We start from the raw sequence: 72,089 nt of genomic DNA, 5'->3' as shown, positions 1-72,089 counted from the left end.
CAGAGACAAGACCGAGGCAGAGTGAGCCAGAGACAAGACCAAGACCAAGACCAAGACTGAGGCAGAATGAGCCAAAGACAAGACCAAGACCGAGGTAGAGTGAGCCACAGACAAGACCAACACCCTGAATGAAACTGAAAAATCCTCATCTTGTGTGCAGCAGGCGTCCCTCACTTAGACCGCAGCACCGGGAAGTTTGAAGCTATTTGTTCTTTTCTAGTAGAAGGAGGCGTTTTCCTTCTCTAAAATATCCTGCCAGTCGAGGTCTTGACCGGTCTGTGTTTAAATTCTGCTGTCGAAGACACCAAGGTTGTAAATCCATTATCAGCCCATGACCCTGCTACCAGAGTCTCTCTCTCTCTCTCACTCACTCACCATAGCCTTTACCAAACACTTAATATACAGTTACACACCATCTTAGCTGAGGTGGTAACACACACACTCACACTCAAATACTTCAGTTATAGTTTTATCTTACGACTGCAGCAACACACTCGCACAAAGACACACACTGAACAGTTTTGCCTCAAATAAATGAAATATCGAATGTTGACCTCGTTATTTCTAAAATCCTGAATTCTGCCCTGCCTGAGTGATTCCAAGAAGAGACCTTCACAAAGTGTCTGTCGAGCCCGATCTCTGGACCCAGACAATGTTTCACTTTCCATCACTGGATTTATCCTCCAAACACATCAACCACCCCACAGAGTCAAAGCCCTTTCTGTCAGGACACATTTCCATCTCTTCTGATGTCATCAATCTTTTTCTTCGCTCACAGTCACTAAAGACAAAAACGCATCGATTGGTGCTGGATTGCTAATCACGGCCGTCTGCATGGTCAGCCCATCGCTCACCACCATCGGCTGCGTTTGAAGCATCTATCAGTCAGGACAGCACCCCCGGCGTCTTTCTGTCAGTCTCATTTCTTCTTCTGTGGTAATGTCTGAAACACTGTCTCTGCACCTCATGGCTGACATAACACAGCTCACATTTAAAATGAAGCTTAAAGAATAAAATGCATTGGAGTAGTGTCTTTGTGAAGACTTCAGAGAAATGATGCGACAGTTTTCATTTCCATCCTCCTCCTCCTCTCTTCCTGCAACACTTCCTGTCTCTCTTTATTGAAAACAACAAAATAGTGTTTTGTGACACACTGAGGAAATAACCATGTTGTAGCCGGCGGGAAAAAGACTGACAGGACGACTTTGACTTACTGTCAACATTTCATTTAATTAGGCTGGAGCTGGAACACCTCATTACAGGGTGATCTGGAGGGAATACACCAAAAATGAAAGTGTCACAGGTAGCTCATGTTTGCTGTTTATTCACTTTAATCCAAGTCGACCTCGTTTTGAAAGTATTTCTATGTCTATTTTGCGCCTGTCTGACCCAAATCACAAAACACTGTGGCTAAAAATGCATCGCTGTGGCGATGAGATTAAATCCTTGGATATCTCTTTAATGCTCCTGCGCTCTAAGCTTTTTTATAATCCTTATGTTTTTGATATTCTTTTTTTTATTCTATTTATATCCATCCGGGGCGTTTGAATGTTTTTGCAGCTGTAGCTTCAGTTGTGACTTCCACTTTCCTAATGCGTGATTGAATCTGCGTCCCTGAACACGAGGGATTCTCAGAAGACGATGTTTGCAAACTCTGAGGTGATGCAGAGTTCAAAAACGTGGCGTTCAGCAGAGAGTCAACTTTCTGTCATGTTAAGTTCTGAGCTCTTGTCAGATTTGGGGTTTGTTTAGTTCCAAAAAGGAAATTATGAAGGATATGACTGTTCTCTCATACTGAGCCAATCTTCTGCATCCCAGTTTATCTTATGTTGCAGGAAGATAAGCAGTGCCCGCCGGCTGCAGGGAAAGCATTCAGCTCATCTGTGTTGCATCAGTCTGGTGAGCCAGCGGTCAGTTATGAGTTTCCTGCCATGATACAGAATCTGCTGTTTCTACGAGCAGCAGAAAGTCGCTCACGTTTTCATCACGACTCCTGTCAGGCAGGAGGGGGGGAGAAAGTCCTCACAGGGTCAGGATGGGTTAATCTCTGTTTTCAGATTCATCTGTACTCGTCCTCATGGGTCTGGATTTGAGTATGGGAAGTGGTCTGGTTTCTCTCAACCAGAAGCTCAAGGGTTCGATCCCTCGCTCCTGCAGCCACATGTTCGAGGCGTCCTCAGGCAAGACACTTAACCCCCAACTCAAGTCCACTCACAATCCAAGTCCATTTCCCCTGACTCGAAATCTGAACACTCGGTCATTTCTCAAACTGCTCGTCGGACTGTAGACAACGCCGCCATGAATCAGGAAGTCTTGGATGGATGATGTTCGTCACTACCTGCAGGAAGGTCGCTGATGTACAGATTAGTTGGCGTTAATCATTTCCAAAAGTCTCCACAGTGTTTGTGTTGGTGTGAAGTTGTGCATTAACCAGAGGCGCTGCTTGTCATCAGGCAAGCTGGGCAACCACTTGGGGCCCCAAGACCACTTGGGGCCCCCTGAGGTCTGACAAACTTTTATCCAACGGTTGGCTCCATCTTAAAGTGCTCACGTTCATCGCTGAGTCATGTTTTACTCCTAAAAAACAAAGTTTGTCAATGAAAATCACTTCAAAAACTGAAGTGAGAAGAACGTTGTGACGCTGCGAGATCGCCAAAATCAATCAATCATGAAGTTTCTTTCATTAAAATGTTTTTAATGAAACCCGAGTGGGTCAGAAAATCTCTCTCAGTAAACACGGCATCCTTCAGACTTGTTATGCAGCTGTGATGTGAATTTAAAAAAAAGCTTCGTGGAAACACGATGTTCTCTCTGTCTGTGACTGAAATAGTTCTTCATCACATGATGATTAAAGCTTCATGTCAGGATAGATAACGTGTTCTCGAGTCTAACTACCACGTTCATGTTGGCCCAAGCAGTCAGACGGCAATTATGACGTTAATAAGGCCTGACAGGTCAGCAAAACAACTTATTAGATGCTTTAATGTCACGCACTACCTGTGGTGTGTGTGTGTGTGTGTGTGTGTGTGTGTGTGTTGTGGCCACTAAAACATGCAGCTTATCGGCCAGAATTGATGAAGTCTGACAGTTAATCAAGCGAGTGCACATAGAAGTGTTGGGTTTAAGTCGTTGCAGTACTTAAGAGCGGTCCCGGTCTTCAGACCACTTTTTGAAGATCTTCGGTCTCAGACTGTGCAGAATCTGCATTTTAAGTCAAGACGGGTCAAAAGCTCACAGGTTATCTTTGCACGTCACTGCCGAGATGGGGAAAAAAAAACGCTGCCTCTCTATATAACAAATAACTTCAGGCACGGACTCTAATTGCAGTTGAGTTTAATTATTTGCAGTCACGTGTGTTCAGCTAGCTGGTTGTCTTGGTTACACACTTCAATCTTTTGATTTAAGGATTTTGTGAAAGCTGCTGGAAGAATCAATTTTTTGTTTTTATCTTTTCTATGCTCTGTTTCTGTCTCCTCCTTTCTTTGTTCTTTCCTGTCCCTCACCATGTCTGTGTGTGTGTGTGTGTGTGTGTGTGTGTGTGTGTGTTGTGAGTAAGAGGCATAGCTCTCTGTCTCTGGAGCAGCAGCAGAGGCACACCTGTCTCAGTAATCACCTGCTCCATAAAAGACCAGCCGAGCCTGCAGCACTCTGTCGTATAATTCCATCTCGTTAGTTCTTTCCTTCTTGTGATTTCGGAGCTTTTTGTTATTATAGTGATTTTTTTTTTTTTATTGTGGTGTGCCAGGCTGCCTCTCCACACTCCCCCTGCCTCTGTTTTTCTCACATTCTTCAGATCACGGCTGACCACCACCACCTGGCTCTTTGTGCTTTTTCCCTCTTTTGGCCTTTTTGTCAGCATTGATACCTTAAAACTGCTTTTTGTCGCCGTCTCCTGCTGCAGTGGTCCAAACATTTAACACCCAGCCATAAGAGTGGATGCTTTGCAGCTGCTTGACAGAAAACTTACAGCCTCCCAGTCTGATCCTAGATTGATTTAAAATGAGCTCAGGTCAGCAATTTCAAACTTTCTTCTTCATCAGCTCCTTCAGGTGACGTCACTGCTGTAGTCTATGTTTTATATAATCTCTGGTTTTAAAAGTTATTTTCACTTCCATCCAACTCTTAAAAAGGAGAAGATAGAAGAATGAAACATGTTTTTATGTTGGTGCTGGTTTTTATAATTATTATAATTATAATTTAAATCTTTGGACAGCGTCTTTTAAACCACATTTAAAACCAGAGTGCATCGCCTGAAATTTCACTTCAAGGTACAATATGTAGAATTTGACAGCCGTGTTTACGTTCACATATCGAAATGAATAAAACATCCACTAAACCTGAATGTCATATCGTTGAGTTCTTACATCACCTCAAATATATCCAACAGTTATCAAAGCCAGAGAACTCTGGAGTGTTATAGCTGTGAAGGGACGTGTCATGAGCCGCCATTACAAACACCACATGTTGGCTGGTTGCCGTGGAAACACCGGATGATACGTCAGAGACCGCTGCATAATGAAGCGTGAGCTGCTCCTGGAAGCCGTCCGTTCTGTTGGCGTTTGTGCTGCTGTGATGAAAGACGTCACGTAAATTATACTCGGATACATGAGGAAACCTCGGCTCCTCCTCAGGTCGGTTTAGTCCACTCGTCTTCTCTACTCAGAGTTTGTTTTCACCGGAGGGGAAGCAGAGAGAACTCCCATGATTCCCCAACAGCCTCGTCGTCATCTTTTCTTATTGTTTGGATTGAGAGCCCCCTGGTGGTGGACTGTCAATAAAAAAACAAAACTAAATATTTATCACAATAAGATATAAAATAATCACACTTCATGACAATAATCTAATTATGATGAAATTATTGGTCTTCACATATGATGAGCAGGGAAGTCTTCTTACTGTCAGATCTGTAGTCTGGCAGCTGCCCCCCTGTTTGTGTTTAAATATTTGAGTGTGTGTGTTTGTGCACACATGTGCAGGCTTGTCTCTTCCTTGCCAGGTCACAGTGGATTGCGTAACAGCTGCTGGTAGCTGCGGTCTGCACTACACTGTGTTACATAAGACAATTTGATGTTCAGAGTTATAATCCGGCCTGTGCTGCCTGAGCGCTCCCAGCTGGGATTTCCAGCCTGTCCTCGCCCTGAGCCCTGCACTCAGCTCCCATCAGAGCTGCTGCTCACACACACACACACACACACACACACACACACACACACGCACAAGCACTGCTCTTCATACACAGACAGGTCAGTTCCTGAGCCATAGCAGGGTCTCTTTCTGAAGGTATTCATTAGGCCTTCTCTGCAAACGATCTCACACTCTGCACAGAACAAACTGCCAACTATTTAAATGAAACCACTTATGCACCATGCAGCAGTGAAGAGGTGAATTCTGATGTTAAAAACTGGATTTGTTATGTGCATATTTTAAACATTTCAAAGACTCCAGGTTGGAAAAAAGCTGTTTTAGCCGCAGCCGTGTCTGACAACGCTTTGATCAAATACTTCTATTTCAATCTTTAAAAATACATATTACTGTCTTTTAACCTCCAACAGCAAATCTTTTGGTTTTTGTTATTGTGTGACTTTGCTGCTTTGGACGGATGGTTCGAATACGACTCTGTTTATGTGTTTGTGATAGATGGACAGACTGCATCGATCCCACGCTGCGAGAAAGTGGTGTTACAGCAGCAGGTCATCTAAGGCACAAAAAAAATATACAGCAACCAATAAGAGGTTAGAATTATACACAATACAGTGGAGTGCAGACCACAATCAGACAGGGAGCCCTTCTGTAATGTTGTCAGGCACAGAGTGATAATCTGAGCCTGTCAGTGACACAAAGAAGGAGCTTTAGGAGAAGCACTTTATCAGGTGTGACAGCAGCAGCACCAGGCAGAAGATAACCTGATCCGTCGTCAGACGCCTCCTCCACTGTTGTTTCAGTCCATTAGGTCGGGAACTGTTCACTTCGTCTGCTGTGAGCGACTTCGCAAAGACACAATCCAAGAAGTTGAAATGAGCCACTAATAAAAATATAAACCCCGAAAAAGTCCCAGGAGTCTCCTGGGAGGAAGTCTGTGATCTGAGAGATGAAGAGGATGTCAGAGAGAGTATCCAGCACCGGCATCTAAAGATCACTTCTGGCACTCACTCACCCAGCCTGCTGCTTTACACCGGGAGGCACCGCGAGTGTGTGTGTGTGTGTGTGTGTGTGTGTGTGTGTTAGCTGTATCTGTGAGAAGTCATCGGGGTGTTTCGGTCTCTCACGGGAAAGATGAGGGGTTTGAAGCCTGGCTGACACACGTGTGCAGCTCTGCATGCTGAGCGGCAGCTTCATGAGGCTCCATCGTCTCATAAAAACAAACAAACCTCTGGATGTGTGTTTGTCTCAAAGAGCTTCAAGGTGAGGAATCAATTCTTCTTCTCACCAACAAATCATCTATTTATTTTCCACTTCACAGGCTCCGTGTGAAGCTTCTGCTCAGCTCTCGTCCGAGGGAGGATCAGGCTCGTGTTCACTGTCTCTTTGTGTTATTTGCATTTGTTTTCACCCATAAACTAATCTCAATTAAAATAGAATAAAGTGTTTTTTTCTTAATTTTTAAAAGTTATTTGAAACTCATATTTGTTTTGATTTAATATTTAGCAGTATTTGTTTCTGCATGAAACAGGAGACTTTTCTTTTTTGTGTGTAAAATCTCTTGCATCGAATAACTAGTCCAATATTTTGTCCAATGAACCCCTCGTTAGATACTCTGGCTACAACCCCCCTACGCTAAGACACTCACAGCAACACATCTATGAATTTGCGTCAGTGCACACAAACCCTGAGCTTTGGTCAGGCATTATAAATGTTTCAGTCGGGCTATTCTAGTCGTCTCAGTTAGTTTGTAAAAATCACTGACTGTAAATATTCATGAACAAAGTCAGAGTGATGTCCCCCGTCTGTTCCTGCAGGGGGCGCTGGAGTCCCATGGATGGCGGTCTCCGTGTTGGAAATGCTGTCTGACGACAGGCTGAGAGCTGAAGGCGGGTTTTAAGCCTCCTGATAAACCGTTACACGCCGCCCACCCGTCAATCACTATTTCGTCTAACACGTACCGTTAATAAAATCCAAACTGAGCTGTTTTAAAGAAATTCACCCCCCTTGTACATTCGTGCCAGTGATGGCAACAACTAATCACTGCTCATCATTTGGGTTTTTGTACCAGGTTGTAAACATGTTTATTTATGCTGTGAAGACTTTTTTTTGTTTCTGAAGTCAGCGTCAAGCAGTCTCTCGACGAGCTGCAGGATTTTGCACTTTTTTTTTTTCATTTTTCAAGACCTGAGGTTGCCGCTTGGTAAAAACCCAGATTATCACAGATACTGACCCTCAGTGAACGAGTCAGAGCAGATTAAATAAAACTGTTCACGTCTACAAATTCATAGATGAGCACAGCGACTTTAAAGTTAGACCTTTAGGTTATCTTTTTATATTTCTCAAGTCATCGTTTGCTTGATGTCATGTATTTCTTTATTCACACAGTTTGTGGAAGTCCTTTTATATTTAATGCAAAAACTGTTACATATATAAAGTTGGTGTCTGGAGTTGAAACAGCTTTCTTGTTTGATCAGAAAAATGTGTGTTTTTTTCAACTTTTCAACAGATAAAATGTTGACTCTCTTTGAACAGGAGTTTTGATTTTTGTGGATTAGGAATAAGCTTCTATTACATGCTGCTCTGTTAATGTTGTTTTAATGTTGGGATTTGTGCGCTGAATCGCAACATGATTACCTGCAGTCAAAGGTCGTGTTGCAACATTCAGTTTGTGCAGAACACAAAGGGACATGCAGCAATGCATTTGCTCTACTTTTTACAGCTGTGTCATCGTCTTTTCTTAACCTGAATACTTATAATACTGTGAGACGTCCTTAACTGTACAGTGACAATAAAAACAGAGAAGCACACTTCATTGAGATCTTCGGAGGTCACGGTCTCGTGGCTCGATGAACGGAGTTACCGTGTGTGTGTGGATGGATTGTGAAGCTGAGGCTTCTGCAGCAGTTCCATCTGTGTTGTAAAATTAAATGAAATGTCCTGTCCTTAGGGCAAATCAATAAATGCCTTTAATGGCGACATTATACAACCCCGTGTTGTGTAATGATGATTAAATGAAGTCTTTTTAACGTGTGTTTCTTTCCTTTGCACGCTGCCACCCATGCTGTTACTCTGCAGCCCTGACACCAAGTGTGACACCTGTCAGTGTCCAGCTGTTCACTTTCACTTCAAACTCGTCATCTGTTAGACGTATGCTGGAGCTGGAAAAAGGTTCATGAAGTTTACGAGTGTTATTTCCCCTGTTGGGGTCCACTGAGCTGAAAGCATAGACTGTAAATAATAATGGACAAAGACTGAGTGACATCAGCCATCTGTTCAGCTGAGAGCTGAAGCTGAGGTGGGTTTTAAGAAACTTCATGAACCTTACATTGCACCCACCTGTCAATCAAGTCTAATACGGACCTTACACGTATCGTTCTAAAAAAACAAACAAAAAAACTAAATGTCGTTAGTTCACCTTCGAACTGACTTTATTAACTCCTGTCAAAGACACGCTCATGACAGATGCATCTTCATCAAAGTGTAAAACTTTCATTTGTTTTACGTATTTGCAGGACAAGGTCAGCCATGACAGGCACGGACACTAAAAATAAACTGTTTTATTCTCTCACAGCGGCAGCCCTCCTTTTTGTTCAGATCAAACTCCATCATCCAAAAGTGTGTTTTTCCTGACTGAGGCAGACGTGACTCATTGTCACAATTGGAGCCCAATCTCAAAAAATGGTGGTCCACGAAGAGAGCAGGGGCTGGATGTTTAATAAAAACAGAACTGACCATAAAATGGTCAGAATGTCAACATTTACCAATTCAAAGTTTGACTCGCGACTAACGAAGCTGGAGGAAGCGGTCTCATTTATGAACACCTCCCATGTGTTTCAACTTTGTCCTTTTTTTGTTCGTGGATTCAAGCCTTGTTCCGTCCCTCTTTTATCAAGGTCGTCGTGGCAACCGTTTAATTTCATCCATCTGGCCGACGCCTCAAGAAAGTCCAGAAGGCACAGACGAATGTTTACTTCTCCCTCCACCCCTGAGCGCTGCACGCTTTAATATGAGGCCGTCTCTACCCTTCACAGACAATTAGAGGCTGTCTGTCTCGCGGCTTTCTTTGGGATTTATAAAGATTTGATTCACCGTCCGAAGCTGCCTCTTTTCTTGTCATTCACATCCAACGCCCTCCGCTACGTTTAATCGAACCTTAAAGTCGCCTTCATCAATAATTTTTTTTTTTTTTTGAAAGTCAAATGACAAGGGTGTGATGGGGAAAGGAGGCACAGATAATGCATGTACAGAGAAAGCCCTGCGGTTCGTCCAAATCTGAAGATACTTGCAGCTTCTTTCAGTGAATTGTAAACAAGTTTTTTTTTTTAAAGGTGACAACTCCCATGTTTTCCATCGAGGCTGTTTTTAGAGGAAAAACTCAGCGAGAGAAAAAAACAACGTCAATCCAGTGAACAAAGTGGAGCACCTGGCAACTGAGCCACTTATTTGAAGAGCTGTTAGTAATCACCCTGGCCAAGAAGGTACCAACGAAAACCTTTTTTCCCCCCTGCTTGTCACATTATGATAGAATGACTTTGACTTTGACTTTTTATTTTATTGTCCCCGAGGGGAAATTCTTTTTCACCAGTATACAGTTTTAAGGGCTGCGCGCCGACAGAGGGTGAACACAGGAACATACATGTGGGACAACAGGACATACAGTGACAGGACATACAGTGCATATGGTTACGGGGGGACCGGGGATCGGGACTGAGGTGGATTTTTATTGAGGGCTGAGATGACTGCAGGCACCAGGCTTCTGCCGTATCGCGCCCTCCTGCACAACAGGGACCTGTACCTGCGTCCGGAGGGCATGATGGTGAGGTGGCAGTTGAGAGGGTGGGTGGTGTCCAGTGCTATTGTGTGTGCGATGCGTGTGATGGCCTTTGAATTGAGTTCTGACAGGGTGGGAGTGGGGAGACCGATTAGTTTGGCTGCAATGTTTGTGACACGGGTGAGTTTGGTTCGGTTTTTGACAGTGAGTAGGTTGAAGAAGCAGGAGGAACAGTAGAGCAGGTTTCGTGGAAAACAAGAAGAAGGCAGACTCAGTGGGCATTGTATGACTGCTCCACGGCAACATATCAATGTATCACTCAACAGCTGCCAAAATAATCACTGGCAATGTAAGCACGTTTGTTGGCCCCAGACAGATTTAGACGACAAACATGAGGGGAAATTCAATGACATGCACAAACAGGATCCTGTGGACATGCACTGATGGAGAGGAGGCAGAGTGGGGGGGGGGGGGGGGGCTCAGCTGGTGAGGGGATTTGGTACTCAGGAAGTGAACTGGCACCTCTCCAGCTACCAGAACAATCTCCAGACTGGGTCTGCACTGGGACTTGAAACGGCGACCCTCCTCCGTTTCTGAACCCGAGTACTTAACACACTGAGCCGCCGCCGACAAACGGCTTTGCATCTCATACGGACAGATAAGTAAATGTCAACCTTCAATGCCTGTCTCAAAGAACTGTGGAGTTTTTGCATTGAGGCACCTTTCAGTGTTCATTTGAAGCCGTGTCAAGCTACTCAAGAGACCTGTTTTAACTTTCGTCTGTGTTTCAAGGTCTTCAGCATCTGCTCAGGTTCCCTTTGGTTACACTTTAACAAGTGTTTAAAAGTATGGTTTTCCACCTGTATTAAAGGCAGTGCTGGTAGCTTTCTCCACATCCACTTTTTAAGATTTTAGTTGAAATTGTCTTGAGGTCCTGACAGACGTTATTATCTTCTGTGCTCTGAAAAAAGGAACAAAGAAAATCTGTCATCACGAGGTACCAATCTGATGAAGCGATCACGTCTCGCCGCTCGTTCTCCTCTTCTCTTGAGATATGAGATGACGTAGCTTCGACTCAATGCATGCAATGAGCGGAGGTTCGGGTGTGCATGTGTGTGAGGGGGCGTGGCTTTAAAGGGGAGCAGGTGGAGCACTGAGGGAATGCTACATTCACACTCATGCTAGTTTTAGAAAATTACCAACCCAGCCCTTCCTCTGTTTTAGATTCTGTTGACGGTGTTAGTTATTGTCTGTTCACACAGCTGCCCTTATATGTCCATCTTAACGTGCGGCTGTGTTTGTTTTGAAGACTCCTCTGTGCATCTGTTCAAACATTTGTTTTAAGGTCCCATCGAGGATCTCTATTTCAAAAAAAGGTGTATGTGTTGCAAAGCACATCTCTAAGGCACCCTTCTGTGTCTCATCTGTTACAGTCAGTGCAGAAATCAAGCACAAGGTTTGACCTTCACTTTCTGGATGTTCCATATATTCACCTCAGCTTCTTGTGTTAAATGTTAAATGTTTCTCAAAACAAAAGCACCATGAAAAACATAAATAGAACGAAGAAAACACAAAGGGACAGCATTCAGATATCTGTTGTGTTCAGTAGTTTATGCCTTCATTCAGTGTGGTTTTCAGTGTCTTCACTTCAGCTCTCGTCTGAGCAGAGAATAACTCTGGATTCAAGGGTGCACGACGCTGACGAAGGTCTCACAGCAGCCTGGTGCTTTTCTGTGTCTGCTTTGTCCTGCAGTCTCTGTGCAGGGGTGAAGAGTTACCGCACGAGCCTGCTCCCCTTTACTGCAGCTCGGCAGGAAATGATAGAAAAAAGGGATGAGAAATCATAACGGAGGAGGTCGGCGTTTGACATTTCAAATAATTGAATCGCAAGTGTGTGAAGCTTTCGCTCCATCTGTGTGCTTATTTGCATTTAAGTATATAAAAAAAGTTGGTATAGAAAAGACCCTGCATGGGAATCAACAAACTCAAACACATAGAAGAAATCAACCTAGAAGAGATGAAGATGTAGAAATGTTTTACTGACAAAGTCAGTGAGGTTCTGGGTTTGAATCCCCTCTGTGTGGAGTTTGCATGTTCTCCCTGTACGTTAGCCTCTTCTCACAGTTCAATTCAATTCACACAACTTTATTAATTCGCACCGGGTACCCCGGCTTCCCTCCCAAAGACATGCTTGTTAGATTAATTGGTGACTCGTAGTTGTGAGTGCGGCTGGTTGTCTGTCTCTCGGCTTTATACGACTGCTGTAATGTCATGGTTTGGTTTTGTCTCTGTGTTTCTTCGTGTTTTAGTTTTCATCCTGTCCTTTGTGTTATTTGTTTCCTAGTGATGATTGTTTCCCTTGTGTGCTTTAACGTTTCATAGTCTTGTGTTTACTATAGTCTTGAGTGTGTTTCCCTCTGTCCTCCTGTGTTGCCTGTTAGTTTGTACGTGTCCTCAGTGTTCTGGTCTTGTGTTCTTTGTTCCTTGTGTTTCCCGCCTTTGTGATGACCCTGATGTTCCTCACCTGTCTCGTTAGTCTCACCTGCGTCTGATTACCCCTTGTCTATTTAGTCTCTGTGTTTGCCTCAGTTTCTTGTCGGTTCATTGTCTTTTGTATGTCGTCGTGACCTGTTGCTCTATCTCCCTGCTCCCTGTGTTTCGCCTCATGGTTTTTGGATATTTGGATTTCTGTTATTTAAGTATGTTTTGGTTATTCCCTTTTTGTTAAAATAAAGTTTATTCTGCACTCCTCCTCCCTGTTTCCTACCCTCGGAACGTGACACGTAATCCGATTTTTCCCCAAAGCAGATCAGAATCCGATCGACCCGACTGTCTGCATTACAAACTGCAAGTGACCAGATCTGATCTGCCCGTCTGTATTGACCAAAGCAAATGGCAAATTTGCAAATAGCAAATACAACAGCAGAATGGATGACAGAGAAAAGTGTCTGTCCACATTCTTGTTTTACTACATGTTTGTGAAATGTGAACAAGGCCTCATGTCAGCTCTTTGATTGACTTGCATCGTGTCCAGGTGTCACCCGCCTCTCACCCATCGACAGCTCGGATCATCTCCAGCTCCAGTGACCCTGAAAGCGTAAAGCAGTATGGAAATCGACTGGATTGATTTGCTTGTGCTAAATGCTAACGTTAGCTACCTGTGACATTGCCGTTATGCATATTTCAGATTCAAACCAACCATCTTAATTCTCTGGACCAACAGATCTACATTTTAAATTCTGGCTCCACTCAGCACCCGTGTTTGTGTCTTTTTACACGTTGCTGTTCGTCACGATTTACATATATGCTTCATTAATGGCGTGCTTGGATTTGTGTATTTTTTACATTTGATTGTGACATTTCGCTCGGACACATAGTTGAGAACTTAATTAATGCACCTGATCGGGATCTGACCCGCTACCTGCCTGGTCCTGATTAGCTCGTCAGCTCGAAACAGACAGGTGAGGCACTAAATGTGTGCATGAAGATAATGACTGCTGCGACTCACACACACCTAACCAAAGGTCACATTCATCCCGCTGTGTCCATCTCTACATAATTTAACGAGTGCAGTTTTTTTTTCCATCACCTGTCATAGAAACCCTCCAATGAAAACTGCTCCTCAAACTGTCACTGAAGATTAATGATAATGTCGAATTCGATTCTTGTGGCTTTTTGGAGGGGAATAAACAGCGTTAACAGTTTTTCACCACATATGAAAATGCATCCCTGAAAATCTTCTTGTTTTTCTTCTCACACATTGCTCCAAACCTGAACTCGCCTCTTCTTTAGATATATTAGATATTGATGTTCAGTTTACATTATCTTTATCTGCACTGTGCAACAAACAACAACAAAGGAATATCAAAGTGTGGACTTAAAAAACAAAAATTAGTGATTATAACCAGAGATCAAAACTACACAAAGGCTTTCTTTCATCCAGAATGCAGAAAAAGTGTCTCATTAAAACTGGAATCACAAAAAAAAAAAAAAGCAGGAGATAAGAAGACGATACCCCGAGGAAGAGTGGAGACAAACACAGGTAGAGAGGCACACCATCACAAAGACATTATTGACTACAAACAATATATAATAAACCTGGAGGAGACTCAGAATAAACAAATTAAACCTGTGCAATTAAAAATCGACTCCTGCTTATATAAAGAAAAAATCTGTAAATGAAAATAAAATATGAGCTTTTTAAAAGAGACCTCAGGAAGCTCAGAACAGCTGTAATCAGACCTTCTGAAAGTTGTTTCTGCATGTACAGTGTGTTTGAGTTGATGGTAGTGCAAAAAACACAAACCAGAGGCAGAATGGAATCAACAATACAGTACACACTATTATCTTGTCAGTTTAATAAGTGACCTTAACAACACTACTTGTTTCGGCTCCTTGCTTCAGAGTAACATCAAAGCTGAAGATACAAAAGCTGCCGATGCACGTACATAACTCCAAGGTTGTTGCTTTATTTCAGGTCCAAAAGCTGCACCAAATCGCTCACTTAGGAGGGGATCTGAGCCCGTCTGCCTCCATCAGTGTCACAGCTTAGAGGAGCAGATTGCTAAGGGAGCAGAGGAGGAGCAGAGGAGGGACGGAGGAGGAGGAGCAGGGATGTTTTTCACTCTCAGAAACATGTCAGCGTTCCTCTGCGGTGAAGATTAAACACACTTTTCGATATGTTGCCTTTAAATGACTGTGACTGCAGCGTGCCGGCGACACTTGCTCGAGGACATTTTAAAAGAAATGAATCAAGTTTTCTGGTTTAACAGAAACGCATTTGTATTCCTCTAAAATGAGACTAAATGGATCCCCTCCGGTTAAAATGTGTCATTAACACAGTAAAGGAGGGAGGCAAATGTGAAGGAACCAGGCACATAATGTGAGAGCAGTCAGGCTGAACTTGTACTAGAGGAGAACGTGATTTGAGAGATTAAGTTTCAATGCAGTCCAACTTTCTGTTGATTTAGGATATTTATCACATTAAGTATTAATGATTTAAAAATCAAAATAAAACCCCCAGGACAAAAAAAACATTAGGTTCTCCAAGGAGAGGAAACCTGCCATTATCTCTCCTGTTTGTAGAAACTGACATATTGAATGTACTAATAAATTCACGTGCTGAAGATACTAAAACTCTGATGAGGACAGAATTATCTCCTTCGGTCCCCGAAGAGACAAAGACAAAACTACATCTTTCTAACTTCAGCTAAAAAAAGATCCTTGATGTTACTCACCATTCCCCTCATGCTGTAATCCTTATGGTTAATCCATAGATCATGGATGTCGTCTCTGTGATGTCACTACATGGTTACTGGAGTTTTGAAGCCTGATGTTGGCGGCTGCCATGTTGGAAAAGTTGTCTGAACCGAACTTTTGGTCTCTAAACAGATAAAAAGCTGGAGCTGCGGCGCCCTGCGGCGTAAACGATGGCTGGTCTCATTTAGCGGTAAGTAAACTCTGTCATCAGTGACGCGCTTTGAGAGTGGGGGAGAGAACGAGTGGGGAGAGAGGGAGGCGTGTGATTGGTTCATTAGACTGGTACGTCGTGGCAGACATTGGTCGAAGGTTTTACAGACTTTCAAACTGATGCAGATGACAGATTCTCTTTGTTCCCTTTTTCAGAGGTGAGATAGATTTGTGACAGTTCGAAAGCAATCAGCTAAATCGGAATGAGTAAAAAACGTTTCCAACTTCAGTCGGAGGAAATAACCTGCAGGTATGACGAATGGGCTTTGTACTGCTCATTCAATCAACTCCAGAGGGAGTATGCTAATTCCCTTTATACTGACTCAGCATGAGTGAGTGTGTGCCAAACTCGAACAACTTAATCTCCCACATAAATTTTCCCTGAACCTTGTTGTCCTCACTGTTACTCCTCTGTAAATTTTCAGGCTATTTTCATGGAGGTGCACGTCGTGCTGCAGGTGCAACAATAAAGAAGGAAATACATCCTGGAAACGGAGGAAAGAAATTCTACAACAATAACTGCATCTTGGCTGATGTGCTGTTGGTATTGTGTGAAATGTAATGCATGCTTTAGTGACACCATAATGCGGGTGCTGCATCTCGCCATCCAACAAACTTTCCCCCTGCAGCTAAAAACACGCCTTCACAGGACTTCCTGTCTGCAGGAAATCTTAAACATGGAATGAGGTGATGAAATGAGAGAGGTGGAGGGACTGGATGGATGAAAAATGAAATTACAGCTCTTCATCTCAACTCAAACCTTCCAAACACTGAGAGTCCCAGAGGTGACCTCCAGCTGTGATTTAGGAGAGGCTTTAGCCAGAGCTTTCTCTCTCCTTTGTTATTGCAGAAAGTCACGAGGCTTCAGGGTTCATGTTCAGCACGGTGTTCGCTTGGCTCATGTTTCCTGCTGCAGGGCTCCAGACTGCAGAATGCATACAGACTACTGAGCAGGTTGTTGTCACAAAGAGAAGAAGAAGAGAGAACAGAATAGATGTATTACAAGCAGAGAGCCGAGATGAACTAAAAAAAAAACAACAAAAAAAACCGTTAAAAAAGTGTTGTTTTTAAAATTGTTTTTCCGTCAGTTTTAAAATAGTTTCAGATTAATTGACTAAATGTAATCTGACAGAGCTGTCGTCTTTCAACCGCAAGGTTGGCGGTTCGATCCCCTACCCCTGCAGAAATATGCCTCATGTGTCCCCTTAGCCCCGGCCTGCTATGCATGGGTTTTAATGTCACCCACCATACAGTTTGTACAAATAATGAACTGAGAGACCAAAACCACATTTTAAATCTGACTGCAAACATGTTTATTTTACTCTCCAAATATTGACCTCATTGGGATTACTTGGCGTTTGCAAATAGCTGCAGTCCAACTGCTGTGTTTTGCACTCCCACATTGGCTTTTTTTTTTTAAACACCAGGTTGCCGCTTGATTCACACAGGCTTTGTCCTCTTCCAACGTCCCAAATTTAATCTTCACCAGCAGTTAGCAGAGACGTAGTTAAATGACAATAATGTAGAACGAGGTAAATCACATCACAAATGTCAGTTAATCTACCTGGATTACCTGGACCCATCTACAGTTCTTCAAACCTGCCCCCCATGCACAGAGGCCGTAGTCCTCCAAGTCTAACCCGAGGCTTCTTTCCCGAATCTCATTCCCCACTCTCTCTCTCTCTCTCTCTCTCTCCCTGATTCTTTACTCTATCCACTAAAGAAACACCCACAGCCATGGGCATCGATGATATGACTCGAGGTGTATGACGTCGGATAAAGGTGAGAAGTTAGTGGACTATTCATTCAACTGGAGTCATGTACAGGTGTGTCCTGTTCCACTCTAAAACCCGGACAAGTCATAATCTGGAGCTGTGTTTTATGTCAGTTTTTGATTCACCATACAGAAAAAAAGATATGTTGTGCTAATTTGTGTAATTTGTAGTCTTTTAATTTAATGTAAGAAATGAAAACCATTCTCATCGAGAAACACTGTGTCTTCAAAGGTGATGTCTCGAGTGTTTTAGGAGATTTAGGATTTGATTATTTATGGGGGAAAATAATTTACTTAAAGTCATATAATAAAGTTACACACCCATCGCAGTCTCAGAAGAGATAATGTGCAAACTAAATCAGCGGTCGTGACTCTGTTGCTTCAATTCGGCATGATGAAAAAAAATCATTTCACTTCACGCAGCCTCAGGGAAGAATTCTTCTGTCTCCATCTGTTAGAAAACACGAAGCCCACAGTGATGTTCCTGCCACAAAGTCGATTTTCTGAAAACTAATTTCAATTGAAACTCAGGTTAGACATTCTGTCACAAGCAAGAAAAAGTACAAAATGATGGTAATAGGAAAAATAAGAGAGAACAAAATGTGCGTCTGTGTGAAGAATTAAAAAAGTGAATCACTTTCAGTCAAAGCGCAATAAACGTTATTTTGATCTGTGACAGACAGAACAACACAGACCTGCACATCCCACCCTGTTAGTACGGCCTGACTCTTTCGCCACTCATGAGCAGCTGGACACAAATTACAGGAGAGCTACGAGATCACGCGGGATTCAAGAGAAAGACGAGCAAACGACTTGTTGCTTCGTCTTTCTGACGGTTGATGATCAGGTTGTTCCTTGAAACTGACCGGATGCTCGGTGTTTGCAGCCACTCGGTCTGAAATAAACCAGAAGAATATTTGGAGTGAAGCGGAGCTTAGTGGCGCATGCTTGCACGCTATGCGGAGATTAAGCGCAGCTCGTGCTGTACCAGAGGAGCAGCGACAGCACCGTAAAAAAAAAAAAAGGTAAAGACAAGCCTTCACCAGCGTCCACTCTGTAAAAAGCAAAGTTATTGTTCACGATGAATGACTTGATTGGCTGGTCTCTGCACGTCTGCACAAAGGACACTCTACCTCCTAATTTGGCACGGTCTGTTGGTGCTCATCTCCTACACTGTCACATCTTGTAGCTGGCAGCTTTCTCACCCGTGTCCAGCCAGAGTCTGCCCCAGAGTCTCCTCTGAGTTCTGGTTTCTCATGAGCCGATAGATTCAAAATGCACAGAGAATAAAGAGATGGCGAGCTTCTGTTTCTCTATCATGCACACTCACACTCTTTGTAATACACAGAAGCATAACGCACAATCAGGATCACATTCATTAAGATCCTCAAACATAAACGTGCCTCTGGATATTAGTGCAGACTATGCATGCAGTAAGGCCAACTATTCCAGCAGAGAAAATGTGAATGACTTGGTCTCAGATAGTGTGGTCTGGACTACAACACCATCCCAAATGTCAAATTCTAAACTGGGCTCCACGCGACAGAAAGCCTGCCAGAGTCAAAGAGAGCGAGCATCATCAACAGGATATTTGTGTGTGTGTGTGTGTGTGTGTGTGTGTGTGTGTTTACAGCTCAGAAACATGACGGCTGACAGAAACAGGCAGAAAGGTACATGACAAAGCACATTCGAACTTTCTTGAAGTGATCTGTGTCCTGATGCTTTTAGTTGGAATAAGAACACCTTGAGGGACAATTCATCCTGTAAGGCCGCAGGTTTCCCTGAGATACACTCATCTGGCTTTTCTTTTGTATTCATCAGTTTGTAGCTCGTGCTCGGACCGAGCTCTTAGATTTAAAAAAAAAAAAAAAAGGCCATTTGCAGCTCATCTGTGACATGTGCTTCCATGCTGCTGATTTATTTTGCTTTTAAAGTTAAAGTGCTTAATCTGCCCCTCTGTTTTCTAATGCTCCTCTGGGATCTCACATACGTGGGCGCGTGTTGCCTTTCAGTTCTTTATTTGTGCAGTAACACAAAGTTGACTGCGGTGGTGTGTAACATGATGCAGGAACGTTCAGGGCTAAGATGATCATTGTGGTCCCTTTATGTGTCCTGTAAGACGTGCAGCCACAAAAGTCCATCCATGTGTTTAAAGCTCTGTGCAGTTATGTTAAATAACTGTGATGCAATGCTATTTATAACACCGTTTACTGAGCAGCTGTTGTGAAAAAGGCTATGTCGTACATTTGAGTTTTTGAAAAGAACTCCCAGTGCAGAGCTTCTTTTTTAAATATTGCCTCTGCAGATGTTTCCTGCCATCAAATCTAAAGTCTAAGGCAGGTTATGACCAAGTCTCAGAATCTGTTTTAGTTTGATACCGAGTTTGTCTCTTGGAGAAAACTGGAAAATATTTCACGTCTTCCAGTGCTGCCGGAGGATGTCATGATAACTGATGAGTCAAGACTTCCTCTAAATTTAAAGCATGATAAATTAAAATGCAAAGAAACTCAGTAGGTTTACTGATAGTCAGCTAATATTTGTGTAGATCAGATCTCCACTGGGAGGATGCTGGTTTGACGCTGCGGTCCACATGCTGAAGGGTCCTTGGAAAAAAAACACCAAAATCTCTGAACCAATCTGCAATGTGTCAAACAATTTGGTCTCTTGGGGCTACTGTAAATATTTTAGAGCTTCCACGAGAGCCAGAGGCGACAGGATAACCGATATGAAATATCAGGGACATGACTTCCTGAGAGATGTGTTTCTATGCCTTGGTTTTCAGTGCTCATATATCATCATAATCTTGAACTGAAAAGCCACAAAGGTCCCTTTTCAGCATGTTTATGCTCTCTTTTATCATTCTCAGGGCTGCTGCAATTCAGAGGCAGAGTCGCTCATCTAATACTTGGAAAGGTTGGTGGTTTGTTTTTCCGGTTGCTGCAGTCGACGTGCTGCTGAAATCTCTTAACCTCACGCTGGATCTCTTGCACAAATATTACTTTTTTTTTCTGAAGAAAATTGAAAGAAAAGTCTTCGGACAGATTCATGAGGCTGTTGTTAAACTGCAGAATTCTTCTTTGTGTTTTTTTGGATTGAAGAATGACAGTATCCTAAAATGGAAACTCATGGTGGTTGTTCCTAATTGGTTAAAAAAAAAAGTGTCATGAGACTGCCGGGCAGTTTGCAAACACAGACGTCAAACAGGATTCAAATGAGACAAAGAGAGATGAAAACAAATCAAAACATAAATGATAAATAGACTTGAGCTCATACAGCTCAACGTGTGCAGGTCACACCTACACATTTACACACTGATGGTCGAGGCTGCTGAGTAAAGTGACTGTCAGAGGTAAGTCATGCCATTCATACACATCCAACGAAGCAGCGGGACCAGCTTCAGAGTTAGTGTCTTGCCCAAGGACACATCGACTGTGGCTGGTTTAAGAGATAACCGAAGCACAAACGAGCTGAGTCACATTAAACACGTGAGTAATAAACCTAAAATCAGACCTTTGTACGCTGGATGACATCAGACATGCAGAGAACAGGTTGATCCTAAATCTGAGGAAGAAAATAAAAACAACAATAACAACCTGAGACTTAGGCATGGAAATGGATCAGCTTTGGCCACAGGTTATCTTTTTATAACGTGCACTTCCTGTTCAAACATCTCACACAGATAAACAGAATACTTCAAACAATACGCAACACAAAATCATCCTCAAATAAAAGAACAAATGTCCCGGAATTAGACATCAATTTGATATCATCCTCTTAATTACAGAGCTCCTTGCCATCTTTAAGTGATTCATCATTTCACACACTGTAATTATGGAAATGATGTTCAGCGGCTGCATGAGCTTCTCTCAAAGAGCCCTTTCAGGGCTGATGTGATCAGTGCCTCTTCTTCCACACAACACACTCATTAATCACTTTGTTTATGATTAGCATTGGAGGGTCATTCAGCAGCTCAAACTGTGGCGAGTTTGTCATCGTGGAGGCTGTCATGATTGGACGAGCGCAGACTGCTGATGGTATTGATCGCACTTGGGGGAAAAAATAATAATATTAAAAGAAATGTGCTGGCAGTGTTCTCGGAAAGACAATCCAGCGCCGCTGCTCAGCGAAGAGGACCTGCATCCCACCCGAACGCCGACGACAAGCTCTCATCGCCCTGTCGAGCCGCTGTCCTGTTCCAGTGTGATTTTAGGCTGTGCAAAGTGTAAACACACTGCCCCTCACAACGTCTCTGAAGGCATGTGTGTGTGTGTGTGTGTGTGTGTGTGTGTGTGTGTGTGTGTGTGTGTGTGTGCGCGTGTGTTCCTTTCACGGCTCTCTGGACAGATTCGTCTGAAACATCACAACAACAACAACAACACGCCTGCAGCAGAGGGCTGATGTCACTGTTCTCTGACAAGCATGTGTCATCGTTAGCTTAGCTTCTGAATACATCCATTTGACGCATGGAGAAGGAGAACAACGTGAAGTTATGAAATCAAAGGAGCTGAATAGTAAACATGTTATGAAGGACACAGAAATTGAAATTGCACAGGAGTGTAAGTATCTTGGCACAATAATTGACAGCAAACATGGAACGCCAACACATATGCAAGGCTCAACGACTTGGAAGTGTTTACGTTGACAACACAATGCAGAAACTATTTTACAGAAGTTTTATTGAAAGTGTGTCGACCTTTTGGATTAGGTGTTGGGGGTGGGGGGAGGGGGGGGGTGCAGCACTGTCCGTACGAAATGAGAAAAAAACTTGACACGGTTGTTAAAATAGGCGGAAAGATAACCAGGAAGTAAATGTGCTGCATTTCTGACCTGACACACCGGTACACACCAACGAGATCACAGCTGGCCCTGTCATGTTTGGGGGTTTTGGTGTGCTGTTCCACGTGTGTTTGTTTTGTTTTCCCTGTCTGTCTACTCCCTCTGTGTCTCCCCCCCCCCCCCCCCCCTTAATTAGTGATTGGTTTCAGGTTGACGCTCAGGTGTCTCCACTCCAATCAACACACTATTTAAGCCGGCTCCTTCCATACTGCCGGCGCCAGATTATTGTTCTTCCCTCATGGGTTTGTACTCTCCGTGTCAGCGCTTGTTCTATAGCGACTTTTGGATGCTCGTTTTTGATTGTGTTTCTGACCTCTCGTGTTTCTCTCTCCTTGTTTGTACCCAAGCCTGCTCTTCCTGCAACCTCGTCTTCCCCGTCATCTCGTTCATCTACTTCTGGCTCAACTTCACGCGTGTTTTTGGACTCTGGGTTTTCGGGATCACTTTCTAGTCACATTATATTTCATGTAGCACATTTATTCACCTGTTGTCACTCGTTGTTAAATAAATGATTGTTGGTTATAATCTTCGGTCTCTGAGTTGTGCGCTTGGTTCCAAAAAACATTCTGAGCACGTAACAGGCCCTCTGCACCCCCCTTCGGTCAGAGTATGATTTGACTTCAGGTCCAGAATGACCCGGATGAGGACTAAAAGAGGCATTACATTGTTTGTACCCTGCAGCATCCGGCTGCTTAACAAGCTCTGATTACACTGAATGCACTTTATTGAACTTGCTACTGAAATTTCTCTATTAGTCATGTAACGCTTAAGTGTGTTTTATGTGTTTTTACTCTTTTGTGCTGTCTTTTAAATGTTTGTATGGTGTTTTTATGCCCTATAGAGGCAATAAAGGTTTATAATAAATACATTTCTATGCCTTGGTTTTCAGTGCTCATATATCATCATAATCTTGAACTGAAAACCCACAAAGGTCCCTTTTCAGCATGTTTATGCTCTCTTTTATCATTCTCAGGGCTGCTGCAATTCAGAGGCAGAGTCGCTCATCTAATACTTGGAAAGGTTGGTGGTTTGTTTTCTGGTTGCTGCAGTCGACGTGCTGCTGAAATCTCTTAACCTCACGCTGGATCTCTGGCACCAATGTTACATTTCTTTTCTGAAGAAAATTGAAAGAAAAGTCTTCGGACAGATTCATGAGGCTGTTGTTAAACTGCAGAATTGTTCTTTGTGTTTTTTTGGATTGAAGAATGACAGTATCCTAAAATGGAAACTCATGGTGGTTGTTCCTAATTGGTTAAAAAAAGTGTCATGAGACTGCCGGGCAGTTTGCAAACACAGACGTCAAACAGGATTGAAATGAGACAAAGAGAGATGAAAACAAATGAAAACATAAATGATAAATAGACTTGAGCTCATACAGCTCAACGTGTGCAGGTCACACCTACACATTTACACACTGATGGTCGAGGCTGCTGAGTAAAGTGACTGTCAGAGGTAAGTCATGTCATTCATACACATCCAACAAAGCAGCATCAGAGTTAGTGTCTTGCCCAAGGACACATCGACTGTGGCTGGTTTAAGAGATAATCGAAGCACAAACGAGCTGAGTCACATTAAGCATGTCAGTAATAAACCTAAAATCAGACCTTTGTACGCTGGATGACATCAGACATGCAGAGAACAGGTTGATCCTAAATCTGAGGAAGAAAATAAAAATAATAACAGTCACTTTATATTTCATGTAGCACATTTATTCACCTGTTGTCACTCGTTGTTAAATAAATGATTGTTGGTTATAATCTTCGGTCTCTGAGTTGTGCGCTTGGTTCCAAAAAACATTCTGAGCACGTAACAGGCCCTCTGCACCCCCCTTCAGTCAGAGTATGATTTGACTTCAGGTCCAGAATGACCCGGATGAGGACTAAAATAGGCATTACATTGTTTGTACCCTGCAGCATCCGGCTGCTTAACAAGCTCTGATTACACTGAATGCACTTTATTGAACTTGCTACTGAAATCCCTCTATTAGTCATGTAATGCTTAAGTGTGTTTGATGTGTTTTTACTCTTTTGTGCTGTCTTTTAAATGTTTGTTTGTATGGTGTTTTTATGCCCTATAGAGGCAATAAAGGTTTATAATAAATAATAATAAAGGAGAACACTGAGGTCGACCGGGCGCTGACTCTGAGAGTTGTCATGTGGAAGGTAACGATAGCCAATCAAGAAGCAAGCTGATTGAAGCAGGAAGCACCACTAACATAACCACTGACGTATACGAGTATTCAGCACCAGCTTGTTGATTATAGCGTGTAAGCATGTGCCACAAAAAAAACAAGTTGGAAGGAACGGCTTTGAATGTACCAGCTAACAGCTAGCCACATTTAGCTTGACCCTCATGGTTGTTTCCTCCTCAGTTACGTTTGACCATGTGAGATGAGGAGATTTAAAAGTCCAGACTCTGTTTGTTGGTGAAGGAATCTGTCAGTGTGTGGTGTGCTGAGTCTCGTTGCAGCACACGGTGTAAGAAGTATTAAACGTTAAATCTGTCTTGATTTGGATCTCTGAACATTTTCAAAATTGTTGAAGATTTTAAAAATCTTTCGGCGTGTCAGGCCTTACTTCCTCTCTCTGTCTGGTTTCTCTCCCTTTTGATCGCCCTGATTGTCACCGCCTGTGTCGTTAGTCTCACCTGTGTGTGATTACATCAGAGTGTATTTAGCTTCAGCTAAACTTAGCTTTCGTTGTCAGGTCATTCGTCTTCCTATTCGCCTTCTGTATGATGTCTCGTCGAGGCTCATTCATGTTCGTGTATTTTTTTTAATTGTTTTGAATTCGGACATTTGAGACGGTGAGTTTGCCTTTCTTCCTTTCTGTTTAAATTAATATTTTTATGTTTGGATCCACTTTTTCCTCACTTTCACATAATGACCTTTATTTTGATTAAGACATTGAAAAGCTGAAAGCTGAGAGCCTGCAAAAAGTCGGAACAAAACCCCCTTAATCTCTATTTCCAGATTCTACAAGATAAAATGTGTAATCCGTCCGCTGGTCTGTATTTACAGCACGGAAAGCATTCCTGCTTCTGTTTAAAGTACACCTGGAGTCCAAGCTGTTGACCAATTACACGTCAGTGGGAGTCGGCACATGCAGGGAAACCAATCCATGTGGACAGGAAATATATTAATGGAACCCTTATCCATTTAAATGACATAGAGTAGTCGGCTCTATCAGCAGTGTGCAGATGATGATCCATATTAAAGTGCTGCTAACAATCTGTTAGAGATGAAACGTTTCAGCTTGAGTTACAGATCGGTTTAGATTCCCTGACCGATCCATTCATCAGACCTGACAGAGCTTGACTTCTTACAAAATCTGCATTGTGATTTCAGCGATCTTAATCCCTGTTAATTGCAAGTAAATCCCGAGAAAATGGGTTTCTTTTTCGGGCTGAAACAAGCTGAAGTAAAGCCGTTAAATAACACTCTAATATTACTCGACTCTCATAGACTGCATTAATTCTTGTTTTTGTTGCAGCTATAGGCAACATGTAAATCAAATCTTTCCTGGAAGTACTCTAACTGTTGACGTCTCCAGAATAAAAAAAAAGGTTTAAAAAAAAAAAAAAAAAAAGCATGACATCCAGAGTCAAAAGACGGCATTTTGTCACTTTTGCCTCGAGGGGAGCAGAGAGAAGCTCGGTTGTGTTTCGTGAAACATGACTGAAATGTAGAAAAGTTTAAGTGAAAGGTTGTAGGAAGAGAATTTAGGGGCTTCTTTGTCACGGCTCGCTGTGTGTCAAAGATGATTGTAAATCCTGTGTCGGATGAGTCACAGACGAGGTGAGAGTAACGGTGTGCAGGTGTTCCTTGAACGCAGCGTTTGTTCTTCTCCACAGTGACCCGCAAAACAAAACCTTTTAAAAGCAAGACAGCAGAAGACCCTGCGAGATCTGCAACTGAATCCATCCAAAAGGAAAGGATCACTCGCTCTTTAACACGCAGACGCCACACCGAACTTCTGGCATAATGCTTCCCCTGGCGGTGTTGGCGGCGGGCCGGATCATGTCACGTTTGGGTGAGGGGGGGGGGGGAGAGGAGCGGTGCACTTGGCAGAAACATCTAGAACGAGCTGCGTTTCTGTGTTTCTGCTCGCTGAGTGGGTGAGTCAGAGGATGTGAGGTGAGTCATCGCAGGAAACTTCTGCATCCAACTCTTTAAGTGCAGCTTTTAGAGGCGCCGCCGTCTGAATGCTGTGAGCCGCTGTTACCACGGCAATGTGGAACGTATGGCGAAATGCATCAAGGTTATACGTGTAAAATGCTCAGACACCTCGAACAGATAGGCATTTAAATTAAATTTCCGCTCCCTGTCATAACGTCCAACTGTTTTCTCAACTTTCGCCGACTGTTTTCTCGATTTCAGCCGTTAAATGAAGTTTCAGTGCACGTGCGAGCTCGTGGTGGCGTTGTATGGCGGTGCTCACAGTAACATCAAGCCACCTGGTATTCATACAGCAAATTTCAAACACTTTTGCGTCACCGTGTTCACGCAGATTTCCACCCAAAGACATCCGTCTAAACTCAGAATAAAAAGTGGTTAACACTTCCCTTCTGTGTCAGATCATGATCAAATGTTGGACGTGTCTACTTCCTGTGCTAATCAGTTTTTTCCTTGAGGCTCCTTTTTGTTCGAAAGTAAGTTTTTGTTTGTTCTTAAAATATACAGTTTTGTTTATTGAAACACTACGACGCAGACGGAACGAAGCTTCGTGAACCTCGTTAGTGTGGGCGAAGGCAGCACAGGTATTCGGTTGTCTGTCCCGTCAGCCGGCTCTTACATTCTCAAGACGGTCAGAAAATGATCCATGTAATCATGCCTTTCACGTTGCATGGCAGCGAGCTGCAAAAAAACCCCAAAACACTTCATGTTTCCCCCGTTTCCAGAGCGTCTCACTGCACCGTTCCACCTGCTCCTCAACATGGCATTTGTTCAAAAAAGGCCAAACATTTCACACCCACAGCTGCCAGAATAATTGGTCTCCCCACATCCATCCATCCATCCAGAACTCAACAACAGGGCCATTACACACTTTGATCCTGAATAGAACAGGAGGTCACACCCCCTCACCCCCACACCCCCTCACACCCTCACCCCCTCACCCCCCAGGCAGGAGATGCAGAGCCTGCTCCCTGCTGTTATCGCTGTTAGTCCTATGAACTGTTTTGGGTTTGAACGGCTGTTTGGTTTTTGTTGCAATGGACATTTGCAATGGAAAGACATTTCCCCATTGGGTATATGAAGTCTTTGTCCTGTCAGGATCCATCGAGCATTGTTACTGTGGTACAGTAGGTGTAAAAAAAGCAGTGTCAGTCATACAGCGGCATTTGTCAGTGGACGGACGTGCAGCTCTTTCTGCTTTATGCAAACGCTCCCGAGCGCACGACCAGAGCTTTTCTGCCCGTAGGACACTCTAGGTGGACACGGGTTAGCTGGAGACGTGCCAGTCCACTGCCAGGGTGCCCTTGAGCAAGGGCACCAAACCCCCCACCAGCTCAGGAACGCTCGCTCTGTGCAGCCCCCCCCTCCCATTCTGAAATCTCTCCATTAATTCATTTCCATAGGATCCTGTCTGTGCATGTGTGTATTTCGGCCCGTGCGTGTTTGTGTGTGTGTGTGTGTGTGTGTGTGTGTGTGTGTTCATGAAAGTGTAAAAACGAATTTCCTGGCAGGATCAATAAACTATAAATTATTAGTAAAATGTCATATTTCTTTTCTTATTCCTGTCAATGACGGTTTGTTTTTCTGACATTAAAATATGCTAATGTTAACATTTACAACACGCAAATTTCTAAATACAAAAACATACCGAATAAATCATTGAGCTACAGTTTGTTTGTTTTTTTTCACCACTGAGGCTGGACGTCCATGTTCGTGAGACATTTCAGTCCTGCACATTTCAGCCTCACAGCGGAGACATTTGGAGAGCGAGGAGGAGGACGTGAAGGAGACAAAGAGCAGGTTCTGCCTCAAAGAAATCTAAAGAAACCTCATTTTGTCACAAATCAGAGCCGCGAGGCTTTGAATGGGTTGTGTAAGAGCTTCAAGGTTTAGTCATGGACTCCGTCCTGCACACACCGACCTGCTGCCCCAGATTCTAACTGCTACGGATGTAAACTTGTCAGGTTTTATTTTTATTTATTTTCTTTTATCTCAAATCCGAGCCCTTTCATTTTGGTAAGCAGCCAATGCTGGTTCAGTCTGATTTGATCCAATCTCCTGTTCACTTCAATTTGATTAAATCTATCTGATGCATTTAGAATAACAGATGTAGCCTACTTTATCTGATCTCTTTTTTTTAAAGCTACGTTGTGAGGTCACTGTTATAGAATACAAGCTCAAAAAAATGTAAAAGAATCAACGCATTAAAGGATCTGTAAGATATTTAGTGAATGAAAATAAACTACACTAAGGAAACCTGCTGTGTTGAAGCTTCTCTGACAACAATGCAGCAGCCAGTATGTCCTCCTTCTAACTTTAGATTCTGCTCCTGAATGCTCTGGATCTGATTGGACCAGAGAAGGTACTCATTTTAAACACTCGGCGTCAGTGTTACATATCGCTCCTTTAAAACTCTATAAAATAGCGATTAAAAAAAAGAGCACATTATATGATGAAATAGAAAAGTTGTGTTTTTGGAGAAAAAAAAAAAAATTGCGAGGTCATTTAAATGCACTGAGGTGAAGTGGACAAATGAACGCTGGTATGACGAGTCAGCGATTCCAATTCCTGATTGGAAATATTGGACGCCGCATCATCAGGGTTAAAGCAGAGAGGGACGGGGGTGCATTACACAACGACCCGACTGCTTTGAGGTCAGCCAAGCACACTGCTCTGTCCTCACTCAGGTTCAGGCATCGTGTCCGTAAAGTGTTAAACAAGCACTCAAACTATTCTCCACTCTTTTGAATCTGTGTCCAGCCTCCTCCTGTCGGACAGGAAAGAGTCTCCTGCTGTGAGGGCCGTGTTTGAAAACCGCTCATTTCCAGTCAGACATCGAATAACTGAATTTTGATTCATGACATGTTGGTGTTTTCGCTTTACCTGAAAAAGTGGCGACTTCAGGCTTTGACTCGGACAGAGCGGCTTACAAATATCCTGACAAAAATATAGATATCATCAGCTTGATCCTTTAAAACCTCGCTCCCGGGTATCCTGTCAGTGTTATTAGACTCAACGTCTCCAGACATGGAGGCATCTCTTTTTAAAAGAAAGCCGGCGTCCCTTCTTTTAAATGTGGTTTTGATTTGGAGTTCTGTCACTGCCTCACTCTCTTCTTTTATTTTCTACACTGATTTAATCGCAGCAGGAGTTCAATTTGAGTTCATTTATTTATTTGGGATTTTTTTTTTCTGTCTTGAACTTTTATGCATAATGAATGTTTTTTGTTTTTTTTTATCATTCATCAAAAAGTAAAAAAGAGAAGAAAACCTTCTATATAAATCAGTGCCAATCAAGCAAATAACTATAAGAACATAGCCATGTACTATGTTGTTATGTTGCCTGACCACGGCTGAATACATTAGAGAGGATCCACAGTCTCTTTCACGATTTCATCATTGACCCCGACAGAAATAAACTCCACACAACACAAACTTACATTTGACTTGTGTTCAGAGTAAGCGCATGCTCATTACTTATAATCATGGCTGTTAAAAATCACCCCTCCTCCTCCTCCTCTTCTGACTCTCCTTGACTTCTTCTTCCTGAATGGGCGGAGCTTCAGAGCCAGTTGAAAGCAGCCGGCTCACCTGTTACAAACTTTTTTGAGAACATTGGAGCTGGTCGACACACGCGTGGACAGTTTGATGGTTTTGGTTTGAAATGTACGTTTCCTTTTTGGTTGAAAACATTCGCAGCACTTTCATCTTTCTTCACTGGATGAATGGAGTTGCTGCAGTGATTTGGTGGTCATGTTAAATCTGTATCGTGAGACTTTCCTGGAGCTCGATTCAACAGTGGAATATTCTCAGGTGTGTGTCAGATGCCCTCACAACAGATCCGTTTAGTTTTTGAGCATTGGGAGGAGGAGGAGGAGGAGGGATCCGTAAAGGCTCATGGTTTTATTTTAAAGGGATGCTTCACCCATTTACAGGCTGTGTATCATTAAAAACCTGGTAGTAGTGTTGAATGGTCTTTGCTTGAAAGTTTTCTTCATGTGATGCAAAAAGCGTGATATTGCATCACATGAAGAAAACTTCCAGGCAAAGAAAAACATATTTTTCTTGTCTCAGGGCAAAATGAGGGCTGGACTCACGACCATTCAACACTACAATCATGTTTCTAATGATACACAGCTTCATGTAAATGGCGAAGTATCCCTTTAAGACGATTCAAGACTCTACGACACGATTCAGATAGACTCACGATAAATCGACTCTTTGTGACATCGTCTTCACACACTGAGTGATGACATCTGCACGCTTGACGACAGGCCATTGGGACAGATCAGAACGGGTTTTATTCTGAAACATGTCAACAAATCAGAGAAGTAGCAAACGGAGTTTAACTCAGGACTGTGTCTCTGTCTCAGTGTCTTCTCTCCTCGGATCGTTTTCCTGAAATGATCCCACTTAATGGACAGAGTTTAAGTACTCTGACATTTACAGCTTTCTGATGGAACCAGCGAGCTGCATCATTGAGCCACACTGAGGTTAAAAGCAGGCAGGCCGTGCATATTTCAGCTTCAATTTCGACGTCTTGTCCGAGTGTTAGGGATCTGGTTGTCACATTTTTCCTACTGACGCCTTAGTGACAGATTTGTCTTCTTATAGAGCTTCAGATTTTTGGATCAGTTATTCATAAAAGGGTACTTTAAAACACTTAATGCCCTCCAAAACAGCAGATTTACATTTTTTTTAAAGGAACAAGGAAACGACTCCATGCTCTTCAAAGTCAGTGGAGAGCAGTTAATTGTTTCCCTCAGGTGGGGGCGGGACTAAAGAGATTTAAAGAGCAGATCTTTGGCTCAGGGGTCCAGAGGGGGGCTGGGATGGGGTCTCTTAGGACCCACACTCGGCAGGAAATCCAAGTCTTTTACAGTTAAATCCTCCACCTCATTGCGACTGTGAACATTTAAACAGTTATTTGATTTACACGCAATCGTTATTGACAATACAGAAATGTGAATCTATCTAAATAATGGCATGACCACGGACCTAATGACATGAACAAGCAGATATGATGAATCTGACGCGTTTTATTAAAAAGAAGAGGCTGCAGATAGAACTCCTCTTTGTGAAATGTTGAATGAATGTGCATCAGAAACACTTTCTCAGCGCGTGCTGTGAGCAAAAAAAAAAACACGGATTGGTTGTCTTAAAAGTGCAGCAGTGAGTGAGTGGAGTGAAACGTGTATCCTGTGATGAGGTTTTTATTTACAACGGCGAGAAATAATCTGCCTCTCTTGTGTCACGCGCCAGGCTGCAAATAATCCGTGTGCGTGTGTGTGTGTGTGTGTGTGTGTAGTTCTCCCCCATCAGAGCATGCAGATGTTTCTCCCCCCCCCCCCCCCCCCTCTCTCTCTCTCTTTCTCTCTCTCTCTCTCGTGAGGATAAATGCAGACGGGAGTATGACCGCGCGCACACACATTCCGCTCCTGGAGCCTCGCGCGGCGGACTGATGACATGACCGCGGACGCCTCCCTCCACCTCCCCCTCCTTCTTCTCCTCCACTGCTGAGCATGATGCGCTGCCGCCTGAGCGCTGTTGGAATGAACCGATTGAAGGAAGCTTTTACGGGACTCACCTGTGGATTTACGCCGTCAGGATGCCTTATGTGACCAAACCTCTGATTTTACTTCTGTGTCTGCTCGTTACCGGGGAATGTAGGAAGCACGGGCACCGGGTGAAGAGATGGACCGGGACTGTGGAGACCCAAAAGCATGGCACGTAAGTGGAAACTACACGATTTTTTTAAAAATGAAGGAGAAAGATGCTAGAAAATTTCAATAAAACACCTCAAATTCAACTTTGATTATCTCAGTAATAATAATTAGACATCATTTTGGTCCATGATGTGTGACATGGGGTTACTGAAAGATGATTTTAATTTTGAAGATTGGAAATAAGGACATTATTTTTTGTGAATGAAAAATAGAGTAAGAGTAGATGACAGGCAGCCTAACAAAAGCCTAAGAAGTTGATAAAATCACATCTGCAAAAAGTCAAAGATGAGTTGTGGATGTTAAGTGAAACGTGTGATTGACCATCAGATAGTCTTTATTAAAACTTGTTGTTGTCATGCTTTAAGCCTGAACTTTGTGTGCTGCATGAATGAGGTGTGGCAATCTCTTTGGTTTCATGGCAGAATAACGTGGAGTGTCATGCAACAGGTGAACACTCAGAATATGATGAACAACAACTGTATTCGTTATTTCTCATGTGGAATAAATGGACCGTCCTTAAATGTTCCTTTCAAAGAGTTCAAATGAGGCAAATATCTGCATAAACTGAATGTAAGAAGCCTGAGTGCTGCAGCAGACATTCGCCCACACAGACACACACACACACACACACACACACACACACACATGCTCTGCAGGAGGGGAAGCTGCCTGCAGGACATCGAGCAGCTCATCAGACTCTGGAGGACTCTTTGACAAACTCTCCTCCAGAAAAGCTCAGCAGCTGTCTAAGCAGACAAAGACCTCTAGTGGCAGTGTGAGGTATGACAGGCGTCTGTCAGGAGAAGCGTGAGCTGGGTGGAGGTCGGGGTGGATGAATGACCAAACACGGTGTTACTTTAAATGTCTAAGAGCACCAAGCTTCATCATATGAACTGTAGCAGTTTATGCTAACTCTTTATCTCTTCACAACATCGACACACCATGCTCTTTATGTGAATTAGAAAGAACCAACATTAATCCACCTCGAGCTCAGCACTTAGTCACATGTAAAGTAAAAGTAGGAAAACAAAGCTGCCTTTCAAAATGCAGAAACCTCGATCGGAACCAGACCGATGTGCTACAGCTGTGTCGGCCTTGGAAAGGGCGACTTAGGCCAAATATGGTCTGTTTTTCTCTGGAGCCAAAGCATCATTTGGATAGATAGTTCATACGGTGCTCCGCCTCTGTTCTGCCATCTTTGTTGCTCGACGTTTATGTGCTTTGTATAACCATTTTTTAAACATATTTCTACTCTCGAACATTCCTAAACAGACAAACTTAAATCCCATTTTTAAGAAGCATTTCGAATTGGAATGCTGTAGCATTAAAGTCTGGAATACTGTATTGAAGGGAATTTGTTTATTTCTCATTTAGAAATATGAAAAAAAAACAAAAAAACAAACAGGAATATGTATTGACCAAAAGAACAAGATCATGAACACAAGTCGTCTAAATGAGTTTCTTCTGGTGGCCGGGCTCAGCCTCGGATACTCCTTCGCATCAAAAGGAGCCTGTGGAGAGGGTTTGGACATCTGATCAGGATTTTCCTGCGCCCCCATTTGGAGGTTTTTCTGGGAACGACCGACTGGGAAGAGACCCCGGGTGTAGACCGAGAGTTCGCTGGAGGGATTGTAACGCCTCAGAGAGCTGGGAAGAGGGAGGGTTTTGACTTACTTCACCTGCTGGATGGCTGGAAATGTAAATAAGAACAGAGCAATAAGTACAACAAGACAGAGTGTGGCATGCATAAATTATCCAAGTATAGTTAGTGATGTACAAAATGTAAAGTAGATTTACATTTCAGTACGGCACATTGTGTTATTGGACATCTCTTTAGATTCCATTTTTCTACATGAATTAAAATAGTCGAGCATGTAAGAACTGAGTTCTATGACAGTATAAATATCCAATAATTCAATGCAGTAAAGTAACAACAGAATCAGGGTTGGCTGTAGATGCTGCTGCAGCCGCAGGTTGAGTTGACTCCAAAAGACTCAACACATTGAACCACAAGGCCGGTGACATTGTTGGAGCTGGACTCGGACGTCTTCCTTCTCTCTGACACGATGGTTCAAGTTTCGAGCCGTCTTGGATAAATATCTCACACTCGCCTCCACCATGTGCTGTCGCATATTCAGTGCTTTCCCTGCGATTCTCCACAGAAGTCATTCCTGCCTGACCCGAAACTACAGTCCAAGCTTTTTATTTAAACTGATACAGAGATGGAATCATGTTAAGATGTCAGAAATAAAATTTTAAAAAATGACATACTTGCGTTTGGAGTTATAAATAGCATGTTGGTGAATTTTAGACACTGTGATTGCTGTGAGTTTTAGCTCATTTTATAGATGAGATAACGGCTGACGCACAAAATGTGCAGCGCTGCAGCATTTAAATAAAAACAGCAAATGGACACAAGTGTGTGAAACATTTATCTCTTGTGTTCTGCGGGCTGGCAGAGAATGTGCATGCTGTGATGAATCAGAGTTGATTGAACCCAGTGTGAGCTCTGATTAGATTCACACAAACTCCCTGCTGATGTGTTCAAACAAAGACACAAACACAGTTTGGGGGAGGGGCATGTGTGCAGCCTGGGAGACTCTTTGTAATATCTCATATTTCCATTTTGTTGAAAGGAGAGAGGCGGGGGCACACTCTGAACTGGTCACCAGTCTATGACAGAGCTGACGTATAGAGACAGACAACCCACACTCACGGGCAATTTACTGTCACCAATTAACCTAACGAGCATGTCTTTGGACTGTGAGGTCCCTGTCCGCCGGGGATTTGAACCAGGAACCTCCTCGCTGTGAGGCGACAGCGCTAACCAGCCTGTGTTCAAGTCACATCAGCTTTTTTTTGTTTATATTGTGTTTATAAAAACATAGATTTTCGTCAGGGCCCTGGAGAGGCCCCTGGTTTTAACCACTGGGTTAGCTTGCTTTGTAAAGGACAGGACATCTTTAGACATGTCAGACTGCATCCGAACCTTTTATCAGTGAAGTAAACTGAGGGAATCCTTCGCTAATGTGCTGAGCTCACAGCTACTCCTGACCTCCTGCATGTGTCAGCAGAACAGCATCACTGAAACACAGGACTTCATTGTAAAACCAGTCTCCATTTTTTTTTTAATGTCATCATCAAGAGAAGACCTTTGAGGTTATTGTGCTCGCTGTGAAACCTGTTTGAATAAAAAGTGAAACCAACTCAGCGGCAGCTCAGCTCTCAGCCCCCCAGTGCACTCTGTGTCACTTTCTGTCTGTCACAGCAAAATAATTGGATATACAGAGCGCATTTAAAAACAAATAGAGCTGAACAATGACATAACTTCAGATAAAGAAACAAACACATCCGACCTGATGGACCACTGGAAGCTAAGGAGTGGAATGGTCGGCGATCTTAAGGACACTAAAATGCACAAGGAGGAAACAGTATATCTGCTGTCTGGTCTATAAAATCCCAAAAGGAAGAGGATCACTTCATACTAAGATGGAGACCGTTACAGAGCTTTGTGGCAGCGACAGAAAATATGCAAACGCCCATTTCCCCGATGACTGTTATTTAACATGTGACGGCATATTTTCACTGGTTTCAAATAACAGGACAGTTTGTTTCCACAAAGAGGATAATTAACTGCAAACACACAAGGTGGGTATTATTAAAAATTGAGGTTTTCATTCTCCGTTTTCTGAAATACCTGCCTATGTTTGACTCTGGTGATAAATTGGTTTTGACAAACTAACTGGGTTTGTTTTCGAGAGGAGACCTCTGTGGGTTATTTTATTCTTGATTAAAGTTGTGAAAGATGGCTTCAACCAAAACGGAACTAATCCTGAGCTAAAACAAACCACCTGCAGCTCAGCCCTCAGACCTCCCTGGAAAGAGGAAATGCCAGGAGGTCAGTCACTGGTATTCACTGTAAGAAGCTCGGTTTCGTGTCTTCAGTTGTTTTTCACACCTCTACGAGTGACTCAATTACAACTGAAGCAAAGCTGACCTGTGTGAAACAGTCAAGCGACAGCTCAGCTCTCAGCCCCTCCTCACACTCACTGATTGTGTAAGAAGAAGGTCTGTGAATCATAAAGCAGATTTTAGTGATGTAAATGTCCAGATATTTTGGGTTTAAGAAGAAGAAGAAGATTTCCGTTATTAAGCCTACGAAGGTAAATGACTTTTACACTCCGTTATTGAGACATGCTTCACACAGGTCGGCTGAAATACAAGCGCTCAAACAGACATCCAAGGTCAGGGTGAGGGGGCTGCACATTAAAGCGCACCCGACAGTGGGTTCTGTGCTGTGCTCAAGGGCACTTTGGCAGGGCTTCGGAAGATAGATAGATAGATAGATAGATAGATAGATAGATAGATAGATAGATAGATAGATAGATAGATAGATAGATAGATAGATACTTTATTGATCCCGAGGGAAATTCAAGGCATCCAGTAGCAGTATACAGACAGGCAGGACACAAGACATTAGTTACAATACACACCCGCTGTCCCCCCCCCCCCCCCGTATACAATAATCCCCCAAACAAGATTTAGCAGCCCCTATGTGACTAAGAGTAAATATAATTACAGGTTAAACCTGTGCAGTTAGCATTAGCACGGAAGTGAACCGGCACCCTTTTCAGCAATACCAGCAATACTTGAATTCTTGGTTCGAAACCAAACAGATTTTAACACGAAGCTCTGCAGCGACAAAAGATCCTCTTCAATGAGGGGATATTTTTTACTTCTGCTGAAATCTTTTGTAGACAACGATGCCCGGACTGTCATCGTACTTCTCTTTTTGCAAAGTTTAGAGCTTGCATTGTTTTGTGTGCCATTCTGCAGCCAAAAGAAGAAGTGTGAAGAACAACACCAGTCGACTTTGGGTTTTTCTCTGTTGTCAACTTTTAACAAGAAGCCTTTTGTATTTTTGTCAGGTCATCGAGGAGTGCATGTTTCGAGGTGACTGAAAAGAAACGTGCTGAACTCTTGTTCTTGGGGAGCAATGAGAATCATGCTGTACATTCATACTAATTGTGCAGCTCCTTGTTCTTGGTGCATATAATCAGAATCCTCCAGTTCTGCTGCATCACTTGTTATCTTTCTGCAGACTCCCCGCTGACATGTCTCTGTGATCTCTTCTAGCTCGCTGGCAAAGAAGCCTCCAGATGTGACCAAGGCTCGCAAAATGAAGACGGAGAATCTGCTCAAAGTGGACGATCATGACTTCACCATGAGGCCAGCGTTTGGAGGTAGGTGTGGAGTGTTTCCTCGGATAGTTTTATGGATATTTTACTGACGCACACACATTTAATCATGATCACAGACACACGGGGATAACGAGACTCTGTCAGGGCCTGAAGAGATGAAAAGCTTCAGAAAAAGGGAAGAAGTGGAGCTTAATTCACTCTCATGCTGATAGATACAGAAAGCTTCTTATCGCTGAATGTTTCTAATTTTGAAATCCCCTCAGAGTCGTTTATTCATCAGATTTTAGAAGTTAATTTTTATGTCTCTGTACCCAGCTGTGGCCTGAGGCGTTGTGTTTTCAAATGTTTTTCATCCGTTGGCCCATATGTGAGTTCATCTGTCCATCCCATTCTTAAAAACCAGAAATCTCAGAAACCCCTGGAGGGAAGTTTTTCACATCTGTGTTTTTGTCTCCGCTTTCTAAAAGGATGGCGTCCCTTGTTTTCAATCAGTGGACACTCTCCCCATGTGCACCACATCTTTCTGCTGTGGATAAAAGTGTTTGTGATCTACTGTCATGGACGAGCTCTTGTTTTATGGGGAACTTTTTATCCAAATTGTGACTTGATTGGCTTTCATATGCATTTTAGGATACATGTTTCTGCCGTTATTTAAAACAAAGGGTTCAAAAAGTGTTTTTGTGTGGTGGGTTTGCAGAAAAAAAATTGATCAAATACCTTTGGCATTGGTCTCAATCCAAATAGGTTCACTTGTCCTTGAGTTTAAAACTCATCAAATCCACTTGATATTCCGTCAGTCAAGCAGAGGCCAATATAACCTTACCCGTACTTCCTGGATTCTTCCCATTATGCTTTTTTATGGCGTCAATCATCAGAATATCGCCTGTCCCAGTTATTGAGGGGCTACATTTGATGTTGTATCTTAACGGCGTTTCGAAGGCTGTTCCATTTTTCAAAGGCTCCTTGAAATGCGTCCTACTTTTTTCTCAGCCAACGAAGGATCCATCTGCTGCATCCTTCACGGCCCAACACTTCCCAAGATTCATTGCCCCCAAATTCAAACGAGCTGAAAATAAGAGTCTTGATGAAGATGTGACATTACTGACAGTATGTTAGCTTGTTCTGGTACCGTCGGTGGTTGTTAGGTGACAGATGAGGACGGATACAGCAGGTGATGCAAAGGGGAGTCCTTTGTAGACTGATTCATTCCAGATCAGCCTGATTGATCTGCACATATTACCAAGGCTGAGTCGACCAAAGGGCCCCAGCTCCCAAAATGAGACTCAGCTTGTGTAAGGACATAATGTGTAGTCATCACTAAATCACACGTGTCATGTTTTTCATGTGTTGACACCTCAAGCCTTTTAACTGTTTCTGAAGACCCAAGAGGCCGTATTTAGATAAATGGATGGAGACAAGTTGAACGTTGAACCGATGTTCAGTTTTCATCTTGTTTCATTTTGGAGATTGAACTTGACATGTTTGGGGCAGCGCCTGGAGCTCGGCAGTGATGTTGCGCACCCGTTGTGCAGCGGCCGTGGTCCTCGCCGCAGTGGGTTCAAATCTGACCTTGGCCCTGTGCTGCCATGTCATCCAGTGAAATTGCCCCCTGCTGGCTAGAAGACAAATAGCAGGTTTAAGACACTTGTGCGTTGACTTAGAAAAACAGTCTTTCAATGATTCTTTGCTGCTTTGTTTGAACTAGATCTGGCATAATGTTTCTGTCACCCAAAAGAGCTGTTTTCTTTTTGGTCAGGAGTTGCCCTTTGACCTGAAAAAAAAAAGTATAAGTTACACCACATTAGATTTTACACAGAGAGGCCAAGGGGTTTTCCTCAAGTCAAGTGAACTGAGTTCACTGTGTTAATTGTTTGAGTGCTCTATAGACGTGACTGTCTGAGTGTTTGTGTCCCCTGGAGGTTACAATTAAGAGGCTATTTAAGATTGGCCTGTCAACCTCTCACAGGCATCCATCCTGAGCGTCACACCGTCACCAGCTCCTTACTTGCACCGTGTTTGTCCTTTTGGTTAAAACCTTACGTTTCCCGTGGTTTTGTCAGAACTTACGAGCCGGGTCGTGACAACAGAAAGAGCAGTGTGCTTGGCTGACCTCAAAGCAGTCGGGTCGTTGTGTAATGCACCCCCGTCCCTCTCTGCTTTAACCCTGATGATGCAGCGTCCAATATTTCCAATCAGTATTGCAATCGCTGACTCGTCATACCAGCGTTCATTTGTCCACTTCACCTCAGTGCATTTAAATGACCTCAAGCCCGGAGGATCTTGTTTATACGATGTTCTACTCTTCACATGGTACTGTAGACTTCCAGCTTAGTGTTCCTGAGCCCATGCAGTGACGTCCACAACAGAATCGTGTGATTTCTCCTCCTCGTCCCCTGCATACAGAGATTCTTCCCATTCTTTGAATATTTTAACGACACCATGCACCGTGTCCGATTAAGTTAAAAAGTGTTGCACTATTTTCTGCAGTCTTTCAGAGTTCTGAATGATTGCCTCTTCCCCCGACTTTCGAAAGGTGACCCTAACCCATAGGAAAATTCATTTTCTCCACAAGCAATACCAGTTTCATCATATAATGTGCTTTTTTGCTATTTTAATTGAGTTTTAAAGAAGCGATATGTAACTCTGACGCCTAGTGTTTAAAATGGGTACTGCAGTCCAAATTATAAACATTACAGAGAGCTGTCGACATCATCCACATTAATCCTGCTCCATCCCCAGATTCTGCAATTATACAGACAGAAGTAAATACAAAGCTTTTTTCATTCAGGCTGACAATGTCACGTCTTTTTTTTCTGCAAACACTGAAATATGCTCCTCTTCTTAAAATGACTACACATTCTGTTAAGCAGCAGCACCAGTCGTGAACTAACATTCATGAAAAGTGTACAGATGATAACACTTAACGGGAAGACTTAACCTAAAAGATCAGACTTATGTTGCACCATGTTTCATACACTCTTTGTTTAATCTGCATGCCTTCACATCCCTTCAAGGCTCGGCTTTAATCTACACACAGATGTTTAATGATTGAGATGCTTTAAAAAGTAGCCCAAGGCTCCGTCTTTGCTGATAAGCTCAGAAGCGCACGCCTCTTGTGTCTCCTTTGAGCATTGAAAGAAGCTGCTGTGAAGTCCACGCAGCTTTGAGGAAGATATTTGGGTGCACCTCTGCTCAGAAAGAAAAGGTGAAGGAATAAATCTTTGAGTCTTCTCACTCCGAAGTTATTGAGAATGAGATGAAACTGAGGCCGCCTCTCCGCCCCGAGAGGGATGGTACTTCAGAGACGGGCAGATCATGCAGCGGGAGGTCACAGTGGGAGGGGGGAGGGAAGGATAAAAATAGCTTAGGAGCTGCTTCAATTCCGAGCTGCCTTCAAAGCTGGAGGTATTATAAAGTCTCATCCTCCAACCTGTGTCCTTACAAAGGGCCGGCACCTCCTCGTGCATTCAAACTCTCATTTTCATATTGAGTAATACTTTAAAGCTCCCTTGAGGATTTTTTAAGCTTGTTACGAAACAGACTCAGATGAAGACAGATGCCTCTTTATGAGCTACAGAAACAACCAAAACCTTCAGTATTTGTTTGTTTGTTACCGGCCTTTGTTTGCAATTATTGTGGCAAAGAATTGAAGCCAGTCATGGTGAATGGACTTCGGCTTGTGAAGCATTTTTTCTGGTCATCTGAATGTTGATAGTTTAAAGAAACACAGTTTATTTACTTAATGGAAGAATGTGCGACTTTTTCATCGGGTTGATTGTCGCTCTTGAGCTCCAACATGAAACCAAAAAAAAAAAACCCTGCTGTTTGTAGACTCCTCCACTATTCTCCTCCTGTGACACACCTCCACACCGTATTCACTCACGATTTCAACAAAGGAGTTATCAATTAGTGCCCACCATAATTAAGAACCATGAAGCACAAGCAGTGGACAGCATTGACATCCGAATAATCAGTGAGTATGTTCTTCTTCTTCTTCTTCTCTCTAAAACAGCTTTCATACACCGTCGCTAAGCAACCACAAAGACTCAGTGTATTCACAGTGATAGAAAAGACGAGTCAAAAGTAATATCCACCTTCTGACTTCAAAGCTTTCAGTTCCCTTTAGCTGTGTTCATTCACATCTCGATCCGTACTTTTCCATAGTTAAGTAAAAGATGTGACCTTCGGTCTTCCACTGCTTCCTGATTTTCTTTAGTTTGGATACAAAGCAGGTTTGTATCCAAACAGGAAGCAGAGTACGCTTGACTTAAGACGATGGAAAATTACAAAATAAAAGCAGAAATTCAAAATAACCTAACGTGTAATTAAGAATATGATTCGTCTCGAGCTGCAGTTTTAAAAAAAGGAATCATTTGACAGCTCTAGTTTAAATATATGAACATTTCTCCACCTGTTGGTTTTCATATCATAACTTGGAGTGGAACATGAACTCTGATTGTACCATCTGCGCTGCTGCTGTAATAGCTGGATGACCATATTGCAGATGTGCATGCTTGAGCATGTTGATAGGACGTGGATCAGAGCCTTTCGTGCACAGAGGTGGGACGGGGGGGGGGGGGGGGGGGGGTTTCCCGTGTGCGGTGTATTTTTGCTCTTAATCCAGGGTAAAATAACACATTAAGCTTGTTGTTAATCCATGCTGAAGAAGAAGAGCGAGAAAGCCCATCAGCCGGATCACTGGATGTATGTGCCGTGCTGCAGAGCGACTCATGTTATGATCTGTTAACTGTACACCAAAGCTCTGTGCTTTTCAGAAAACGTGTGTATGTGTGTGTGTGTGTGGGGGGGGGGCGGGGTTTAGCGGCGCTGCAGATTTACTGGAGGTCATGAAGTCAAGGATGGAGGTTGTTTCACGCAGCCTATTACATTAACACAACCTCAACCTTATACCCTTAAAGGCACATAGCGTTATTTAACAGAAGTCCGTCTGATGTCGGGAAAAATACAAAGCGAACATAAAACACTTTTTAAATCTTCTTTCATTTGACCCAAAAGCTTCAGTTATCAATATAGTGTATTAAAGTGCAAATCTTTTTTTAAATAAACTAAAGGCTGTGGACGTCTGAGCTGTGCTGCCATGTTGTACGTCTGCTGCTCATGAGGTCATTTTGTTACATGTGGTGTAACACAAGGTGACAAGGCAGCCCAGGACTCACATAAACTTAGGTCAGAGGTCGGAGCTTAAGGGAGCTTATAGCTCTGGCCTCTGACAAATGTACATTGAAGTGATGATGATACGCACAGCACAGCTTTAGTGTATAATGTTGTGACTGTGTGGGCGGTGGAGATTGGAAAACTGGAGTTTCTTGTTTGCATAATTCCTAGTATAAGTATTTTTCCTTCATTGAAAACTAAACTGTGTCAACGGCAGATTCTGTGTTTAATCCTTGTCTCTGTCCTCTTTACTGTTCTTGAGTCTACGGCTGCATATTCACCAACATTAGGATGCAAAAATGTAGCATAGCAGCTACAGTTTGGGGTCATTTCTGGTGTGAATGGTGAAGTTGGCGATGTTAAATTAAGTTTTTGATCGGAAGAATTTTAGTAGCAGAGAAATGTGCAATGCAAACAATTATGAAAAATGTTCAGGCTTTTTTGAAAAAAGAAAAGAAAAAGCAGCTTTGCAGTGAAGCTCCTGCCAAATGTAATGCTGCTGCAGAGTCTGCAAACCGCTAGCACTCGTGCTACAACAGAAGGCAGCAAACAGCTGGTCCGTGATAAAGTCCAGAAGCAATCTAAAATCACAGATATTCCCTTCAGTGACACACAGGATATTCATTTTTTCCACCACACAGCTGCAAACATCCACAGTGTGTCCGACCTTCAACAGGTGAGAGCGGATTTATCACAACTGGGGAGCTACAAAGGTCGTCAGACTCAGTGAAACTAAACATGTAGCAGGCAAGACTCACGCTCAATTCAGACTTTCATGGTTATCTGAAATGGTTTACACATTATATAACACTAACAGAGGGCCTCTTCTGTTTACTCTGGAACTGTTCTTGTAGCGGCGCCACTGATCATAGCTTCAGCATCATTTACAAAACTTGCATAGACTGCAGTTGTGCAGATTTTAGGGGCGTGAAGCATTAAATAACAATGAGTAAAAATACCAACAGACTTTGATTTTCCTCTGCGACTGCAGCCATTAAAAGATTACAGGTTGCCATTTGAAGGCGGGATTCAAATGCCCCCCCGACAGGCCTTGTGCAGAGTGTGTGACAACAAGGGATGGAGAGTTGTCCCGCTGTGTGTTCGCATGCTGTCGCAGCTGTAATGCAATGTGAAGTCACACAGCGGGACACCAACATTGTGCCGCTGGAGATGCATACTGTGAGTACAGTGCAAGGCTTCAGAAAGTCTGATCTTCCATTCTTCGTCTTGCACATTTAGGTCTGCTTTTGAATTAATCAGGTTTCATTTTAGGTGGTTGGGTGTAACAAAGTTTTCATGTCATGCATGTTTTTGCGTGGGATGTTGGGAACTTTGTTTCAGGATCAATAAAGTATCTGAACCTTTGCTGGTATCAGATATTAAGTATTGTTTTGATTGGAGCATGAAGGTGTGGCAGACAATTAACTTTTAGTCAATCAAAGGTTCCAACGTGGCCTCGGTGGATCTGTTGCAGCGATGCAAGGCTTGACAAGAGCTGACATGCCTTAATGGGACAAGTGCAGAACAAGAGCAGTTTTAGATCTCGGCAAAAAAAATATTATTAAATACTCCACATCACCGGCTGACATCTCATCGACGTGGTACAATGAGCCAATCACAGCGAAGCGTGAAGATGACTGCGCAGTAATGAGATTGTGTCGAAGAAGTGTCACGCAGACTGAGTTTAAATCAGATCACTACATCAGTGTGCTGCCTCTCACTTATAACGTGATTCACCCGACAGCAGAAACTGCATGAAGAGCAACTGCAGGAAAGGAGGGAAGAAAAAAAACGTCACAAAATTGAGTTTTAATTGATCTGTGTGATGTGTGCATGTGTGTGTGGTTAGCCCAGCTGGGGCCCTGACTCATGCAGGAGTGGCATCAAGTTTGTGTGCGCAACGTACATATCTTCCCCCTTTCATTCTCCACTGAGCAGAAAAACACAAGCTGTGAAATGATCTATTCATCTCTGATTCTCTCAAACGCACGACGTTCCTGCACGATTCACAATAATAATGATTAGCTTCCTGCTGCATGCTTGTTAGCCTATCCAAGTTAGACAATTTGCAAGTAATTATTTATACATACCTTTCTCCATAAACCGTCTTAGGAATTATTTACAACTCAAAGTACAACAAAAGAAAATATAATAAGCTGACATATAAAGAGCGCCGGTGATCCGCGTCATGGGCTACCTGGTTGATCCTGCCAGTAGCATAGCTTGTCTCAAAGATTAAGCCATGCAAGTCTAAGAACACATTAAAGCTCATTAAATCAATTATGGAGCGTTACTGTCAACAGCCTAAATCAGTGGTGTCCAAACTTTTTTTCTTGTGGGCCAAAATTGTCGCGTTAGAATCGCTCACGGGCTACAGGTTGTTTTTTTTTTATAAATATTGGAAGGAACTTTTTGTATTTTGACCTCTTCAAAAAAGAATGTAAATACACAATAACTAATTGCAGTGGGAAACTGTTGTGTTCTAATTTTTTGGAAAGAATAGTCAGGCTTTTATAGGTCTCCCTCGCTAACATGAAAAAGAAAAAAAGAACGAAATATGCCATCTGATGAGGACTGGGGCCAAAATCTTCTGATTCTTCGATTTGAAGTCAAGGGCCACAAAAAATCCACTCAAGGGCCACAAATGGCCGCCGGGCCGCACTTTGGACACCCCTGGCCTAAATAGTTAACTATAACTTAAGTCCCGCCCCTAAAACGGCAAATAATAGCTTGGGCCAATCAGATTCCCCTGCCATGCCACCCTCTGCTTCACCTCTGGACATGCACCCCTGCAGGAACACAATTCATGAGCTTTTCTCTTGTCCTGTACGTCGTGATCTGACTGTGTTTGAGTGTGTGATGGTTCAAAGCTGACCTTTTAGTCCGTGTCATTAATGAGGCTTCTTCCTACTCTCTATCAAAGTGTTAAAACCCTGAAACGTTTGATGTCATATAATCTGTTAATTCTGTTGCATAATATAAGTGTTGATTAAATCAGGGTCTTCTGCCTTTACTGTGCGATGAAAGGCAAAAGGACTCACAGGCTTTTTGTGGAAATTATACGCAGAGAACTCGACCTTTAGTCATGTAAGTCCTGAGAAGAAACAGCCACTGGAAAGTTCAGGTATTTTCTTTCTGGCGAGGTCTCAAGTCTTTTAAAGTGACTCCACACTGCATGGTGGGAGCTTCGTCTTTTAGCCCTGCATGATGAAAAGTTTAACGTACCATTGATGCATCTCTCTTAAGTGCACATACAGCGAAAAAACATGTTTTTTATTTGGTTTTCGAGGCTTTTAGAATCTCATATTAAAAATGAAGGGGTTGAACGTCCTCCCTCTAAAGTAACGTGGGCTGATATCTGCCAAACTTCTGTGACTGCTGCACGTTTGATGTTGGAAGTGAGCTGATTTAATTATAAGATTGTTTGACGCCTGTCATGAACGAAGTCAACTCTAACAGTTCATTGATTTAGATCCATCGCGTCTGCTTCATGTTGTCAAACTCAAGTCTTTTTTACATTTCTGCACAGCTGAGTGATTTTTGTGGCACGAGCAGAGATTTGATGTTGATGTTGTAATTCTCTCTGGGTGTCAATCATCAGTTTCCGCTTCCGTTTTGGGTTTTTTTTAGCTAAAGCTTAGTGTTGGATGATGGGTCAGTAGCACCCAAATAAAATCTGGTGATGTCGGCTTAATTTTGAGGTGATAGTAGTTTAGCTTACAGTAAGCGTGTGTGTGTGTGTGTGCGTTAGCCTAGCATGGCTTAGCCTAGCCTATAGCCGCAGGGCGGGCCTGCCTCCAGCAGTGATGAGCAGATTAAGCTGGCAGCGGTTCCTCCTGTTTACAGCTTAGATTAGCACAGGCATCAATCTGTTACGCCATCAGACAGCTGTTACTCTGCAAATGACACTTTGTCCCAACTGGAGAACACACACGGGAATGAGAGGAGTCCAAAACTGGCTGTAAAAGTGCAGCGATGATCCTTTATTTACAGAAGATTCTGACATCAGCAGCTTGTCTTTCATATTCTAGTCTATGATGATGACTTTGTGCGATGATTTAATATCTCTCCCAACATGAAAACAAGGAATCTTGTTTCTTTTTTTTTTTAGCATGTCCTTATCAGAGCCGGTGCTCTGTATCTTTCTAAAGCCATGTTGGAATTTTTCCCATTATTTTTGGTAAATGTACTGAGAGACGGAAAGGTTGTGATTTTTTTTTTCTCAATTGAATTGGTGATGTCGAGGGATTCTGTTTTATCGATGTGATAGTTTCATATTCTACACACGTACTTCACGAGATAGTTGGATGTGCGAACACCTCCTTTAAAGAAAATCCTCGACAAATCCCAGAAGTGACTGTGCACCACCTGCTCCGCAGTTTAGAGCAGACGTGTCACAGAGACCTGCTGGGGAACATGCAGCAGCTAAAGGGTGAAATCTTCAACAGAATCTGAGGCATAATTATCTCAGGATGTGGCGGAGACCAGACAGCAGCTAAAAGAGAGAGAATATTGCGAGGGCAATTATTTTCAACTTCACCGTAATTGTAGCAAAAGTCTGAAAGTAGATGAAACCTTTTTGGACAATCAAAGAAAGCAGGTAGGGCAGAAGAGTAAAGCATGAGAAGAATGGTAAAGAATGGATGAAAAGGTTAGCAGCAAATAAGGATGGGATAGAATAGAGGAAGGGATGGATTAATGAAAAGGGGGAAAAAGTGAGTTTTAAAGGATGTCACTGACTGTGAACGCCTAATCTCCTCAGGCAGGTCGCTCCAAAGCCGAGGGACCGTCTCGACAAAGTCTCTGCCTCCTTTAGATCTCAGCGTCGGCTTGCTGTGCGTAATCCAACCATCCAAAATGTAAATGTCAGTAACGTATTCAGAGAAGGTTTAATTTACAGCTGAACCTGCAGCACAGGGCTGCACATGTAATCAAAAACAAAATTGCGACACGGCCGAGTGCTAAATCCAAATTACAGAGCAGCGTGTTTTGATGTGCAGCAACAAACCATCGTTTGAATGAAGGGCTGAAACTCTGTGGAGATGCTCTGAATGACAAAGACGTTTGTTTTCGTCACATCCCTGATGATGAGCGTGCAGGAAAAATAGTTTTACCGTCTCTGCTGTGATGAATCATATGAGCATTAAGCTAAATGTTACCTGCATGCATGCTGAACAGTAAGTTATTCTAGTCGCTGTTTCTCACCTGCAGGGCTGTTTGAATTCTGACACTTTGCTAAAAAAACAGTTTGATAACATCTCTGTGTGATTGAATTATAGAGTCGGACGAGACGTGAATCCATCAGCTGTGTTTGTGTGAATAAAAGGGAAACAGTGCTGCGGGCAGAATCACAGAACACCATTCACACATGTGGCACTTTAATTTCCTGTTCCTGCAGAAGAACACTCACAGCTCAGACATAACCTGTCCTCAATGTGTGTTGTCTCCTGGAGAAATGTGGCATGCAGGAAATAAATCAAGATTCGGTTATTTAGAAAGAGAAAGATGAATTGTTCCTGTTAGCCAACATCTGCTGCAGGTGTTTGTTTGTTATTTCTCTCTAATCGTCAGTGGCATCATTTCTCCACCTGTGGATCGACGGTTTCTGTCGTTTTTCATCCGTTTGAGAAACATCCAATGAGAGGCCCACGTTGTGTTCTGTATCCATGACGCTGTTTGTCATCACACCGACACTATGTGCTGTTTGTGTGAAGACTGAATCAAACAGTTTATTCATGTTGGAATTTAATATTCTACGTGTGCGTATTATAGATGTGAACCAGGAAATTGCATTGACAGTTAATATTCTGCAGTTATCATGAAATGGACATTTGCCTTCTAATTAGGCTCGGATCTACGAGGGTGCAAAAGCACGCGTTACGTCCTCATTTTACATTTCTGCATCCTCAATTGAACGGATGCAAAAAAAACAACTATTTTTTTTCTAATAATAAGCAATCAAGGCTTTGAGACGATAGCAGTGGCTCGTTGAGTTTATTACATCCATGATCTGATGGTAGGGGTTGTCCCACACGAGGAGGTTTCTGGTTCAAATCCCCGTCTGACAGGAGCCTCTCTATGTGGAGTTTGTTCTTTCTGTCCACAGACAAAGACATGCTCGTAGGGTTAATTGGTGAATAAATTTCCATTAGGTGTGAATGTGAGAGTGACGGGCTGTCAGCCCTGTGATTAACTGGTAAATAGTCGAGGCCTCTCGCCCTCTGACAGCTGAGATCACTTCCTGAATAGACCCTGAACAAAGCGGAAAAGTAGTATGTAATGGGTTGATGGATGATCATGATTATGATCATGACAGGTGCACGTGACCTGTCTGTGCACACGCGTGATCCATAACACCTTCGCTGTTTTTCACTGCTGCTGCCCGTTCACTAAAGCTGCACCCCCTTTAATCTCAGATGCACCAAAGTCGTTTTGTTCTAGAACAAGGCTTGCTGCCATTTAGAGGCATTTACTGTTAAACTTAAGTTTTGCCAGCTGGTAAGTAAACCATAATCACAGTCAATAATGAAACAGTCCAAGACAAGATCAACGGGCTGGTGAGCACAATCGGACAATTTTCAGCCTATTCCTTTATGTGTGTGTGTGTGTGATTGTATGTGGCACGCGCACGCATGCTAACATGCTAACATGCTGTGTGTTGGAGTTAGAGGCTTAAAACCCGCCTCAGCTCTCAGCCTGTCGTGAGGCGGAGACCTCCATCGATGGGACTCCAGGAACAGACAGGCCTTGTCTATTAATATTTACGGTCTTTGATCCTTCTATCCTTGTGGTCAAATGATGATGAAGTAAAAACATGTTTGTGGATCGTCTCCAGCAGACCCAGTCATCCTCTCAGGACAAACGGACTAACTTCAGGTCCACTGAACTTTAAATATTATCCTCGTGTTGAGGAAAAAATGACTCAACTTCAGTCTCAGTGAGCTGATGACCTACAAACAATAACAGAGGAGTCCAGCTGCCGGACGTTTAAATTTCGATGAACTTCACTTTGATGCAGACTGCAACTGTTGAACATATTTTTAGAGTTCAGCCTGCAGCGCTGTCTGCTCCTCTTCTCTGCTCATGAGCTCCGTTTTCTCCTTTAGAGACATAACATCTAATCATTTAATAACCCTTTGGCCTTTATTTAAATTCACTTACATTCAGTCAAAGTCTTGATTATGAACCAAACATAGAAAGTGTTGAACATCAGAAACCTCAAGATATCCACGTCATTACTTTACTTTACAGTGTAATCATTCAGGCTCTAAGACCATCTTTTGAAGGCCTCGTCTTTTTTCCATGTCATTATTTTGATTAGAAGGAAAACGCCTCTTTCTAAAAAAACGAATAACTTTAATTCATTTTCAGTTTGATTTTTATCCACTATCTGTGTTACCGTCAAAGTGAGGGCCGCGCCCCCTGCACACGAGAGTAGGATTTCTCTGTCGTGACTCGGCCTCTGGGCCCCTGGTCTCAGGTATATCTTGGTCTCGATTAGTGTGGTCTTGATTCCAACACTAACTTGCTCACTCGCTGGCTGCCTACAAAGATGTCATCACTGTTCTAAATGAATGACAAATAACACGTAAATATAAAAATAAATAAGTGAAACATACTTTTGCACCATAACTCATTTACTTCTGCTGAGCGACTCTGCGCTCATGTCTGTCACCATCGCTATGAGGAAAAATGAACGTTACTCAGATGAAAATTCTTCCAGATTTCAAATATTCATGTTTTTGTGTTTCTGTTTTCACGCTGGCCGTTCATCTTGTTGCTCTGCGAGGGTTCGTAAACCCCTCGCAACCAACTTAGAGGTGCAGTTCATGCTGTGTGTAGGACCCCACTACACAATAATTGTGCATTTACTGTGCACTATGTGATGAGTAGTATGTGATTTGAGCCAGGTAAGGGACAGGTGAAACTATGGGCAGGAGACACAATAATGAAGGAGTAAACACAACATAATAAGACGTGACGTTAAAGAATTAAGAGGAAAGTTTGAAAGTATAACAAAAGAGATAAATACCCCAAAGGGTCACCTGCTCATGTAGATCCCTGATCTGTGCACCGTCCAGGTAAAGCACATGTGTTAAACGTGTTTTTTGCAGCAGTTGTCTGAGAGGAACCAGAGGCTGTGTTAGTGAAAGAGATGGATGAGCTCATCCTCCACCTACAGAGCTGCTGATTGTCACTTCCATGATGTGAAGGTGATGAGAAGTTTCCACATTTATCATTGAACTAACATCACACAGGATGCATGGTGCCAATGTGTACTCAGACGTTGCACTGTTAAAGTGTGAAATAAACAACAGGAAGTCTTGGATGTGCCTCCAGCTGGTGTTTCTCTGGGCAACGAGCGACCTGTCCTATTCAAAGAAAAATACCATGCAGGTTATTCTTTGCCACCTGATGCTACCTTTTGTCCTCTAAAATGTTTAAACCATGTCAAGTGCTGCTCTGATTGTCACTCCCTGCTGGGATAAATCAGACGTCCTCAGTCCTGTCCCAACACTCAGCAAGTACTCATTTTGCTGCTGTATGAATTATTGATGCGACGTCGTCGCCATGTGGTCGTCATCATGAAGAAGTACTTATTTTAAACTCATTTAGATGGGATTATAGACGAGATTGTACACACGATATGAGCATTAGAGATAAGGAGACAAAGGTGAAGCGAGCTCCCTTCTGAGAGCGGTCTGAGAGGTTGATGAGTTCACTGTGAGAGCGGAGCAACGTGCACTCGACGTGAGGAGAACAGTAACACTTGATGCATTGTTGCGGTAAGTGAAGAGTAATCCCAAACACAGTGGAGTCCACAGCCCCTCATTTGAAGAGCTTTGGTGACTCTAATCTAGTATTTAGCGTCTCTGTTAATCTCTGTGGATTACAGACTGTATACATAAGTGATGCAAAGTGATTCAAATCTGTGCCTCCACCGGAGCTCCGAGTGTGCTTTAAGTGAAGACGAGAGAGAGAGGGTCACATGTGAGGCTGTTAGCTTTCTGCAGAGGCAAGAGGTCACGACATAGGGCGAGCATGAAGCACACACACGCAGAGAGAGAGAGAGAGAGAGAGAGAGGGTCGCATGTGATGCTGTTAGCTTTCTGCAGAGGTTATAGGCAACAATAAAGGGTGATGCATGACACCAAACATCAGGAGAAATCTTGTTAAAGTAAGACAGAGCAGGATGTAAACAGAGCGCTCGTTCCTCCTGCAGGTACAGTTTAGTAAACTTACCTTTTTATTATTGTAACTCAGAAAGAGAATTTGCATCTGTTTTTTTGGGTCACTTTATCAACTTCCGGTGGATTTATGTAACTTGTTGTGATCCTTCAATCATACACGGTTAAAGCCCGACAGCTTCTAATTCCTGGATTTCACACAAGTTGAAATAACACTTGGAAAGTGGGCCAAACGTCACGCCTGGCCGTCACGATTGTCACGGTATGATTTCACATTGCACTACATAGAAAAAAAAAACCCATTATAACGTGTGATGCAAATGTGATGGTTGGTGACGTGAGGATGCAGGGATCGAGCCAGCTGACAGCAGCAGGTGAGAGGTTTTACTGCAGAGGTGAACATATGACGGCTGAGAGGGAGGCTGGTACAGGATCCAGAGTTTAGACCTCAGCACTACTCTGTAGATTTAAAGAAGTACGACTGACTTATAACTTAAAACGTGTCCATTTTAAGATAATTATCCTCTGCTGAAGGATCCAACACAACATACTCTTCTTCTTAACTCTGGCTCAGAGCATACCCACTTCTTTAGGCACCACTCCTCCCCTGCGTGAAGGGATCCTTTCTGTGTCGCTGACAGACACCTACACAACAATACAATCTCATCCTGTCACTTTCAAAAACAGGAAGTTCTAGAGGACGGCTCATTATGTTTGACGAATGCAGCAGAAATGCCGCTTTGGTTTACAAAACATGAAGGACTCCACACCGATGCTTTGTCTTCTCCTCGTTGCTATGGTGATCAATGTGGGCCCCCTGAATGCACGATTCTCACCTGAAGATTCATCAGCACTATTGAGATTTTGAAATGAGACGTGGATGTGGTTATTTGCGGCTGGGAGCTGGAGCGAAGCCTTTCAGAAATCAGTTGTGAGTCTGAAGGTGAAATGTATGAGATGGAGTTGTGACTTGTTAATGACTACATGTACGGCACATGTAGCAGCATGTGATCTAATGAGTCATTACAGGGAGCTTTCTTTGTGTTTTCACTTTGGGAACATCTGACGTTAACGGCTCTCTCTTGCTCAGGATTTCTTGTCTTTAAAATGGGAGCGCCAGATAGCCTAGTGGTTATAAGCCACGCCCCATGTACAGAGGCTGGAGTCCTTGTTGAAGCAGCTGTGGGTTTGAATCCGGCCCCGGCCCTCTGCTGCATGTCACCCTCTCTCCTCTGAGCTTTTCTCTTTTCACCTGTCCTATCCCTCCGCACAGGAACATGTGAAGAACTAACACAGACGTGACTCTTTAAGAAGCGTACAGGAATGATCAGGACATTCTCGATCACATGTACAGGCCTTAAACTTCCTGCAACAGAAGTCCAGCCAAAAACCTCTGGAGAGCAGATTATTGTCTGCAAAAGACGATTTTCTGGACCAGCCCACCCTGCAGCCTCTTCACATTTTCCAGCCGTTTGCTCATTTGACAAGGTCGGACCCCCTGAGAAAAACTGCTTTTTCAAGGGAAGTGAACTGTTAAAACTTGCTGTCTGTGGTTCAGCAGCCTTTGCAATGATGTCTGAAATCCGACAAAGTCTCGCAGTTTCAAAAGATGGTTCACATTTCTTTTTTTCCCAAAGTTCACGGTCGCTGTGATATCGACTGTGCATGGAGCTGCACTCGCAGGGAGGATGAGGGGGAGTTTCACAGCTTGTGTTGGCTCCCGTTGTTCCTTAACAGCAAAGTACCATTTGCTTTTACTTTAATTTGTGTCTGTTTGCAGTCATGTTTTATGGATAGATGTTTGAATAAAGACATTTTCTGCATCATCGACCAGACCAAACATTCAAACTTGATCTTTTTACGGATTAGGGGATGTAGGTAAAACCGATCCGCTTGGATCAGTTTCTATTTTTACACAGTCTATGTTCCTGACCCTAAGCTTCACATTATCCCTAATTGCATACTGCTCTGCCGTCACCACAGTTCATCCCTGAGTGACCCCTGTTTGTGCTGCTCGTTATGGATTTCACAGCAGCTCTTGGTTAACTGCAAAGCCACCATTTATAAGATCGATAGCGGCTTGATGCGTCACACAGTGCAGCTGTAAATGGGCCAGTTGTCACTAAACTCTCTTTTAACTTCACGCCGGGTCCTGCAGGGCTCGTTTGTCTTTACATAGGAGAGTCACTCAAGCCCATGAGTCTCTGTGTGGAGGGGACAGAAATTAATTCTCATCATAAAAATGAGGAACTGATAGCCGACCTAAAGACCTGCAATAATTCATATCTTTGAATGATTACAGGAAGAATGTGCATCATCTTACACATCGATATCTCACAACTCCAGTGTGTCCTGTGTGAACGTGTGTGTGAGTCCTGACTGTCTACAGTGAGGGAGAAGCTGGAGTCCTGCTGGCTGTGTTGTTGTCAGAGCTGTGTTTACATGGACGGGACGGCCGGCTCCTCCCCTTGTGTGTAAAAGCTGTTTTAGAGAGAAGAAGAACATACTCACTGATTATTTAAATGTCACGTAAGCGTGTTTTCAGCAAATAGTGAAGCTACAAGCAAAGTTTCTGCTTCGTGGAAATCGCGAGTAGAGAGTGTTTGGAGGAGGGCGGAGGCTTCAGAATAGCTGAGGAGTTTTTGGGTTCATGCTGGTGCTCAAGGGCGACATCTACTGGATCAAAAAAGTTACAGAATATAGGAAGAGGAAATATCGGCGTTTGACAGTGAAACGATGAACTTGGGAAGAAAAGCTGCAGAACATTTGAGAAGTCAGAGATTTTAAGGTTAGACAACATAAAACTGCAAGTCAGTACCAGGAGACTTCTTGCACACGTAATGGATGAAGTGCCATCTTTTAAAAGTTCCCTTTTAGCTGTGAAAAAAAAAGAAATGAAAAACCTTTATTGACCCGAGGGGACTTCGTCTTGTACCGAGAGCACAAATACAAAAACACAAACAAACATCTGTGAATCGAGCAAAGGAAGTGAGTCGCCTCTGAAGACTCAGATATCCTCTCATAGATCTTAATATGCATGATGGACTTTTGTCTTCCAGGTCCTGCGATCCCTGTCGGAGTGGACGTTCAGGTGGAGAGCTTGGACAGTATTTCTGAGGTTGATATGGTAAGTGCTCCCGTTCATTATCCACCTACATGAATATGAAAGTTACAGATAATGCATGTAAGCGTGGAGGCTGCATGGGGGGAGGAGTGCTGATGTGATACTGGCAGGAGAATAATACAAAAAATGTTTTGTTACAACAAGTTACTGAAACAGCAGCTTTCAAAAGGTGATTAAAAACAACAAAACAAACAATTACTCGGTGAGGAAGGGCAAAATTAAATTAAATGAATTGCTGGAAATGATTTAAATTTGTGGTCCGACACCAAGCGGCATGTTGTTTTGAAAATGAAGCCAATGACGTGAAAGTGCCAAAAGCTGCACTTCCTCGAGTGTCCACTTGAGGCTGGCTGCAGAAGCACTGAAAGTCATGCATGCATTTTTAATTTATTTTTTTTACAGCAGAAATAAACATGTTTACAGCCCGGCTCAACAAACGAGTTAAGACTGAACAGCTCATTTATTTCTCTACAGGCGATGATTATTTTTAGAACTCATTTGTTTGTGGATATTAGGACGAAGAGTTACAGCCTGTTCTCACCGCACCAACTCAACATGCTGCTTTGTTCCCCCCCGACGACCTGTTTCTATTTTCCTCTCTGCTTCGTGCAAAACACAGAGAGGGGACGAGAAAGGAAGAATCTGGATACGACACTAGCACATTCTTTTGTTATATATAGAGCTTGTTGGATCTGTTTTTGAAAGTGGAGATCAAGATATGGATAACATTTATTGATCTCCAAAAGGAGGTAATTTAGTTGTTACAGCAGCTCAAAAACAGGAATATAAACAAAAGTTTTAAAAAAAGAGCTACAAGCATGTTAACATTAATTAAATAAAGGAAAAAAAAGAATAAAAGAGACTTGAATAATACCAGTCAAAAACACTATGTACACTTCAATAGTGTAAGACGGACAGGATGTTTTCATAAAGCTTCTTCCAGTGCAATGAGTCCTAAGACAATGGAGATAATTTAATTATCACAATTCTCTTCAGACTCTGTGTTATTCAAGCTGGATTTTCTCTAAATCTAATTAAATACTGACAACCAAAAACAGTTAGCATTCTCTCCCAGCTGACGGGCTCTTTGATCATGTGCAGCGCCGACTGACGTCTCCGCTTGTTCTGCTCCGGTGACTGGTGTTTGTCTCTGTGAGTTCAAGGTTCAGTTTACAAGAGAAGCTGAAACGAATGCAAAAATTCAGGAGCGTTATACCAAAGTGACTCTGCACTTATCACTCCAGTGATTCATTGAAGCAATATGCAACTACCTAGTGTCTAACATGGGTACTGCAGCCAAAATTTAAAACATCACAGAGAGCTGTCTGGCTCCGCCCCCTCCTCTCTAGAGTGGATGCTCACACAGGTTGCCATGTGGTGGACACTGTAGCTTCAGTGTTTAGCCAGCTCTGCATGTGGTGGACACTGTAGCTTCAGTGTTTAGCCAGCTCTGCATGGGTCTGTAAAGCTTTCTGCGTTCTAACCTCTCTCCATGTTTCAAAAGCATCTCCAACATTGATCCTAGTTTGAGCAGCTTTCTGCTGCTGGAGCTTATTAGAAACATGCAGAGGCTTTTTAGCTCGGGTACAATCACTTCTATCTGAAGCAGTTCCACTGCCCGCTTCCATCGCTGCAACACCTGTTCACCTGATAACTGCTCTCATATCTGGCAAACCCAGGGGCGTCCAAAACGGCCTTCAAAGCCCCGCCTACCTTCTCTGGTCCAATCAAATCCAAATATCTTCTAAAGAGTCGACACACAGATGTCAGGAGTAGATGTGAACAATGACAGAAGGCAGAGTAACAGTTTGGATAATTTAACGAGCCTGTTATCTGTAGACATTTCATTTTGTATTGTGTAAATCCAAACTCATACACACTCCTCGTGTATCTCGTCCAGGACTTCACCATGACTCTGTACCTGCGGCACTACTGGAAGGACGAACGCCTGTCGTTCAGCAGCAGCACCAACAAGAGCATGACCTTCGACGGACGCCTGGTGAAGAAGATCTGGGTGCCCGACGTCTTCTTCGTCCACTCCAAGAGGTCGTTCATCCACGACACCACCACCGACAACATCATGCTGCGTGTGTTTCCTGACGGACACGTCCTCTACAGTCTGAGGTCTGTGGACAAATATTATCAGAGGATTCATTATGTCACGTTGAATTTGAGTGTCATTTACAGCAGACGAAATTTATTATAACAAAAAGACACAAAGGTGGCGTTCTTAGCACGGGAATCAGAGGAGTTCTCTCTACCATCTTTTGGTCATTTATTTTTTCTTTCAGAAACGGGTGAAACGGGGAAAAACGCAATTTAAGTGTATTTTAAAATGAACAAATCAAATATCCACTCTTTTTTTTTTATACCCGTTTTTGAAAGGAAAAATTGAATGACCAAAAGATGCAGTGATCTTATGTGTTTTAAACCTGCATCAATTCAATGCATAAGAAAAGCTTTTTTTAAATGTGCACAAAGAAAGAAAGCGGCCTTCAGAAGTGAACATGATCGTGTTGAATCAAAACGTTGACTCTTTGATTAAAAACACTGGAGTTTGGAGGTTTGAACTCTCGACTCGAGGTTTTTCTTTGACGCTCTGATAAAACAATTTCTCGACTGAAGAATTCGTAGATTTGAGAATATTTTGCCGCTGATGTTTTACAGGCTTCATATTTCTTTTCACCAACTTCACTCTGAGCTCTCTGATCATCTCTGATTGGTTTTGTTCACCGGCATCACCTTGTTGATCCTGGTTAGCTTTGTTAATTTCTCTCCCTTTTTTACAGCTGATTCATTCAAATACAGAACATGAACGCCGACGCGTTGTAAGTCTTGGTGACAGACAGTGAAAAAGGTAACAAGTTTTACACAAGATATGAGAGACACGTGGGATTACATGGTTCAATATTGTGTAATGATAAAGTGCATGTGATAAATCATTCAAAAAAAGAGGTGACTCCGCTTTAACGACAGGATAAAGCAGCTTTCATACATAAGAGCATAAAGACCAAAGAGCTTCACAAAGCTTTGAGCTGTAACTCAAACTTTTAGTCTACGTATGTTTTACACTAGCTAACTGTTTTTGCAGCTTTTCCCTCCTAATCCAAATAAATCTGAAAAGCATTTTTTTTTACCACTGCATGTAAATTAAATGTGCACATGCTTAATTAAAAAAAAACCTTGCTTGTTTACATAAAATTATTTGTCTTATTGAATGTGATGAATTCAGACGTTTGAGATATCTTTAATGCAAATGTTCACGTCAGGATAATAATTCAATTGTGACTTATTATGCAGACCTTAAATAACATGTTTTCATTTAACTTTCAGAACATATTTTAAAACACTGCTTTTCAGACCATGTGTGACGCTATTGGGATTTCATTTGGTATTATTAAGAGGAACAAATGTTATTTTCAAGCAGCAACCTCTGGTGTTGAAAAATCAAGCTAACACTGAAGTGCAAAGTCCTGCAGTTCGTCGAGTGTACACTAGAGGTTTGCTCCAGGAACACAGGAAGTCACGTACACACAACAGGCAAAATGATTGACAGGTGGGCGCGATGTAACGGTTTGTCAGGAGGCTTAAAACCCGCCTCAGCTCCAGCTCTCAGCCTGTCGTTAGGTCGAGTGTAAGTTCGTCTGAGACAGCATTTCCAGCCTGGAGATCGCCACCTTCTGTTTTTTTTTTCTTTTCTGTTGTTTCAGATCTAAAGTCCAGTTTGTTGTATTTCGGCTCTTTTGACTCTTATTGTTGAGAATAAACCCGAAACAAGCTGCCTGACCTTTATGCCTGTCGCTGTACAAATTCAGATTCCGACGTTGCTCTACAATAACACTTTGGATAACAGCACTCAGCACATGACGATTTCTGGTTGTCGAATTGGCTTCATTTGAAAACGACACAAAACAATGCTAACCGCCATCTGAAGATCAGGATGCATTCATTCAGCCTCTTAACGTAAAGAGGTCTTTACGCTTTCAATGAGGAGGAAGGTAGTTTTAAGCTGTTTCCCAAACACAGGCTTCTTTGATGGGATGTATCTATGTGGGTTTTGTTGCTGCTGACAAAAGAACACAAACGGAAACATCTTCAGCGTGACAAAAATCTCTGATGGAAGATTCAGACGTGACAGAAATAGAACGCTTGTGATGCCTGATTTAATATCCTGCAAACAGCACCGTATACAAGATAATCCAAGTTTGCATCTTTATTATGTTTATCTGAATTTCAAAGCAAAGATCTCAAAGTCTTATTAGGTCGGCTTTGTGTCTGCATCGACCTGCTGGCTGCACTTCAGGCATGGCTCAGTGCTTATTCACAGCTGTTCTCATCAGATGAAATGTTTTTTTGTTTTTTGTTTTTTTATTCAGTGGGAATAATTTAGAAGTTCCTCTTAAAAACTACTTTCTTCTCTCATGCTCCAAAACGCTCTGAAAACCCATGGAGTCCCATAAATATATTGACTGGTTTTTGTTTTACACTTCACATTTAATGCTAACTTTTTTATCTTAATCAAAACCTTAAAGGAGCAAAATGTAACTGAGTAACCCCTAGTGTTTACAACGGGTACTGCAGTCTCAAGTCTAACCATCACAGAGAGCTGTCTGGCCCCGCCCCCTCCTCTCTGGAGTGGATGCTCACGCAGGGCAGCATGTGGTGGACACTGTAGCTTCAGTGTTTAGCCAGCTCTGCATGTGGTGGACACTGTAGCTTCAGTGTTTAGCCAGCTCTGCATGTGGTGGACACTGTAGCTTCAGTGTTTAGCCAGCTCTGCATGTGGTGGACACTGTAGCTTCAGTGTTTAGCCAGCTCTGCATGGGTCTGTAAAGCTTTCTGCGTTCTAACCTCTCTCCATGTTTCAAAAGCATCTCCAACATTGATCCTAGTTTGAGCAGCTTTCTGCTGCTGGAGCTTATTAGAAACATGCAGAGGCTTTTTAGCTCGGGTACAATCACTTCTATCTGAAGCAGTTCCACTGCCCGCTTCTATCACTGCAACACCTGTTCACCTGATAACTGCTCTCATATCTGGCAAACCCAGGGGCGTCCAAAACGGCCTTCAAAGCCCCGCCTACCTTCTCTGGTCCAAACAAATCCAGAGCATTCAGGAGCAGAATCTAAAGTTAGAAGGAGGACATGCTGGCTGCTGCATTGTTGTCAGAGAAGCTTCAACACAGCAGGTTTCCTTCATGATCACAGAGGAGGAGAGCGTCATCGTCTCACTCTCTACACAGCTCTCTGATTGGACCTTTTAGTGTTTTTAATTAGAGACTTTTTGAGATGATTAATGCCTCACAGCAAACCTGAAGCGGAAAGATTTTCCTTCATACTGAAGAACTGCTCAGAGTGATTGAACAGGGATTATTGCACTTTATTTTTGCCTTCTGTCTTCCCTGTTTTTAATCCGGCTCAGACTTTGGAAGACGTACATCTGTTTGCAGATTAATGTTCATTTATTCAACTGTGTGTTTGTGTTTTTGCATCGAGTCTGAGTCTCTGCAGACGTCCTGTTAACATTCAGAGAAATCTCTACAGGTGAACTCATCCTCCTTCTTCCTCGTGAACTTTTCTGCTCAGAAATAGTTTAATTACTTTCTCCCTCCTCTTCACATCAGACGAGTGCGTGCCGTTGCGTGATGCAGCCGCAGAGACTGGAGGAAGAACAGAGGAGTTTTCTGCAGCGTTTGAAGTTCTGTTTGTAGTTCAGCTCGACTCAACCTCTCCACAAACTCATGATGTGGAAACTTATAAAATATTTTTAGATGATGTTCGCTACAGATGATGTGTCGTATTTCAGTCTGAAAGCTCACGTTAATGAGCATCTCAACACGACACGCACACATCTGGAGGCTCACCTGCATCAGAAATGTTTAAAGATTAGAGATCAGAAGGTTGCTCTGATCAGGTGACACGATCAACGAGGCGCTCCGAATGAGATCATCCATTCTCGACAGACTGAGAGTGAGGACGCGTTTCAAAAGATGTATAAAGAGATATCAAAGGTTTCATCTGCAGACGAAATCCCACTTTTAAATTCTGTTTCAGACTTTAAAATAGTCATTGAGGTTTTTCTTTGAGAAAATATCTGGATTTTCATCCCAAAAGGTTTAATTGTCCCATGCAGGATTGGAAGTTCGTCTCTGCCCAAAGGAAGAAGTTAAGGCTAAAGTGGATCGGTAAAGACAGGCCAGTTGCTGCAGCATCAGCAGAAGGTTATTTTAAATGCTGTGTTGGAGTCGTGAAGAATGAGCCAGAATGCAAAGCTTCCTCCTCACTTCTCGATCTGCATCCCAACCAGCGTTTATGGTCATGAGCCGAGGGCAGCCAGCGGATTGAGATCTTAGATAGGAGAGGTCAAGTGAGGGCGGCTGAGCTCGAGTTAAGGTGAGGAGAGCCGCCGTCCTAAAACACTGCTCCTAAAACCAAATCCCTACATATTGATCTCTGAACCTTCGTTCTTGGTGAAAGCTGATCAGTGTGAGTGTCTGGATTTCACATTTTGACCCTAAATAAACAAAATCTTTGTTCTGTTATTCAGGCGACGGAAGACGAGCGACGACATGCTGCAGATGATCCGTCGTTTCAGGCCTCCGTGTGCTGAATAAACGTTCTGACTGCGTGCGTCTGTTTGTGCTGTTTCGCAGAGTGACGGTGACGGCCGCCTGTAACATGGACTTCAGCCGCTTCCCTCTGGACTCTCAGACCTGCTCGCTGGAGCTCGAGAGCTGTGAGTTCTCCTTTTTATCAAACCTACTAGACTGCATGAAAATAAGAAGAAGTGATGAAACAGCAGAGAGGAGGCACTGCTGCACACATCGAACATTTCAATAATTTAGAGCAAGAGTGGAATGAACTATTTATATGGATGACATTTTAAAATATTCTATTAATTAATTATCTTTAACACGAGATGTAGATCCTAAAAGAGTTATTCAGGAACAAGACGGATCTATTTAATTATTGAACTCAAACAGTTAGATACATCCTGTCATACTTAAAAAAGCACGTGCAAAAGGAACCACGAAACCAGCTCGCTGACGATGCGTTCAGGTGCTCTTCGGAAGGTCCCAGTCTCTGAAACGCAAAGTCGTTCTTCGAACTTCGGTGTGGTCTCTTGCTCTCAGTTCAGAAGTTGTTTCATATGAAGAATGATGAAGATGAAGAATACGACGTGAAGTCGGACGCTTTAAGTTGATGTGCTAACATGAGATGCGTTTATGTGCTCTTTTTTTTAATCATTATTTATGAATCCAGGATGACTCACAGACAGCAGATTAGATTATGTGCATGGGTATTTAAAGGAAGAGGACAGACTTCAACATGTGTCAACATTCAAACGCATTCAGCTAATTTGCTGAAAAATACAGAAGCCGGTGATACGTTTCCACCTGAATGCAGCAGCACTCGTTTCCCATCATCACACTGAACAGAAGCAGGAAAAAAAAAACAGGGACAAGAAGAGTTCAACAAATTCAGAAAGCAACAAAAAAAACAGAGTTTAAAGTGAGAACTCAGAGGTGAAGTATCACTCCGAGGTCAGATATTCCTGAATGCAGCTTTGAAGTGAAAACAGATGTGATTAATATCAAAGTTTGACAAACTGAAATCAACTTCAAACGTTAACCTCCAACGGGGATTATCCACCGACACCCACTCTGACCTGCCTGTATCGAGCTCACGAGGCGAGAGTACCACAGCAAGGTGAAGCTTAAATAAGATCTGTTACCAGGGAACTGTCAGACTTGTGCTTCTAAAACTCTTTGAGATGATACTCGAGATGAGGAGACGTTTGGAGAACGACAAATAGAACATGTGTAAGAAGTAACGCCTGACCTATCAGCTCGCAGATATCCGTCCATATCCGTTATTAGCATATCAAGTAATCGTAATCATCTCAGATATGTGTCGATATTACGAGATTTACTCAACGCACACACAGCATTTTATTTGAGTATCGTTGTATGACACTAGAAGTTCTCTTTCTGGCTGTCACCAGCAGAGGGCGCTGTATGGATTACAAGACGCAGCTTCACTCTCCAGAGCGTCGTCACTTTCCAGTCGAGTGACCATCTTGCCTTCATAACATATCCAGTGTTTGATAACTGCATTTAAAGGATCAATACCATACATGTGTTTATTTATATTTATTTATCGCTCCAGAAGGGTATCGGCCGACATATCGCTATCTGATTTTTTTTTCTCCATTTTATTGATATCGCTATCTGCCACCAAAATCCCATCTCGGTCTGACCCTGATAACACGTCGGTGATGGGAACAAAAGTTTTCTAGAGTTCAGCGACCTCTTGTCTGTTATCGGCCCACAGGGACTTTGCCACGCACGCGAGCATAAAGACTTGAACGACATCACTTAATAAACATCACTAAAGCTTTGCATAGATACACGTGAGGGATATCAGTTCAGTTAAAGATGAAAATACAGCCTGTCGAGCGAGTGAAGCCTTCCTGAAGCCGAGCCGATACAGGCGACATTTTTGTGTCGCTCTTATTTTGAAGTCTCGATCAGCTGTTCCCCACTCTTCAGAAGGGTTTTTGCACGCGCTCACACAGTCACGTGCTGATTGCTCGTCTTTGGAAATGTATTTCCGGATTCTGCAAACTGTCAGACAGTGTCCCAAATCACCACTCCAACAGCAGGCTTACCTGTGTAACCTAATCTGACAGACACACAGGCAGGAGAAATCTGAAGACCACCAGCTGACAGCAAATATGTGTTATGATTGAGCTGCTACTAAGCTTGTGTTTAATGGTGATGCTGTGTGTGTGTGTGAGTGTTTGTGTGTGAGTTTTTAAGAAACACAACCTCAAGTGCAACTCAAGTGTCTCTCGAGCAAAAGCTTTCTGCTCGAGAGACACTTGAGTTTCACTTTTAGAGTGGAACAAAAAGTACGTTTGTGCTTGATGGTTTTTTTTGTAAATTGTCAGTCAGTGCAGGTCCTTTTATTCTTCAGGACTCGTGAGAGAAAAATGTTTTGTCTCCTTGTACTGTGCGTCCTTCAAAAAGCATCATACAGGCTCTGTGTGCAAAGGGCAGGTGTGAGGGAAAACACGTGGAGGAGGTCTCCTTTGCATTCCTCGGTCAGAGCAAGCTGTGCGTGATGGAGGAACACTGGAGAAACGACGAGGACGGCCGCGGTGAATGGGGAGTTTCATTGCAACCAATCGCCTCAGCAATGAGATCCTCCTCCCTCTCCCTAAAAATGACAAAATAACAGCTCATGCCAGCCTCTTAACTTCAAAGTTTTATTACCCTCTTCAAAAATGATTCGCCCTTGTGCAGAAATAATAAGAGGCGTAAAAAATGGCCGGTCAATTACCTGGAAAGATCCCGAGCGAGCGAGAGAGAGAGAGACGTCACTCGGCGTCCTTTTAACTTCTTTGTGGCGGAGACATCAAAGATATTCCCAGGAAACACCCGGCACTCACCAGAGGCCACATCACACAGCGTCCACGCACATTTCAAATTAAACCCACTCCCTCTGATGTTTTCAACTCCATGTGAATTAAGTGCAGCTTCAAAACGTCCACCGTTTTCCGGGGGAGACATCGGGGTACGGCGTATGTGCGTGCTATCAGGACGAAAACTCAAAGACTAAAGAGCAAAAAGATAAAAGCTGTGTACAAAGACACTTCCAGCTCGGACGGTAGAGAACCGCTCGCAGCAGGGGATCAGACTTTTCAGTTTTATCATTATTTCTTACCGAGAGAAGAAGAAGAAGAAGAGGCTGCAGAGAGTGTGAGGAGGAAACGTGTATCTGATTGTTTTTTGATTTTAATCACAGCTGAGTTCATTTAATCATCCAAATAAATTCACCGTTACACCATTAAATCCTCGCACTGTAGCAGCACGAGCAGCAGATACAAAGAGTCCCCACACTTCTGTTTATTTGTCTCCCTCGCTGATAACAGGCTTATTCAGTATATCCGTTACAGCATCGTAAACAGATAATGACTAATTATCAGGCTGTGTAAAAATCCACTGCTTGTAACGGTTCAGTCTCAAAGTAACTCCTGAAGGCATGTATCTAAAGAAAACTTAAAAACACATCTTATTGTCGTTGAAAAAGACTTCACTAAACATTTCATGAAGAAGCTTCTTCTACATGCTGCTGTGAGAAACAGATGGACACTGTAAGTATTTGTAAATTTAAATTAAAAAGGACGCGAGCAGGCAGCAACACCAGTGATGAAAATGTTGAAGTGCAAAAATATCCTGCAGTTCCTCAAGTGTCCACTAGAGGCTGGCTGCAGAGGCACAGGAAGTCACATACACAGCCATTGAAAAAAGCCTGTTTTTACAGCCTGGTTCAACAAATGAAATGGGTGTGATTAGGACACACACTGTACGGGGGGAGGAAGGGGTTAATAACTCTTCAGTCTTGATTGTATGAAAGATAAGAGTTCTTCACAAAGACGCTCGGCGGTGACAGCTGGGTGTGACGTACAGTATCGGTTCTTCCAGAGACTGAAAAACCCGCCTCAGCCTGTCGTTGGGTTGACGTTATGCTGAGAGCAGAGACAGGTCTCAGGCTTCATCCTTTCATATTCACAAGTATAGAAGGTGACTTGACCCGATGCAATACTACATGATACACTTTATTTGTTTTCTCGCCATCGTCTGCGCGGATGTTGTAATGTTTGCATTTAGTGCTGATTTGATTCTGCAGAAAAAGAGCTGCGTGCCGACACAAGTGCATCAAACTTCAACAGCACATTCAGAATAATAATCTTTCCTGAAGAAGATTGCTTTTATGTTCGTGCTATGAATGCAATCTTAAACCTCTGTTGCAGGCGGAGTCCATGCTTATTCTCTGATTTCTCCCCCCCCCCCCCCCCCCCCCCCCCCCCAGACGCCTACACTGATGAAGACCTGATGCTGTACTGGAAGAGCGGAGACGAGTCCCTCAGCACCGACGATCGCATCTCTTTATCACAGTTTCTCATCCAGAAGTTCCACACGACGTCTCGCCTGGCGTTCTACAGCAGCACAGGTACACACACACACACACACACACACACACACACACACGCACAGATAATCCTTGTTAGGCGCAGTTCTTGTGTGCATCATGATTATTTTATTCCATTAATTTAGCACTGCTTTCATTTCTGCCCATAAGTACAGACGTCCACTTCTTTTAAAGAACTGAAGTTATATTTAGAGTTCTGCAGCTGACTGGCTCAAACTGTGTTATTCCCGAATGATTCAAGGCCGATCATTGAATGTAAACACTCACAGTGGAGTTTGAGTCGAGCTAAAAAGCTTTCAGGCTGATGTAGGAATCCTCGTGGGTGCAAAGTGGGACGCCGTGTTCTTATAGAGAAACACCCTTAAAGATCACTCTGATTAATAATCCTCACAGGGGGACAAAGAACATGTCAGACATGGAGTCATGGTGCCATACAAGAAGGCAGCCCTGAACTCACCTGTGCAGCTTGTCACTCCTCTACAGCTGTTGAATCTGCAGCTGGAGGACGATGTCAGGCTGGGAAACCAAAAACTTCCTTATTTATCGGATTTATTTATTTTTAATTTAACCATTTTTGTAACCAGGTGATTAACCCATTAAGATCAAGCTCTTTTTTTAAAGTCGGACCTATGACCACACTGGCGTCACTGAAATCCATCATTTTAGCTTCTGGCTATAATGGTGAGTTTTGCTCACAAGTGTTGGGGCATGTGGAGGCTCCCACGTGTGCATTTCAGACCAGAAGGAAGAAAAAAAAGAAGATGACGAATTTTCTTACCTTCACACTTTCGTCTCTGAGGAATCTAATAATTATTTACATTTTCATATTTGAATTAATCTAACATTAACCGCACAAAAGCTCAAGAGGGCAGATAATATTTTTTGTGTGATGCCGTAGCTTCATCTTTTAAAGTAATCGATCCATAATGTTGAATTTAGTTGAGGATGTTGTGACGATGCAGGAGGGGAGGCATGTCGGCTTGTTAGCTTGAACAGATTTTCCATTTTATCAGACTGGACTCGTACTTTAAGTTTATTTAGAAAAGAGAGATTGTGACCGAGCGTCCTCTGGGAGAATCTTTTATCTGGTCATCAAACACATGTTTAAGGATTTCTTTCATTTCCTCTCTGTGTCTATAATGAGCGTGAAGAGTATGATGATAAATCTGGATCGATCTGTTTTTTTTATTTCCTCATGTGTGCACATTGTTGAACGGTCTCCTCCTGTCTAATCAGGCCTCCCGTTGTGTTTGCAGGCTGGTACAATCGTCTCTACATCAACTTCACGTTGCGACGCCACATCTTCTTCTTCTTGCTGCAGACGTATTTCCCCGCGACCCTCATGGTGATGCTTTCCTGGGTATCGTTCTGGATCGACCGGCGAGCGGTGCCGGCCAGAGTCTCCCTGGGTAAAAAAAAAACACAAAAACAAAATGTTTCATGTGAGGGGACAGTGTGTGTGTGTGTGTGTGTGTGTGTGTGTGTGTGTGTGTGTGTGTGATGATGAAAGCTGGCTGACACATGGCACAGCTCCTCCGATGGCGAGCACATACACAAACCTCCCACACTCCAGTCTCACTTTTCTTTTGAATTCTTGTCTGCATTGAGGCTGTCGGGGCACTCGTCAGACAGACGCCTGTTTTCTCCGATCTCTGTGATTCTTTCACGGCTCATCTGAACGCCCCCTGATTAGATTCAGCTGACGGATGAGCAGTCATTGATTGTTGGCATTATATTGGGTAGTTGTTGGAGTCACCTGCCACAGAGAGCTGGATTTAGCACGCTCTGACAGGACTTCTCTTTGCAGCTCGTCTTAGTCTCTCATGCACCAACACTGATGCTGTTCCTATTTAAAAACAGCAACACGGGTGACATCAGTTCCACCCCTGTTTGTGCTGAACAATCCAAGTATGTGTTTCAATCACTCCATGAAGGAATAAATGTGCTGTCTGCTGTATGCCAGAACACTTAGTATTTTTCTTGTTAGCGCTCAGGATGATCACATCCTGCCTCGCCTTCTTTAAATTCTGTGCATGTGCCGAGTCTGGTGTGTGCTGCAGGCATCCACTAATACGTTCCTACACAACAAAGCTGATGTCTGTTTGCCTGTGGCTAGTCTTGTTTAGTTTTCTTTTTTTTAAATTATTGTTTGGGCTTTTTGCCTTTACAGCTGTAGATAGATCACTGCGTAGAGTGTGGGGAGAGAGGGGGGGGGGGGGGGGAGAGAGGGGGGGGGGGGGGGGGGGGGGATGATATGCAACAAAAACCACCGTTACGACCTCTAAATTAAAAACTCATTTTCAAAGAGAGGAACATAAACATAAAGAGCCGGAGTGAATAAAACGATTTTAACGAAGGTAAGAGAGGCTGACGAGCTGGTTGACAGAACAAACAAAAAACAAAAAGATCAGTCACACAAATCAGCCCTCTAAGGGCGGTCGTATCAGCTACTTTACTCTATCCCCTAAAAAAAACCTAAAAGTCACGCCTACTAAGACCTGCACAAATATTTCACATAGTGAAGAAAAACCAAACTGCCGGATCCTTCAGTGAAACATGATCAACTGAAGCGACTGCAGGAGTTGTGATGGTCAGGTGCAAAGGACAGAAAGAGAGAGGGGGGGACAGTTTCTGCTTCCTGATGTTGACCAGCAGGGATCACGCCAACCACACACACCCTACAAGCACCCCCCCCTGCTGGAGTAAACGTGTACTCCAGCAGGGGGGGGTGAAATAGCACACAACATGAAGAAAGAAACACCTGCTAACTAAGCTTAGCCTGCACCTGTGTTATTGTTTGTGTATGCAGTGTCCTGGTGTCAGCAGGCACTTTCATGAAGCTGACAGTGAGGACAAAGTGGTTGGTGTTACAGGCTGACGTGGAGAGTTGGCTTTTCTGGCGTTATGATCCGTTGTTGTCTCTCAGCAGCAACCTTTCTGACTCCCACTGGGGCATTATGTGACCTTGTCCCCGTGTGTTTGAATGTAATCTGCTCAGAGTTAAGCCATTGTGTTGCATCTAAACTTGAAAACAGGTTGTTTAAAAGAAGAAGAAGAAAAAAAAAAAAGGATTATACAAATGGATTAGAGGAAGTAATCCAATCGTGTTTCTTTCAGCTCTGACACCTTCTCATCTGCAAATCATCGACACCTTCCTGTCTGAGAGCTTCACAGGCTGCTATTGCAGGGCTGTTGGACCGCGTTGCATCATGTTGTATAAGAGCTCGTGTTATTGCTTTCACTTTCTTTACTTTAATGTCCCAGTACTCGGTCAGCCTCCTCATCCAGAGCAGCCCATTACACATGAACACATTTTCTCGTGGCTGAGGTCGACGTGGTTTTTTTTTTTGTGTGTCCAGGCATCACCACCGTGCTGACCATGTCCACCATCATCACCGGAGTGAACGCGTCCATGCCTCGGGTGTCTTACATCAAAGCCGTGGACATTTACCTGTGGGTCAGCTTCGTCTTTGTCTTCTTGTCTGTGTTGGAGTACGCTGCTGTGAACTACCTGTCCACCGTGCAGGACCGGCGGGAGCGCAAGCTGAGAGAGCGGGCACGGTCACAGGTCTGTTTTTTTTTTTCTCTAAATCTTACACTCAAAGCTCGTATGCTGTATTTATCACAAACAGGTATTTCTCCTTCTCTGCTCTGAAAGTAGCACAGGACCAAAGCCCTTATCCAATCTCCCTGAGCAATTTTCCAACTTTGCAAAAACGTGTGTGGTAAAAATCTAAAGAAAACAACAGTAGTGAAAAGAAAAGAAAAAGAAAGAAATACAAAGAGCAAGATGAAAGTGTGAATCAAACATTTACCTACAAGGAGAAAACGTGTCAAATCACCATGCAGCATCTTATCACTGAAATATTTTTCTACTGGTCTAAAAAGCCTTGAATTTAATCATGTGGCGTTGGTTTGGGGTGAGAAAAAAAAACAACCTCTGATTTAAACTAAAAGAATTTTCACCAGAGAATAAGAAAGCTACCAGCAAACATCAGCCGATCCTAATGAGCGTCACACACGGGCTCACACACATTGACATTCTCTAATGCGTGTCCAATCATGACAACGTGCCAGTTCAATTATCAAACCTCACTAAACACAAATTAAAGACACAAAAACATGGCTGGAAAAATGTGCCCTCTGCTTCGGTTTGTAGAGAAATGAGTAACACACTTGGAGTGGGATGGTGAAATGCTGAAATGAAACCTTTCCGAGGACTTCTGTTGAAGATAGCTTCAACCTTACCATGAAGCTATCTCTGCCTAGGATTTCCTGTTTGAACTTTTAGTGATTTTCAGTTAATTTTTGCTTCAGATTAGGGAGGTAAAGCCCCCTGCTGGTTCTGCTCAAACTCTTCTGTACTCATTGCTGCGTCCTGATCAGATATATAATGAAAAAAGATAAATTGAGCTGCATGTTTCCAACCCTGAGGACGTCTCTACTGTTTGACCATGTAATGAGAACTGTTTATCAAAGACAAAACATCTGTCCTTTGAGTGTAATTTATGTCTCTACTGATTCCGTCAGACTGGAATTATACCGTATGCTGATGATATCGTGCTGTCTGTTTTGGAAAACTTAGAATAAACTAACTCTGAGACCTCAGAGGGAGCTTCAGAGTGGTCCTGTAGTGAGAAGCTTTAACGAAAACATGGCTGTAGAGTTAAAGAAGAACAGAACAAGACATTTAAATGGGTTGTCTTCTTCATGTTTATTTGTTCTCATGTTTTGACTCCCTGACAGTCGCTGCCCTGTACGTGTGGGATGTCCCAAACGAGAACCATGACCATGTTGGATGGCACGTACAGTGAGGCCGACACCAACAGCCTGGCTGGCTACACCCAGGAGCCGATGCCTGAGGAGGAGCAGGAGGAGCTGCACGAGGTCCCAGAGAAACCTGAACACATGGTGGTCCACCTGTCGGTGAGCAGCGAGTCCACCAACACCAAGAAAAAGAAGAGCATCCGTGCACTCAACATCATCCAGAACACACACGCCATTGACAAATACTCACGGATGATTTTTCCTGGTTCGTACATCTTCTTCAACCTGATCTACTGGTCAGTCTACTGCTGAAGGACGTCAGGACTGTGGCCAGAGAGATTAAAACTCTGACTGTTTTTATGCTGCATCACCGCGGGACACTTCTGGACTTGTAATAAGCGTGCTGTGTGTCTGGAGACGATATCATCGGGTTTAAGGCCTTGGACAGAAAAGTTCTGCAAGGACTCGACTCTGAGACTTTCTGGTTTTAAATGAGCTCTTTTTTTTTTGTTTAGTTTTTTCCTCATGCAGCACTTTGAATGTTCCTTACAGTACCTATTTCCAGCTCAACAGAAAATCACTTGAAAGGTTTATTTCAGCTACTGATGCTACGTAGTTATCGCTCTTGTTTTCGCTTCAACAACTACTGCTGCTGGAAAGCTCTTTTTTCTCGACATTTTGGAGGGAAACGATGATTTCTTTACAATGGAATCAAAACAATGTTAACTAATGATGACGTCTGATCAGTTCACACTTGACTTTTTTTTTTTTTTTTTCAAGTTCTGCCTTCAGCGCATTTTGAGCGAACATCGGGATTAGCCTACGGTGCCGGAGTGTATAGCAGGAGCACGACACCTCAATTTAGCACAGAAAAGAACAAGCGGGACGGCAAGTTAGACACCGATACAACTGTTTTTGTGTTTTCAAGTGTTTATAAGGTTAATGTGAGTTTACCACGAGCATCTTCTTGTCTCACGCTGTCACGAGTGAACCGCGGGAATTCCTTTGTCTCCGCTCTCCAAGCTGCAGACTGAGAACGCACAAGGTGTGCACGGAGCCGTCACAAACTGGAGCAATGCACACTACATCTTTTTTTGGTGTAACTAACTAGGTTACGAGGGGGGTGGCGTCCTCCTTTTTCCTTTTTCCGTAGGTTTTATGTAAAAAAAAAGGCGCTGCCGGTTGAAAAAAAGAAGTCAAGTGTGAACACGGCCGTCAAGTGCAATTTTCTTTGTGCTACTAAGTTGGTCTGTCTTTAAACGTATAGTAGTAAAAGTCAACTTAGTATCACCATCAGTCTAAGCCTAATTACCATGACTTATAAATAGTAATAAGTCAATTTGCTTAATCTCAAGATTATATCATGGAACACATTTTTTGTGACCAAATTTCATGGTTTAAGCTGTGTTCAGATCATGAGTTCAGAAGATGTTTGTCTTGCATCAACAACACAATTTTGACAACAGAATCAATCTTTGCTCTTTGATTGGTTAACCCGGACGCAACACCCAGATTTTTTGGATTAGAAAATGCGGCAAAAATCCCAACTGTGTCCAAACCGGGCTGCAGCCTGTGGTGTTGAAAAACCAAGCCAATGTGAAAAGTGAAAAAGACTGCAGTACCTCAAGTGTCCACCTGAGGCTGGCTACAAAAGCCAAAGAATACTCATTGTAGGTCCCATTTTACGGCAGAAATAGACATGAGATCTGTGTTTTAGGAAAAGAAATGGTCGCAAGAGCTAACTGCTTT

The 72,089-nt window shown here is 43.0% G+C and overlaps 1 protein-coding gene across 1 annotated transcript; it reads left to right on the top strand.

Annotated features, from left to right (window-relative positions):
* The first annotated feature begins 31,564 nt into the window (after positions 1 to 31,564).
* Positions 31,565 to 71,495, top strand: gabrr2a (gamma-aminobutyric acid type A receptor subunit rho2a). Its single transcript, XM_079370490.1, has 9 exons — positions 31,565 to 31,895; positions 37,028 to 37,134; positions 54,515 to 54,582; positions 56,480 to 56,703; positions 61,229 to 61,311; positions 65,454 to 65,594; positions 66,830 to 66,982; positions 68,933 to 69,141; positions 70,320 to 71,495. Exons 1-9 carry the CDS (start codon positions 31,774 to 31,776, stop codon positions 70,650 to 70,652), a joined length of 1,440 nt encoding a protein of 479 aa, XP_079226616.1. The 5' UTR covers positions 31,565 to 31,773; the 3' UTR covers positions 70,653 to 71,495.
* Positions 71,496 to 72,089: the final 594 nt, after the last annotated feature.

The sequence above is a fragment of the Symphodus melops genome, assembly GCF_947650265.1.
Source record: "Symphodus melops genome assembly, chromosome: 19".
Classification (NCBI taxonomy): domain Eukaryota; kingdom Metazoa; phylum Chordata; class Actinopteri; order Labriformes; family Labridae; genus Symphodus; species Symphodus melops.
The sequence above is the reverse complement of the archived record's forward strand: the minus strand, read 5'-3'. Positions and strand labels throughout refer to the sequence as shown.

What these genes read in the sequence shown, in the direction of transcription:
- gabrr2a (XM_079370490.1), top strand. Translation starts at nt 31,774, where the DNA reads ATGCCTTATGTGACCAAACCTCTGATTTTACTTCTGTGTCTGCTCGTT. An exon ending in CATGAGGCCAGCGTTTGGAG is followed by an intron (nt 37,135 to 54,514) that starts GTAGGTGTGGAG and finishes TTTGTCTTCCAG; the next exon opens with GTCCTGCGATCCCTGTCGGA. An exon ending in GAGAGCGGGCACGGTCACAG is followed by an intron (nt 69,142 to 70,319) that starts GTCTGTTTTTTT and finishes ACTCCCTGACAG; the next exon opens with TCGCTGCCCTGTACGTGTGG.